We start from the raw sequence: 60,948 nt of genomic DNA on the forward strand, positions 1-60,948 counted from the left end.
TTGTTTTTGTTTTTCTGTGGAAAAAAGGTATACACTGTTTTGCTCATATATAGGCTTCTTTTTCCTCTTCTGAGAGCCGAGACCCGTTCACAAGAGAGATGAGATAAAGACATTAAAATGCTCATATATCATGCTTTCATTCCCCTGAAGTCCATCTCTAATGTTAGTAAAGATTATTAGACTCATTATCCCACTGAAATAATATCATCATCTTCTTCTTCTGCTGTTTCAGAATAAACGTCTTTATTTCCTCCGTCTAAATACTTGATTGTGATTGGCTGGAATGTGTTCATTAAAACATTGTTACATTTTTAAGAATTAGTCTTATTTAGAAAATTCTTATTGTGTTTCGTGTCATACTCCTGCTGTTCTTTGTTTATAGAACATGAACACATTTGCATGTAAACACATCCTCATCACTCATTTGTTTAGGTCCACATTTAGACTTTCAGGGTGGACAATCTTTACATCTCTGACGTGAAACAGAAGCAGAAACAGTGTGTTATTGTTCTAGACATATTACATTGTTTCATTCAGTCTTATTCATCTGTTAGTTTTATTAAGTTACACTTAACTCTAACATTAGTTTTTCTCTGGCTGTTATAAAGCACATTTGTTATAGAAAAAAAAAGCAGTGACAAATGATTATGTAGTAGATTATTATTATTTATTGATAACATGTAGTTGTCACGGTTCATAGATCCAATGTCTCTCTCTAGTCTCGTGCTTTGTTGTTTACATGTGTGTGAGTGTGTGAGTGGGTGTGTCCGGATCGTTACAGTTGATCAGTATCCAGCTGCAATCACTCATCATCACCAGCTGCCACTCATCTCATCTCCTATAAATGCTCACCACTTTCTCATCTCCTTTGTCAGATTGTTGCATGAAGTCTCTGGGCCCTATCTTGCACCCAGCGCAATTGACTTTGTACACCGACGCATGTATCATTCCTATTTTGCACCCGCGCAAAGCGCGCTTTTCCCTCCACAGAAGCACGTCGCTAAACTAGGGAATGAACTTGCGCTCCCTGGGCGGTTCAGCGCAAAAAAGGAGGCGTGTTCCGGCGCAAACGTTCCTTCATGCTATTTGCAGATTTAGAAAACAATTGCGCCACTAACCAGGAAAAAATAGTTTAAAGTCAGTGGCGCGTTGCGCATGTTATTCATATGCTATTTTAAGGGCGCATGCTTGGCCATAATCAGTGTAGCGTGTGCACAACGCGCATACACTTTGATTCTCTAATCTACACAGAAGCAGCAGTTTTCATTTTTGCAAATCATACATTATTACGATAGATAGATAGATAGATAGATAGATAGACAATTTATTATAAAAGCATACATCTAGCTTACACATTTACCCAAATTATCATACGCCTTTTTAACCGAAGTTAATTTGGGTGGGTTTCTCCATCCCCAACATCCCTGACTAGAGCGTTGCTCTCCTCGGCTGTGAACCGCTCCTGGCGCGCGCCTGGCAAATCCGCCGTTATAATAGGAATCCGCTATAGAACAAAGCGCGCCTGCTCTTAAAGGGAATGTGAGATGACACTCTGATTGGTTTATTTCACGTTACGCCCAAACCACACCTATGAATAATGAAGCTACTTCAGACCAACCCATTTTAGATTTGCGCCGAGCGCAAGAGTCATTTATCCCGCCGGGAAAATAGCAACAGCGCCAAGACCCGCCCACAAAGTTACTTGCGCTTTGCGCTTTGACACTTGCGTTTCAGATCGTTAAAATAGGGCCCACTGTGTTGTCTGATCCTGTTCCCGTGCCTCGTGTCCCGTCTTGAGTTCCTGTGTTCCGGTTTCGCGTCTTGTTGGATTACGTTTCATGTCTGGATCACGTCATCACTCATCAGAGCACGCTGCACTTCATCCAGCACTCCGTGTCTGACCATCAAAGTCCCTGCGCCACCGCCTGCATTACCCGGATTATACATCATCATCATCATCATCATCATCTATAAATAAAGAGCTTTTTACTTGCATATTGTGTCCTCGTTTCTGACGTAACAGTAGTGGCCTGTGGCCTAAACCATGAAGCCGGTTTAAGTTAACAAGGTGTTTCAGTTTAGTTTGCACCAACCCTGGATTTTAGGCACCATGAAAGTGACTCGGCTTTTAGCGGTGTTCATCGCGATAGTCACGGTACCAACAAACCTGATTGGATTGGTTTGGTTTTGTCAACTCCAAACTAATCCTGTAACCCTGAGTTTGTTCAACTACCATCATGGTACGGCCCATGATTAACTGATCTAATCCGGTGTTTAATCAGTTATCAAACATGTGTTATATTGTTAACACACTTGAATTCTACATTACCACCACTGTGAAACTACAACAATCAGCTATTTATGAAGGATTTTTAAACTCATTGTTCATATAAAAAAATAGTTGTACTTCACAGAGATCAAAAATCAGCACATGAATCACAACACACTCCTGTGTTCTTCAGTGAATATCCACTACCTCCAGTTGCAGTTCCTGTGATTTTCTGGTGGGCAATTGGTCCATTTCAGGGGCGTCGGACTGTGGGGGTAAAACCAGTACTGATTACCAGGGGAGAGAGGGCCCTTGAAAAGTCTGGAATATATTTGATTTTACTTGGATATTTTCATTTCATAATTAAATTTCAGAATGAATGTCAGATGAAATGTAAACTAAGTGTATTGGCTGAATAACTCCGTTGATTGACTGACTACATTTTGAATAGAAAAAAGTAAAGACTATCTAAGGTCTCACAGTCCCACCCCTTGCTAATGCGCCAAATGGTTTAGTCCATCTGCACGCATTTCGTTTAAGTTAGTTAGTTGAGCATCTGGTGGAGTGCAAACTTCTGCTGTAGAAATGTCTTTCTGAAAGAAAGCCAAATCAGGCCACCAAAAAAGAAAGGAAAGACCGAAGAAAGAAAGAAAACAAAATGAGGGGAAACAATTGGTAACTGATTTCTTTTCAAAGAAAGGTGAGCACAAACTAGAACGCGAAATCTATAGTGCTAAACTGCTTGAATATCTCTGCGATCGTTAATGCTAAAAATGAACTGAGACAACCCATTGAAAGAGCAGAACATACACTTTCAGAGCATTTCACTTTCAATCATTTAAGTAAAGTGACTGTAGACCAGATTATGTTAAGAAAGTCTGAAATGATGACTTAAGCACATTAATATTAGGCTACCTTCAATGGCATTTACTGGGGGGGAAACTCCAATGTCATGTATAAGCTATAAGGGTTGAGGAACATGGGGGCCCATCAGGACTGCGTATGCATAGGGCACGGGATCTTGTGCTACGCCCCTGGTCCATTTACACATATATCGCCCAAAGTGTTAATAATTTCAATTATGTTTGTTATCAGAGTCTGCTATTTAATACAGACACTTAATTTTGAATCATTTGATTTATGTCACTCGCTACATGTGGGTAATGTTCATTCACTCCCACCACCTACATTTCCTGCTGGTACTGAGACCCGAACCCGCGAGTCTCTTTCCTTCAGTGATTCTGCTTATTAATATCAGGTGTCACTTAATATGAGACAGCGCCGACGCCACGTGACTGTGACGTATGCCATCAAAGTACATCGAGAGTGATTCAGAGCAGGAGGACTCCAGAGCGACTCGCTTGTGTTTCGTGTTTATTCTCACACCTTCAGTTCCACTAATGCTCACAAATCTGTTTTTATAACAGTAAAATCTCTTTTCATCTAGTCGATGTTATATTGTGTCATGTTTATCAAAATAATACTGATTAAAAAAACGTAGACCCCACTACATTGGTATTTAAATATAAGCTTATGTTGAACTTTATTCTTGTATAAACAGCTGTATTAAGCAGTACTACAGTGTAGGCTGCATAACGTATTAAATAGAAAAGTATCTGAAGCGTCTGTGTATTTGACAAATATAGCATTTATTTCACTTCAGCTGTGGTAAAGTATGCAAACACAACGCTAGCGTCACTACGAGAAGCAGAAAGTGTCCGACTTCACGTCTCAGTTTTCAGCTCCTGAACGCGAACTCTCGCCGCAGCCGATGTCCAACACACCTTACATCACAACTATAGACCTTGTGTAGCCCTGCACCTTTTCAGCGCTGTGCTTGTTGTCTTTTGTCTTCCGGTTTGTATTTCCACAGCGATCTTCAGAATTTATGAATGAACTGTTCTTTTTAAAATCTTCCTGGTCTACTGAGTTTTGTTAAGACATCTGCTTTAAACATTACAATGCTCATGATAACTTTCGTTAACTCTACAAAAAGTAAATCCACTTCACCAGCTAATTACTCTTCCACAGCGATGCCATAGAAATATACAGAGCTACCGCTAAAACGGAAGCTCAAAGACAATATTCTAAAGATGCTGCGCACTTGTTTCTCTGGCGCATAAGGTCTATAATGGCGCTTTTCCACTACACAGTACCAGCTCGCCTCGACTCGACTCGACTCGGCTCTGTTTGGTTTTCCACTGTGTAAAAGTTGTACCTGTACCTGCTTCCAGGTACTTTTTTTCGTACCACCTCCAGCGAGGTTCTAAGCGGGCTGAGACGAGCTGAGGCGATACTAAAATGTGACGTGAAAACACGACAGATTGCTGATTGGTCAGAGAGAATCGTCACTATTCACTGCGTCATCATTGCACGCGCCAGACGAAGTATCCTGAATAAAAAAACAGCAAAAACAAAAATAAAAACATCCAAAAACAGCATACACTCGATTTCCTCCATTGTCCTGTGTGTGTGGGTAGTGGGTGTGTCTCGCGCGTCTCGCGTAAAAGATTAAGTCACGGCAGTTTCCTGCGGCGTCGCTATGACGACCAGGTACTATTGTGGAGGTACTATCTGCAATGGAAAACGGAGCGAAAAGCGAGCCGAGGCGAGGCGAGTCGAGTCGAGTCGAGTCGAGCTGGTACTGGTAATGGAAAAGCGCCATAACAGCACAGAAGAACAATCGTTGGAATCACTTTTAGAACGATTCTGTTTCAAGCTGATGAATGATAAAAACATTGACAACCTACACAAAACTTTTCCGTTTTCTTCTGTCATGTCAAACTAGCAAATACAAATTAAGCTTGCTTAGGCTTTGTTGGAAACTCAGAATCGAAGACCAGGAGACTTGGTTCAGGAGCAGGATTCTTTATTGAGAACACGAGCTGTCGGAAGCTGCAGTCACCAAAGTCTAAATCTAATACAGTATGCATTGTATCTTATAGGCATTTTAGGAGGAGGGACTTTTGAAGGTGGAGACAATCAGCATAACACTATCATTCAAATTGCATAGACGAATCATTTGTGTGCTAATCCCATCAGTCTGAGTGAAACTGGGACTCCAAGGGCCATTAAAGACAATGAGGAGGAAACAGGAATTGCAACTTTGCTGAGCAGAATCATTATCTTAACCTTAAAAGCTAAATACAATATTCTTTACCGTGATGTTATGTGTGGAAGCATATTTGAAATAGATTCTTACAATTTGTTATTCTTCAGCTTCTTATACTACTGGTGGGACAAAACTGTATGAAATTGTATATCAGATTTAAGACGAAACATTATGAATGAAACTTACTTGACACTTGAACAGTTGCTATCAACATCATAACAAAGAGAATACGCTTAAATAATATGCTTGTCAGTACATGTCCATCATGTGTACAGATACTTTTCATACACTAGAAGCGAGTTCGCAAGTGAGCAGCGAAGCAAGTGCATTCTGGGAGTTGTTGTCTTTGATCCACATGAGCCAAAAATACATTTTCTGGCTTTTCTCAGTCTAGAAAGCTCCAAATTCAAAAATAATTTTACATTTCTTCTACATAAATGACCCAATTTAAATACACATTCATCTTTCCAGAGGTGGAATGTCCCTTTAAGTGAATGCTCAAGTTTAATATACAATGATCATAATGCAAGGCAAGCACCGCATATATCTGACCTATTTTTAGCGGCATTCAGTATAGGATTTGACTGTTCATAGTAATGATATAAGTGTTATACATCATTTGACTGTGTTAAGTGTCTACTTTGTGTGTACACCGTTGTGCTTTTCGCAAAAAAAAAAAAGCGAGTTCTGCCGTCTTTCTGTCAGTGAAGTCCATTCTGAAACGCATCCGAAAATGAACTGTAACTCAGTGAATGCTTGCCACACTTTCACGAGAGACATGTCTTTATAAAGCTTGTCTTATTTTAAATGAATTTAAATTCCTAAAAAAAATAAATATTCTCAGTTTATGTAATCCGTTTGAAACCATGGAGATGTACAGTCTTTTCGTTGTCCCTTCATTATCTCTAATGAGCTGAGGCCGCCACACCCCGGCGCTATTCACATGGTACACAAGATACTTTATACTCAACTCTTAGTTGTGTACTAATTGTGTACTTACATTACATTAAATTTACTTGCCTTTATTTAGGATAAAGGTACAATATGTAAGAATTTTGTATCAAAATATCCAAAAACCACTTGCACAGTGTTATTTATTTATTTCAATTGTGTACTTACATTATCCTAAATGTTTCCAAGAATTAGTAAATTCAGAGAAATTCACAATTTTAAACAGTGCCCGTTTCTTGTCACTTGTCGCCTAGTCTCAGCCTCAGACGTCACGCCCACGGAACGTTGGCTAAACGTCTGATGCATATGGTACACTTAACTGGAAACACTTCAGGAATGTCGAAGTCGTCATCTGATTGGTTGAATTTTATCGGATTTCCGGGGGCACGAGTGTCGCGTTTATTTTCGGTCCGCCGGGAAACAAAGCGCAGACGTGTGGTTGCGGAAGAAAAACTGTTGTGTTTACATGAGTGACAATGAGCATTTATCAAGATCAGCTAAACGTAGGATTCTCAAAAGTATGCGGTTATACGTGCGCGAACAGATCAATGACTTACTGCTTGTTTTCTTCTCCTTCTTTGATTTTCTATGCTGACTGACTTGTTGCACGCCGGTCTGTTGTTGTGGGGACATTTCCACGCCCCGAAACGTGACGCTGAACGAAACAAACTGTAATTGGTTGTTTGACATGTCGGTCAAACGGCCTTATGGGCGGGCCTTGGCCAAAGAAAGCTGCTATGAATTCCAGACCTTCAGCCGTCAGTCTGAAGGTCTGGCTACGCGAGACTACTTGTCGCCTGTCAATGACGTAATATCCGCGTTATTCCTGGTTTCTGCTAGTACTGCCATAGTAACCATGGCAACAGACGTGGACAACTGCGTAATGTTTATCGCCACGCTCACGCTGTTGTTGTTTTGTTCAAACATTATTGACCATGGGGCAAACTTTGGGACAAAAGGAGAACTAAAACGAGGATCAATATCGGCATGTCGTTTCGTCTCATATAATAAACAAACTAACACATAGAATAACATTATAACTTTCAATACACTCAAATGCAAAATGCAGTTTAGTGTGATAGTGTAACATTAGACCAAGTGAAACAGCGCTGCGTTACCTCACAAGTTTAATTTGTCAAATAAACTGTCCTGTGTGAGTAGTGATTCAGCACTTGTGGGTAGTTCGGTAGAATGAAATATCCTCGTTCTTTAATATCCGCGGGACTCGTGTGCCGGTCTCTCATTAGCAATCGCGCCCTACGTCATACCACAGTCATGTTAAAAAACATGAATGTATTCACACATCCACAAACATTATTAGATCCATCAGCATGACGACAAGTTCCATGATTCCTCTTATCACTGCGTCATCAACCTACGCCTTTGTTATTGTTAGAGGTTAGCGACCCCTAGTGGCGAAAAAAAATACTTATTGTAGCTTTAAGAATAAACCATATTTCATTTTATTGAGACACATATAGATGCTCACAATCATATTTTAAACAAGTAATTAGTAAATATATGACTAGTGCAAAACACAGGAGTGAGGAGAAGAAAGAAGCCACACCACCAGAATAACAAGATCCCATGAAATCAACTGACGTGGCTTGTGCTTTGCTTTTATTTTAAACAGCCAATATACTTTGAGCCACATCCTCGAATCATGATCTTCTACTTTCTATTTAACAGCAAGTATATTTGACTGAACAGTCTGTGTTGAAAATAATGAGCCGTTTTTTCTGAAGAGAATAAATGCGAATTTAAAATGTAAATGTTTCTAAAAGCCACAGATGAAAACTCATGTTGATGTCATGGGGTCTTTAAAACATATAGTGCACATTAGTATTTTAAATACCCAAAGAACATTACATTGATATTAAAAAGACTCATATGATACTTTTAAATTACATAAATATATTTTTTTTGTACTGATATAAGCACATTATCTGATGATAATGACATATCCTTCAGTCCTAAGATCTGCTGCAGATGAAGTTGAGTTTGTCGTGTTCAGGACGGCTGATCCAGCGCTGATCTCCTCCAGACTGAACTGCTCCAGATCTCACTCCAGACACACAGTTCTCCTCTCCTGGAGCCCAGTTATGAAAGCACACGGTCTCTCCGCTCACCCAGTACCAGATGCCCAAAATACAGGAGTGACGTAAACCCAACCACACCGCCTCAGTAGACGCACGTTTAACCACATTCATCACACGACGCTGCATCTCGACTGAATGAACCGAGACCAGATCCGTATAATTCTGTCTGCAGTATCTCAGAGCTTCAGGCCACGTCAGAGTCTCTTTGATCAGAATCAGTTTATCTGGACACAAAACAAACCACAAGCAAAAACTAGAGAGAGACTGATCAAAAACAACATGCAGAACAAACACTGTGGAGGAATCTGTCATGTCAGACATGTAGCGTGAACTTTAAGAGATCTGGAGGTGATGGATGGATTGTGTGTGTTTGTGAGGATCTGCTCACCTTCATGACACACAAAAGGAAATTGTTTGTTGCAAGAGTCGGCATGCCATTTACCCAGAGCGTTCGGTCCGATCACTGTACAGTTTTTACGTTTTCCTATAATATCAGGTTCATTAGTATTCCAGTCTCTGAATGAGGAGTTACTCTGATCTGACCACTGCCATGGGTCTCTGACTCTGAACAGACCGATCCAGACATCATTAGATATGTGATTATCATTGATGAACTTCTTAACCTGTTGACTCTCATTCTGGTTCCTCACACTGACCAGATCAATGTGATTCTGTCTGCAGAAACTCTGAGCATCTCTCCAGTTCTTCTTCTGATTGACAAAGACGAGTCCTGTGTTCGCTTTAAGAAAAAAATAAAATAAAAAAAATCTGTTTGTTCTTTTCTTTATTTTTATGTTTTTCAGTAACATTTCTGAACATTACTATGATTTTAAAGCACTTCCTCTCGGAACACTTGATTAAGAGCCTGAAGAGAGAAACAGAGGAAACAGAGGAAGATGTTACACTGCACATCTTATTATTTAACATAATTCATATTTGATATGAAATATATATATATATATATAAACATTTAACATACATGTACTGTAGACTAGTAATTTATAAATTAATATAGTTACAGTGTATCTTGATGCTTGATTTTGTTTTGATGGACTATCATTACATGAGCTGGACTTTTTTTCAGAAAAATATTTTCTACACAGAAATTGACTCAACATTGAAAGTGTGACATTTATCCACAATCTGTTCTATATTCACTAACAATACATGAATTACATACAATAATTACATTATTATATTTTACAGTTACATTTACTCAAATTGTCATGCTGATAATATAATTTGTAAGGAAAAAATTGCAATTAATATGGAAGTATTTCCGAGGAAACTTAAAACACACACGCAAGCACACGCACGCACACACACACACACACATCAGGAGCAAGGACAGAAATGGAATGGACTTTATATATCAGGATAGGCAAAGCATAGAGTATGAAAACTGCACACCAAATTGCAGAGAAAAAAATATATAATTACATGAGTGAATCCGTTACATTGTTCCTCAGTCACTCCTGAAATTGCTGTGATTGACAGTGATAACCGTAGCGACGGACGGGACAAAACATTTGTCAAAATAAACCTGTGCATTTAGTGCTGTAGTGTAAATGCAGACTAATAGACCCACAGCAACATAGACCAGAAGAAGAAAACAAGTCTGTGTTGTCTGGGTAATTTTAGAAGCTTTTAAGATAATTTTTTTATCCATTTTTTTTTTCCCACATGTGTCCTTTAGCAATGTTTGAAAATCGGATTACATTTTTTTTTTAGTTATTAAGTATTTCATGCATTATTTACTAGCATTAATAATTTGTTATTAAAGCTATTTTATAATGAATCCAAAAGCAAAACATGAAAAGAAATGAAGCCTAGTGCAAGTTCTGCCAGGAAGACTCAATCGTACCTACCCCACCTTTAGTTTATAAGTTAATACTGTGTGTGTGTAACGACTGAGACAAATCAGACACAAGTATTTGTTACAGTTTAACAAATAATATTTAAAACTCACTCTGGGAACTGTGGTCCCATCCCCCCAACAAGGGCAAGAAGGTCTTAGTTACCAAGTTGGTTTTATCACGTGGTCGAGCCAGAGACAATGGGGAAGACAGAAACAGACTTTAAGGCTATGTTTACACGGAAACGATCTGAAGAGAAAACGCAAAAGTGGCGTTGCGTTATCACTTTTTATTCTAGACGAGCGTTATGGGCGGGAAATCTGCGTGCAATGTGAAGTACTGCCACACAACAACACCAAGTCCGCGCGCCTGCATACAACCTTCACTGTCTAGCAGACTTTTGCGTTTTTACCACAGACAGTAAAATAAATGGACACAGCGACCCCATTGGATTCAATGGAGAAAAGTGAAGTCAATTAGAAGCTCTTCTTCCTGATGGCTGAGCGACTGCGCAGACTCAAACTGAGCTTGACCACGTAGATGTGACGTGAGCAACCCGTCTGTCTTCTAGTAGCTGTGCCAAGAGAAATCTGAATCATTCCCTTCCGAAACTCGCAGAGACGGAGAGCGTGAGTAGGAGCTGTCCATGAGCTTGGAGCAGGAGCAACTTTTGCTAAGTTTTCTGATTAATTATTTTGTCATTTTGCCTCCACGTCCCCCCGATTGCCCGCAAGCTTCTCCTCCTGTTCATACGGTAATCTCTCTACTGTGCGACAGAGAGTCGCGTGGTTATGGCGCAATCGTTAGCCTATTTTTACAAAAACTGCTTCTACAGGGCCATAACGTAAGATACAAGGTAATGGAGCCTTTTATGCATTTTCGTGTTTCTTTAGAAATAAATAATGGACAAATGGAGTCTTTAAACGCCTCAGATGTAAAGTTATTCGCTGTCAAAGTGACACCAAAATGAATGGGAGTCAATGAAATGCTAACAGCAGGTGATGGTCCGCTAATCAATGGCGGCTCCCGGGGAAGCTTCAATTTTTTTCCGAATGATTGCCCCCCTGGTTTTTACCCTTTAGACGGGAACGCGACGGTGGAGCGTTTTTAAGATTTCCACTCTGGAGGGTGGTTTCACTTGTTTGCGTTTTTAAGCCCCAAAAACGCCGTCGCCGTCTAAACGAAAAGCACATCTGATAAAATATTTGTACCTTTTCACCCACGATTATTATTATTTTTTTGATACTGTGTATTTTATGATAGAACCAACGGTCAATGTAACCTCACCTATACCATGTTTGGTCTCTATAAATTGGTACTTTGAAGATTGAAATGATTGTGTACATGCCGATAGCTGCGCAACATATTAGTATTACAAGAATCTTTCTTAGTTTCTTCATCAGTAACCAATCCAGCTGCCATTGCAAATGGTTGCTGATGAATAAACTTTGTTTAAGTACGTTTAAAACAAAGATTCATAAATCAACCACAGAGGAATCTTCCCGTTTGGAAAATCCACCCTTCTCATTGGTCAAGCAAACCCGGAGAGGTGGGGCCTTTCTCAGGCTTTATTAGAGACAAATCCACAGTGACCCTCTCTCTCTCTTCTTTTCTGGCCTCTACTGCTGCTTCTTCGGGTTGATGTCTGTGGGGACCCCCCACCCCAGGCTGTGACCACCGCCTGCTATCCTTTCACTCTCCCAAAGGAGTCAGACTGTATTTTCTTCAATCCAACTCAGAAGAAAACTGCAACCTTACCATCACTGAATGGGCAACGATCAACTCTTGGCTTCTCGGTACGTTCAGGGTGGCGTGCTGTCCAGCGTGGCCTCAGCAGGCCCCCGGGCTGCAGGCCTCGACTCACCACAGCCATGTGCTCATCCAGGAGAGAGAGGACTCTCTCAACCACAACAGCATCAAGGACAACCTCAGGAGTTCAATGTCTTCATTCAATGCAGCTTGTCCTCTCCGGCCCAGAGCCGGCAGGCCACGATCTGCACTCCAGCCATGAGAACAGAGTTGAACTAACCATGCAACTTCAACAACTTCAATGTTCAACCACTTCAAGAATTGTGTCCACTGCACAGACTATGCAAGTATCAATTTAATGAGGTGCTCTGAAAATGATGCTGATGGTTCTTTTCATAGTTAAATAGATCTTTTCCATAGTTCCATTTCCTGCTTCCGGTTCCATAACACTCACCATTTTACCTATGCATGTATGTATGTATGAATGTATGTAAGTTTGTTTAGTTTAGGTATGTTTGTGATTTAGTTCAGGGGTTTTCAAAGTGGGGGCCGCCAGGGGGGCCGCAGCAAGTTGAAAAAAAAAAGTTAAAAAACGTTAAAAAATAAATATTTGCTAATATGAGTATTGTTATGAAAAAACATTATAATAATTTGTTGCATAGCCTATCTGATATCTGATTGATCGGCTAATGACAAGAATTGGCCGATTTTCACATGATTTTCAGTCTGACATATGCCGATTCAAATGCACTCGGGCGCCGCATGAATAACATCGCGCAACATCAACATCACACATGCACACAGAACGCACATGTAGGAAACCTTGTGAATTACGGCCGTTTCAGATCGCGAGCGGCGCGTGAGCAGCGCGAATGTTTTTAGGCGTGCATGTTCAGTGAGTGCATTCACACCGCGAGCTGGAGCAGCGCGTGAGCGTTAAGCAGGAGCGTCGCATGAGCAGCAGTGAAGCGGAGGGTTTCGATGCCGAGTCTATTTTTGTAGCGCTGCTCACGCTCAGTTAAAGTGAAAGCACACTTTTGATGGACAAAATAAATATGATTTCACTCAAAAAAATGCACATAATTTGCATGTATAGTGTGTTTTAACAAGGAGTAGGCTATGTCAGAAAAGAAAATGAAGACAAAAATATTTATAGAGAATGTCCATTTAAACTTGTTTTTATTAACCAGTTTGGGTAAAAGTGGTGTTTTATTATATATATATATATATATATATATATATAAAATAAATATTTGTGTGTGCTGTAAAGTGGTTAGAAAAAATGAAATCAGAATCGGCTTAAATCTGTATCGGCAGGTCCAACTCAATGAAAAATCGGAATCTGCCTTGAAAATTGTAATCGGTGCATCTCATCTTTCTGATTGGCTGGTATCAAACACCATCACATAATCTGATGTTCACCTAGATGTTTTATTTATTTATTTCTACATGTGCTGTGCCGTAGTATTGTCGATGGGTTCAATACGGGGGGCCTTGGCTAGAACCTAGTGGTATTTGGGGGGCCTTGGCATGGAAAAGTTTGGGAACCCCTGATTTAGTTAATAAAACTTGTGCACAATATGTATTTGGTTCTGATTCTCTGCTTGCAGCAAAGTCTAGTTTAGATCTTGATCTTGTTACATGCTTTAATATGGCGTTATTTTCCAGTCAAATGTCGAGAGCGCATTATTGTAGCGCGAAAGTACATTAATATAATGCGCGAGCGCGAATCTCTCTGCTCGCGCGCGGAATATAAATGCGCGAGCGCGAATCTCTCTGCTCGCGCACGGAATATAATGTGCCGAGTGCGAATCTCTCTTGAAATTTTGCAAGGAACAATAATAGATCTGGGATTGTCCTCACACACAGTTATTTTGGGTTGAATTTTCTGCTTCCAGATTTCTCTTTGCTTTTTAAGGATGTACTGTTTGGTTTCTTTAATATACAAAAATTTAATTTAATTTAATGAGTATTTTATTATTAATCTATTATTGTTCCTTGCAAAATTTCACATTCACCGTAGTAAATTCACTCAGCAGAATCCCTTATTCATTGTTTTTAGAAGAGACGTCCAACAATACATCCAAAGCATTTCGTTATCTAAGAATCTTAAAGCTCTTAAGACAATAAACTTGTTTCAAACTTTTTTATTTATTTCATTACAGCTTTCTGTTCTGTTTCTTTATTTTTTATGAGCATATACAGGCTATATGTATGTATGTATGTATATATATATATGCTGCTTTGCTTTCTTTATTCCGTTGTATGTAATTTGTACATTTTTGCTATGTAAGTTATATTTTTGATACCTTGGCATTTATAAAAAAAAAAAAAAAAAAAGAAATTGAAGAGAAGAGTACTTAGGCATGCGCGAACGCACGGGACAAAGTCTAAGCACATACACGCTTACTTTAAGCAAAGACACGTTTTAAGTGCAGGCATATTCTCTGAGCGAGCCCAGGGAAAATTCTTACAAGAGCAACGTGTATCTGAGAGCACGTGCCCAGTTCTCGCGCGCGAGCAGAGAGATTCGCACTCAGCACATTATATTCCGTGCGCGAGCAGAGAGATTTGCGCTCACGCATTATATTCTGCGCGCGAGCAGAGAGATTCGCGCTCGCGCATTTATATTCCGCGCGCGAGCAGAGAGATTCGCGCTCGCGCATTATATTAATGTACTTTCGCGCTACAATAATGCGCTCTCGACATTTGACAGGAAAATAACGCCATACTTTAAGCGCTGTACATGCTAAGAAATAATGATTTTTCGGTGACCATGAAAGATACGCTTTTCTTAGAATAACTGAATAATCAAGAGTTCAGAGTTAAGAATTAAGAGTTTGTTGGACGAACTGATTAAATGATTGTAATATTAACTTAGCTACATCAAGTTAATCCAATTAATTGACCCAAATATTAATAATTAATCATAACAAGTTATGAGTTATTATTAATATTTCCCCTTTGAGCTAACTCGTTACATGTGTTAGTAGAAGATATTCTGGAGCCGTTATATATATATGGTGCATCTATAAATGAATGGTTGTAATTGTAAATAGCTGCACTCACTGTTGCAGATGAAATGACGAGTATCACTACATGACAAATCATGAAATTGTCCATTTCTCATCATAGCACACTCATCTCTGCCTTCAGGTTGTCCAGTAGCTCAGTAAATTATCAAGTACTCTCAGTTTTTTTTTTTTAGTTACTGGAACTCGTGTAACTGAACTATTCTAACTAAGCTTTTGCCAGTACAGCATACTATTCCTATATTTCACTTTACTTTTTTTTTTTTTTTTTTTTTAAGGCAATTGGTTTGCATGCTTTTAACTCTCTGATTATCTTCATTTGGGCCGACACTAGTTATCTTCAGACAATAACATTTAATTTTGTAACAGAATAATAGTTTTTTTCTTTTTTTTTTATAAATGTAATTTTACTTACTTGTTTATTAATATTTTTACTCAACATTTGTGCAGTTTTTGGAGGATTTATGATAAATTTAAAATTTCTATAAATAAATAAATATTTATTTAAATAGGCTTTTTACAAAAAACAGCATTTTATGTAAAATTCACTTTATAAAAGACCCATATTTCTAACTTTCATGGGGATAACATGGATAATTTTACATGGATTAGTGTAAATTTTTTGCCAATATTTTGTAAAATGTGGTTTTAAAAGTAAAAAATTATCATTTTAGCCACTAGATGGCTATAGAGCTCCACTATATGCTATTTGACTAACTGAAAGATATCTTTGCACAAGTTTTTCCAGTTGGATTCATATCTAAATATTGTGAAATCACAATTCTAACAATAAAAATGACTTTTTTGTCAAAGTTTAGCATTTTTTGTACTGAATATTATTTTTATTTTTTTCAATAATGTTACATTATGATTAGAATCAAACCTGAAAAAGATAAGTTGAATTTTTAGAGTTTATCATTTATTTCAATCTTCTTTTTTTTCATATAATTGTACAAATGTAATCTACACTTCAGTTACTAACTGTAACAGAACAGATATGTACAGTTAGATTATATATTGAGTACAAATACATGACATGAACATCAAAATGCAATGAACTTATGAACATAACAAATGAGGAAATAAAGGAGTAACTTTTGTCTCTTTCTCTCTACATCTCTCTCTCTCTCTGTGTGTGTGTGTGTGTGTGTGTGTGTGTGTGTGTGTGTGTGTGTGTGTGTGTGTGTGTGTGTGTGTGTGTGTGTGTGTGTGTGTGTGTGAGAGTGTTCACATTGTCGATGTGTCAGAGTCACCAAATTTATTTTTGTGGTGGTTCCGCATTTTGGACTATTTTATGTGACAAATTATTAGAGAGAAGTTTTTAAAGTCTCACAAATGTATTCCTCTGTGTGTGTGTGTGTGTGTGTGTGTGTGTGTGTGTGTGTGTGTGTGTGTGTGTGTGTGTGTGTGTGTGTGTGTGTGTGTGTGTGTGCGAGCATGATAATTTCACATTGTGGATGTTTTTTGCATTGTTGGAAGTGTGCCACTTTATTTCTGTCTATGTGTTCTGCGTTGTTTCTGATTTTGATGATGAATTTTGTATATTTACATTGCAGGGTCTCCAGGGACCCCGAAGACAACTAGTGTCACTATTTTTTTCACGCTAACATAATAACAGATATCATTTCAATTATTTTTTTTATTTTTTTTTTTTTTTTTTGTAGATCTAGAAAGTGTTGAGAGCTGTAGAAAGTTTCATACCATTTGGACAAAAATGTACAAGAATATTTTTTTTTTAATTTGAGCAAAAGTCATTTGCGGGTTAAAAAGACCCCGAAGAAAGTCTAACTAATTAGATTTTACAGTACAGTTTATGGTGTACCTTTTATAAATAAATGTTTATTGTGATTGTATGGAGCTGCACTTACTGTTGTTAGATGAATTGCAGATGAAAGTCAGGCTTTTACTACATGGCCAATCATGCCATTCTCCATTTCTCATCATAGCACACTCATCTCTGCCATCAGGTTGTCCAGGTCCCCAGTTCAGATAGAGCGCAGGTTCACCTGAAGACCACTGCCATTTATCAACATCCTTCCTCTTCAGCCCAATCCAGACACGTCCACCATTCACACTCTTGTTCAGCTCGTTCATGTCGTTCATGTTGTCAACGGTGGCCAGATCTGTGTAATTCTCTCTGCAGAATCTCTGAGCTTCAGTCCAGGTCTTCCTCACGTTTATAAAGTGATACTGACGCTGAACACATTCAGATACGGAGCAGAGAGCTGTGAAAGAGAGCGTTTGATTTAATGCTTTTCATAACAGGATCAAACCTGATGAAACTATAAACCATAAATAATACAACAAACACACTCACCAATGAGAAGAAGAATCAAATATAGAGTTTGGTCCATTTCTGAGGAAGAAACACATTGAAAAACTTGAAAACTGGATTCATTTTGAAGTAAAATATTTCATTTAGTATCTGAACAGCAGCATGAATTCACTGTACATAATCATCCAGACAATATTAACATCTGAAAGTGTAATTGTGTTTGAAGAATGAACATGTTCTTACTTTAGAGGTAGTGTGTTTCTGTCCTGAGTCTGATGTTTCTGTCTGCAGATTTACACTACGCTATTATTATATCTGCTCTCATCCCTCATTCAGCTCATCACGTCATTTGTGTATTTCTCTAAAACAAATTTTCATATTTTACTTCCTCTATATGTGTATTTGTCCTCCTTATTTGTGTTTGTCTTCCTCTGTTTCTCTATATTTGCATATTGTCTTTGTCAGTGTTAGTCTATATTAATATGAACCTTAATCAAAAAATGAAATGAACATTTACAATTTACATTTGAACATTCACAACTAAACAGCAGCTTTAATGATATTGCTGGACTGCATAACTCGTGTTTCATCCCTGTTCATCTTGACATAAATGGTCGTTCCATTCTTGCCATCTTTGCACTTCACCATTTGTCTAAGTGTGTAGCGGTGTGTTATCTATGACCCACCGCTGTGAATGCGCATGCAGACTGAGAAGAAGCAAAGTGTGTCACTGGCGGACGGAAAGAATGAGGAAAGCCCAAAAATGGTCATGGCAAGTGGATTCACAAAAATAAATGTTCACACCTGCTACACTTGCATGACATTTTTTTCTTGTATTTGGCCCGAGTGTTCAAGTGGGCATGAAGACCGCAAGTGTGTGTAGAACTTCTGATAATCCGATGGGACACACTTACAGTGTTGTAAAAATGCAAGTGTTTACAGAGCTTTATTTTGATTCTCAAAGCTTTGCATTTTTAAATAAACCTCTATAGTGTCTGTACAGCAGTGCTTATGTAACACAATTTACAAGTAATGATGGTGATTTTAATTAAAGCTGCAGTCCGCAGTTTTTCCTCTTTGTCGCCATCTCTGTTCAAAATCTGCAATTGCAGTTATTCACGGAATTATCAACTTTACGCGTGTTGTGCCTCGGCACGGCACAGAGCGGATGAATCCAGTGTTTTGAGGAGAACGTGCGGCTGTCAGTCACTGCGCTGGTGGTGTGGAGACTGTCATTCAGAATCACAGATTCTACTTTTTGGAAAATGTTTTCACTGGAAAATGTCGTCTAAACAAGTAACATCCACTTTTGTTCTGACCAACTAAGGGGAAAAAAGCATTGCAGTAAATCACGCTGATTAAATCTAACGATCGCTTATCATATCACGTCAAACCGTGCAAATTATACTTTGTTCTCAAATTGTTAATGTTAACAACATCAGCATTACGTGACTACATTTAATGCCCTTCCGATATGTATCCTTGTTTTCGCATGGGCCAGTTGCAGTCCCTTTTTTTCTCCCAAGTCCAAAGTCTTTCGCGTTTTACAACGGGTGAATCTCCAGTTGTCACTGGTGATTGTCGTTTGAATCTTTCTGGATCAGCCATCAAATTGACCCTTCGCTAAGCCCCGCCCTCCTTAGTTACTGTTGCTACGCCTGTCAAGCTTTTGCGCCTGGCACGTCTATTACAGTATGTATGCACTGGTTTCAGACATTCCTAAGGAGATAATTAGTCATTTTTGGCAAACAGGTGAAAATATGAGAGTGCAATACTGCAGTATGCATTCGAGGGCTATATCCACGACATAATATGCAAACGATTAGAGAATAATTTCATCAAAATTGAAGTTAAAGCATAACGTTAGGTCCCAGCGCAAGCAGCAACCGCCTCATATGCTGACCATTCAAATGGGAAACACACAAATTTGAGGAACAGCTATATGCATGCCCAGCAGGGTAAGTGAAATTTGAAAATATTCTAATATTTATAAAACAAACAGCTTATCCATATGTATTGTGGAATAAACACAAGACATTAGCCTGACCACTTTGCAATGATAACATTCTCCCGCTTATATTTTTAGCGCGCCAGGCTAACGTTACTGCTCACACGTCGGACTAACTTACTGTTATGAACTGATTAAGTTTGCATACCAACCTTTTCCTTGGAGATCTCCGGCAAGCCCCGTGATGTTCCCTCCTTTTACTAACTACAGTACCTTTTACTTTTACTAGAACTAACGGGAGAGTCGCGATCGGATTGGGGTAACGGTTTGGCCGTCGATTAACAAAATGTTGAAATATATTTTTAAGTAACGTTAAGTTATGTCAGTGAGCCTCCGTCTTGCCTTTAATCACACTGCTTGATCCACGAGCTGGACAATAACTTTATTCTAGAGCTGCTATAAAGCCAAAACAGTTTACTTTTAATTTCCTATTATCAATGTAAAGCTGCTTTGGAACAATCTACATTGTTAAAAGCGCTATATAAATGAAGATGACGCCTGGCATTTCTCCCCTTGGGTTTTAGGTTTCGGGAAGGGAACAAAATCCACCACCCCGTCCAAACTTTTAGGATACCGGGTATCAGATTTGCACAATCCATACGCACAACGCTTCGGCATGTTTCCCTCGCTCGAAAGCTTGCCAGACCTCCCGCGCCTAGTTACGGTTGCTAAGCCACGATTGGCCTGTGGCGGTTTTCGGGCGTGGCTTAGCGAAGGGTCAATTGATAAGTTTAATTATATCAAGTGCTGTGAGAAAAGGCTATAAATCTCCACCTCCAGCATCCTCACATTCATAGCCTACTAGCCGAGACTCTTCTTTACTGCAGCTTTAAGTGATAAAAAGCATTTGCAAATGTTGTACAAATTACAAAATACACATACTCATGTTTGCACCAGTAAAATGTGCTCACTTATAGCCTGTTGCGTGCACATACTCTCTAGTGGCCAAGTGTGGGTATTTGGACAGACCCCATGTTTGAGTTTCTCTGTTTTGGGCCACTTTTATCTGTTGCTGTTTGAACTGAACAGAGAAGGGTTGAGTTCAGTAGTGAAGACTGGTGATACTGGTTACTGAGAGCCTTTAAAAACCCATGTTTGAGGCTCCAGTCAAAGAGAAAGAAACGTGTGAGATGAAGGAGTGAGTTTGTGGCTTGATGGTTTGAAGCATTAAAAAATACATAATGAAGAGTAAAGGAAGACAATTGTTTTGTTTTTTTCCTGTGGAAAAAAGGTATAAACTGTTTTGCTCATATTTATAGGCTTCTTCTTTTTCCTCTTCTGAGAGCCGAGATCGCTGGTGTTGAGGAGGAGATCACGGCAGACATTCACAACAGAGACGAGATAAAGACATGAAAGTGCTCATATCATGCTTTCATTCCCCTGAAGTCCATCTCTAATGTTAGTAAAGATTATTAGACTCATTATCCCACTGAAATTATATCATCATCTTCTGCTGTTTCAGAATAAACGTCTTTATTTCCTCCGTCTAAATACTTGATTGTGATTGGCTGGAATGTGTTCATTAAAACGTTACATTTTTAAGAATTAGTCTTATTTAGAAAATTCTTATTGTGTTTTGTGTCATACTCCTGCTGTTCTTAGTCTATAGAACATGAACACATTTGCATGTAAACACATCCTCATCACTCATTTGTTTAGGTCCACATTTAGACGTTCAATATTTGCATCTCTGACGTGAAACAGAAGCAGAAACAGTGTGTTATTGTTCTAGATATATTCCATTGTCTCGTTCTTTCTAGAGATGTTCCGATACCCTTTTTTCCTCCCCGATACCGATTCCGATACCTGGACTCAGGGTATCGGCCGATACCGAGTACTAATCCGATACCTGGGTGTGTATCTATACAGCTGCAATTCATACTAGCCCTGTATGAATTGATAGAATTATTTTATAAAAGGTATTTTAGTTTTACAATATAACTGTATAAAAAAGTGCAACAAATAAATCTAGGAATCTAAAAAATGATATATGAATAATAGGGGTGTAACGGTCCACAAAATTCACGGTTCGGTTCGATACCATACACTGGTGTCACGGTTCGGTACGTTTTCAATACAGCAAAAAGAAAGAAATGCCAGAGAAATTTCCTTGATTTACATTTTTTATTTTTTTATTAACATCATAAAGTATGATCATTTTTTACTTTGAGCAATGATGGAGCTATAATTGACATATAAAACAAAAACAGCTCCTTATAAAAAAAATGAAATGTAATATTGTAGTAGTTAAGTTATAAACAAAGGTTTATTTTATTTCAGATTAACATTTGAGGGCAGCAATTGTATTCATAATGTCAAAATAAAACCAACGTAACGTTACTTGAAAGCACAATGTTCCTGATTTCCACGTCAGCGCTGTTTGATCCGTTAATAACGGAGAATGTGAATGCTTCTCACTAACGTAGATCTCGCAGCGATGTTATTACTTCAGTGGCGAATTCAAATGCTTTCTTCACTGGATCTCTTAGCGCTGTGTAGCAACAGTGTAACAGTTAGCTTGATCAAGATCGGCTCGCGCTGCATTGTTCCAAACTGTTTAATGGTCCGTGAAGCACAAAATAGCGAGTAGCGCAGTTTTGTTCCGTTTTCATTACGTTTGCCATTTGATGTTGGGCACCAGCGTCTCTTACATTATGCGTTTGCCGCGCGCCTGCATTTGAACATTTGTATTTTCATTTCTTCTTCGCTGCTCTAAACAGTGGTGGCAACAGCACAACTTCCTGCGTTGCCACAAGCAACCACTGTTTAGAGCAGCGAAGAAGAATTGATCTCCGATTTGCAGCGTAAAGCAAAGCTAGCGTGCATAACTAGGTATTGTTTAATAAAATGGTATCGGATCGGTACATGGGTAGATGTACTCGCCGATACCGATGCCAGAATTTTTATTGGTATCGGCGGCATTTCCGATACTAGTATCGGAATCGGAACAACCCTATTCGCCAGGGAACTCCCCTGACGACACGTCTCCTTCCCTGAACTCAGGGAACGAGGGTTACATACGTAACCGAGACGTTTTCTGCACAGAATTGAGGGTGGGTTTATCTATATTGTTTAAAAATTCAAAAATTTCAGAGTTAGATTCAGGGCTTTCAGAAGTATACAAATTTGAGAAGTAGTTTTTAAAAGTGTTATTAATTTCAATTGGATTAACTATTAAATCATTATTACTGTTCGAAATTTGAGGTATAAGTTGAGAGGCAGCTTTAGATTTTAACTGGTGGGCTAGAAGTCGACCTGCCTTTTCTCCATGTTCATAAATATAACCTTTAGAACGTGATAAATACCATTCAGTTTTATTTGTTGATAACAGATTGTATTGAACTTGATGGTTCAACCTCTCTTTATAAAGTTCAGGTGACGGAGATGTAGAGTTGAGGTAATCTACCCTTCTTATAGAATCAATTAGATCGTCCAGTTTTTGTTTACGTTTTTTATTGAGAGTTGAGATATATGAAATTATTTCTCCCCTAATAACTACTTTAAGTGTCTCCCACAATGTAGATGCTGTAATAGATTCGGACCTGTTATGTAATAGGAAATTGTCTATAGCTGTTGATACAAATGTACAAAACGCAGGATCTGATAACAAGGCCGTGTTTAGTCTCCACAAAGGCCGTTCGTTATACCTCAAATTGCAAATAAGGTCTAATTGCAAAGGAGCATGGTCTGATTCCACAATAGGTAGATATTCAATTTGTCCAACAGAAGGAAGGAGAGATTTATCAATAAAGAAGTAATCAATTCTTGAATAGGAGTGATGAACATGTGAAAAATAGGAATATTCTTTGCTGTGTGGAAACTGAAATCGCCAAGGATCAACCGCCCCTACTTGCTCTATAAATGTAGATAAGGCTTGGGCCATCTTAGAATGGGATAAAGATTTGGGATTAGAGCGGTCAAGGGACAGATCCATTACGCAGTTTATGTCACCACCAAAAATCATAAGATGGGAGTTTAGGTCTGGCAATAAAGAGACTAGCTTATTAATAAAACTCACATCATCCCAGTTAGGTGCATATACATTAACTAATACGACAGGAACATTATATAATATCCCAGAGACTATAACATATCTTCCCTGAGGATCTACAATAGAAGCAGAGGCAGTAAATTGGATGCTTTTGTGTATCAAAATGGCAGTTCCCCTTGCCTTAGAGTTAAAGTTAGAGTGGAAAACTTGCCCCACCCATGGTTTCCTAATTCTGAGATGATCGACAATGCGTAAGTGGGTTTCCTGTAAATATATTATTTCAGATTTTAATTTTTTTAAGTATGCAAAAATTCTGCCTCTTTTGATTGGGCTATTTAGGCCTTTGACATTCCAGCTAACAAATCTAACTTTCGACCCCCCATGGGATTTAGTTAAATCGGCCATATCAGACATGAACAAATATATATTTCCATTTATTCCGATTAGAAGTTAAGGTGAGGTCATCTTTAATCTCAATAATCAAATTTCTTATTTGACTACAATAATCTTTATCCTTTGAACGTTCCTCATTAAACTTCCAGTAATCTTTTCTAAAGGTATGTTTTATTGTTGGTGTCAAAATTAAAGAAATAAGGCAATAAGAAATGATCTGTCAATGGTGTGGCAGAAATGGAAACATTAGTGGCAAACTCAGAATGTTCCTCCTCAGTAATAAGCCAAAAGTCTATCCGTGACTTAGAGGATCTATTAGGTTTGACCCAGGAAAACAGAGTCTCATTAAGATGCTTTAACCTCCAGATGTCATTAAAGGGTTAGTTCACCCAAAAATGTAAATTCTGTCAGTAATTACTCACCCTCATGTTGTTCCAACCCTGTAAGACCTTCGTTCATCTTCAAATTAAGATACACAAATTAAGATATTTTTGATTAAATCTGAGAGCTGGATCACTCCTCCATAGGCTTCTAAGACATTATAACTTGCTGGCCCAGAAAATGCATTAAAGACATTGTTAATATAGTCCAAGTGACTACAGTGGCTCAATCTTAAGTTTATAAAGTGACGAGAATACTTTTTGTGCGCAAAAAAACAACAAAAATAACGACTTTATTCCACTATTCATTTCCTTCTCTCTGGGCCTTGAGTTGGTTCACGTAGTGTTTTAGCGTAGCGCGTCTGTGTAGACTTCTTTTTTTTTTACCACAAAAAAAAAAAAAAAGAGGTGCTGCTGACACTTAGAGAAAATGTTTTCACTGTTTAGTTGGAAGGTAAGTTTGTGATCAAGTATTGTCCCAAGGTATCTATATGATTCAACCCTTTCTATTGGCTGGTTGTTGACTAACAAAGTGGGAATGAAGGAAACATCCTTACGGAAGTCAACAACCAGGCCAAGACAGCTCTGCTTGCACCACTCTGCAAAAATGTCCATCTCAGTCTGTAACTCTTGTAGTGAATTAGTGGTGTCCATGATCACAGTGTTGTCAGAATATTTAATGTATATTATACCTGGGTTATTGCTCCTACAGTCATTAGTGTATAGTGTATACAGAACCGGTGAGATTACAGAGCCTTGCGGAGCTCCGGTGGATACTATCCTAGACGAACTGAGGTGACCGTTGACTCAGACCCTCTGGTGTCTATCTGTCAGAAAAGACAAGATCCATAGAATAAGGTGCGGGTTCACGCCCATTTGGAGCAATTTTTGTCCCATCAGGTGAGGTTGCACTGTATTAAAAGCACTCGAGAAATCCACAAATACCAGTCTAATGAATGACCTGGGCTTTTCAAGATAGGAATAAGTGCCATGTAGCAGTGTTAATATGGCATCATCCACACCTCTGTGCTGTTTGTATGCAAACTGAAGGGGGTCAGCGTACAAACTGACCTCCTGAAGCTGGGAAGGAATAAGCCTTTCAAAGCCTTTCATTACCAGAGATGTTAATGCCACAGCCCGGTAATCATTGTTGCAAGTGGGATTGCTCTTTTTGGCTATTGGGCAGATGACTGAGGATTTCCAGGTTGATGGAATTGAATGTTCTGAGAGAGAGCGACTGAACAGATAACAGAAGACACCTGCCAGCTGGCTGCAACAGGCCTTTAGTAACCAACCACAGATCTGATCAGGTCCTGGTGCTTTGTTAGGTTTCCTCCTGCCGCAACTCCAGATTTGCTTGGGCAGACATCATAGGAGTGCTCAGCTATTAGCTCCTTCCTCTCTTGTGAATAATCAAACGGGTCAAACCTGGAGTAGAATTGGTTAAGGTCCTCTGCCATGTTGCCATGAGTCTCTTGTCCCGGATAATGCTGAGTTGTTAATGGGGAGGCCAGCCAGTGTTTTAACGCCTCGCCAGGCATCCCTAGCTTTGCCTTCCCGAAAGAGTTTCTCAACTCTCTCCTTATATCTTTTCTTTGCTGATTTTTTTCTTTTTTTCAGTCTATTTTAGATGAGTTTGGACTCAATTCTGTTTCCTAAGTTGAATGCTATTTTCTTTTTTCATTAAGAGTGGTTTTCAGTGCTTTTGTAATCCAGGGTTTATTGTTAGAGAATACCTTTTGCGGGACAATCATATCCTCACAGAAGGTGATGTAACAATATTAGCTCAAAGGGGAAATATTAATAATAATCCAAGGTCAGTTAATTAGATTAACTTTGAGGTAAGCCAAATTAATATTACAATCAATTAATCAGTTCCAATGAACTCTTCGATTATTCATTTATTCCAGGAAAAATGTATCTTTCAGGGTCACTGAAAAATTATTAATTATTATGGATCCAGGGCCATGGGCCCCAGTGGTGGGGGAGGGGCCCCCAATGCGAGGAGTACAGTGGAGGCCAGCAGCACAAACACAAAAAGAGGGCTGATCTAGTGGAAAGGCCTTTTTAAAGCTTGACACAGGACAGCCCTATGCAGGCTGGTTCACCCAATGAGAAGGGTAGAATTTCTGGCGGGAGTTTCCTCTGTCACCAGGATTTACAAGCCTTTGTCTTAAGCGTGCTCACTCGGACTGGCATGCTGAATTGGTGTTTGATGACACAACTATGAAAGATTCTTGTAATACTAATAAGTTGCACAGCTATTGGCATATCATGTACACAATCATTTCGATCTTCAGAGTACCAATTTATCGAGACCAAACATGGTATAAGTGGGTTACATTGACCGTTGGTCCTGTAATAACTACATAGTGTCAAAGAGATCATAGTATCAACAGAATTATTAAAAGACAAAACACATAACAGTAAATCATTCTCAAAATGTTCTGGAATGCATGTTAATTTCATGTTAGTCAATTCATCAATAAATGAATGCAGGAGAGTCTGTTTAGCAGATTGTTTGTCTTTCCATGGTCTTTCTCTTGCATTTGGCCACATTCTTTAACACCCTTAAAACCTTATCTGATCGTAAAAACTCTCTGTGTTCCCTGTAACAAGACACCGTCCTGCCAGTGTGTTAGCCTCATTTGGGATGTTAGTTTTTGGTGAAGGTTTCACAGTGAGTTTGCTGGATTATTCATTAAATAAATGAATAATTTGTGTGTGTCCGATTGGTCCAGACGCTACAGTGATATAGTGGGTAACCACTTCAGTGGCTTCCTCAAGCCATGTAGAGACTCAACCGCATTATCATCCCACCTTTTCACCAGCTTCTTGGTCACTGTTGCGGCGATCTGCCGGGAGGTGTGTCTGCGTGCGGGTGCATGTGACAGCGGCCTTGCTTCTACATGCGCGTAACAGCGAGCGTGCAGCGCCGCAGCGCGCCTCAGCAGGTGAGCGAAATTAGACTAATTAGCAGTACACGCCAGAAACCTTCAGACAATAGAAGCGGCACGAGTTTGTTCAGGTTTGCAACGCAGCTAAGAACAGCAGAAGAAAGAAGAAATCGCTAAAGAATCACAGAATTAAAACTCATGGGGAAAGGAAAAGATCAAAAGGGCTACCGGTAAGCTCACATTTCTTTACTGGACTCTGAAGACTGTTTAAATGTGATGGCTGGCTACGTAGTAGTCTGTATGGGCAAGCGAAATGTATGGTCTGTTGATAGAGATGCATTGTGAATTGCACTATGCATGCGGCAACTCTCACCGATCGGTTACATCCATCCGCAGTCACTGTCCAACACACCTTACATCACAACTATAACGATAGTAGCACAGAGGAACAATATCGTTGGAATCACTTTCAGAACGATTTTTTTTTTCAAGCTGATGAAAGATAAAAACATTGACAGCCTACACAAAACCTTTCCGTTTTCTTCTGTCATGTCAAACTAGCAAATAGCCTAACAATTAAGCTTGTGTAGTGTAGGAAATATAAGCTGACTACGCCATCTCCTTATTTAAGGCAGGAGGAGCCCTCCAGAGATCACAATACTTGATTCTAGGCAACAAATGTAGTTTTGTAAAAAAAATAATAAAAAAAAAATCTAAATTTTATTGCTACAACACAGACCATCAAATGTTAAACTGTGTCCATAATAAATTCCACATAAGTAGGAAATAGCTCTCCTCAAGACTGCAAGAGGGTCAGGAAAACAGAAGAAAACCCACAGCATACACCACAAATAAGACGTAACCTTTAAATAGGGTGACCAGACATCCTGAAAAATTCAGGACAGTCCCGAAATCTAAGCTGTTGTCCCAAATCCTGAATCCGGCCCTAATTGTCTCGAAAATTATACTAAAGCAAAATCTTGAGTAGTTATTGTCTGATAAAACATTAAAAACTGTCCGTGGAGGTCGAGTCGTCCTGCACCCCCCGCCGGCTGCTCATTGGCTGCAGCATCTTTTTTGTCTCTTTTTTGAAGTTCTACAAAGATACCGTAGGTACGAATTTAGATATGCATTAAGCGAGCGCGAGTTGGAGCAGCCGCGAGGACAGTGAATGTGCAGCCAGTTGTAAAGAGTGATTGATTGGTCGCGGCACTGTGTGCAAAAAAATACTTGGACTAATGTCTGATGTCGGGTTACACAAAGCAAATCATCTACACAATTATTTAGTTAATGATCGACAATTTAGTTGTAATAATCATTTTGGCATAAGGCTTATTAGCGTTAGGCTATAGCCTGAAAGGTCTGATTTACGCACTGTTACAACAGTCATTGTTTTTGTTTTTTTCACAATGACATTTGAGGTCATGATTTTAATGTTGTTGTTTTGTTTTTGTTTTGTTTTTTTTTGACAGACTAAAGACTAATGAAATACTGTTGATTTTCGAATAAAAATATGTTTGGTTCAGGTTTGAAAATCATTCAAACCTACAGACTACAGAGAGTTCAGGTGTGGAGACAAGGAGGATTCTGGGAAGTGTAGTGAACAGGACGAAGTTGATTTGAATAAATATGCAGCCCAAATAAAGAGTGCAGCCCAAAGTGCTGTACAATACAATTAAAAAAATCATAAAACCAAACAAAACACAGTAAACAATAACTACATAAAAGACCAAAATGTAGTTCTCTCCTGGGTCAGACTCAAAAGCCAAGATAAAAAAGTACTTCTTCAAAGCTGTTTTAAAAGCACTCAGAGTCAGGGCAGAGCGGAAGGAAAGCGGTATTATTCTATAACCTTGGTCCGACTATCGAACCGATCGCCTTTCAATTCAGTTGGGACTGTGGAACCTGTAGCAGAAGTTTATCGGCATACAGACATTCAGTTTCCATTTAACACTGAGGATTTTACAGTGTAGAATGTTGAGTTGTTAATAAAAATTAAGTTGAAAGAATGTTTACATTTTTCAACATTTTTTCAATTGAAATTGTATATTTGTGTTTTATAAATGTCACAACACAAAAATGCTGTTTGTAAATATTTGTATTTGAGCTGGTGTTGTTGAACACACATTACAGGTTGCAAGATACTTTATACTCAACTTTATTTTTCTCTTTAAGAATAAAACATATTTCATTTCATTGAGACACATATAGATGCTCACAATCACAATCATAAACAAGTAATTAGTAAATATATGACTAGTGTAAAACACAGGAGTGAGGAGAAGAAAGAAGCCACACCACCAGAATAACAAGATCCCATGAAATCAACTGACGTGGCTTGTGCTTTGCTTTTATTTTCTTTATAACAGCCAATATACTTTGAGCCACATCCTCGAATCATGATCTTCTACTTTCTATTTAACAGCAAGAATGTTTGACTGAACAGTCACAGATGAAAACTCATGTTGATGTCATGGGGTCTTTAAAACATATAGTGCACATTAGTATTTTAAATACCCAAAGAACATTACATTGATAGAGAAAAGACTCATATGATACTTTTAAATGACATACATTAATTTCATGTACTGATATAAGCACATTATCTGACGATTAAAACAATATTAAAAGTGTTTGCCAGTAAAAAAAAAAAAAAAAAAACATTCGCCAGTTATGTAAGAACACAAACATATCCTTCACTCCTAAGATCTGCTGCAGATGAAGTTGAGTTTGTCGTGTTCAGGACGGCTGATCCAGCGCTGATCTCCTCCAGACTGAACTGCTCCAGATCTCACTCCAGACACACAGTTCTCCTCTCCTGGAGCCCAGTTATGAAAGCACACGGTCTCTCCGCTCACCCAGTACCAGATGCCCAAAATATGGGAGTGACGTAAACCCAACCACACCGCCTCAGTAGACGCACGTTTAACCACATTCATCACACGACGCTGCATCTCCTCTGAATGAACCGAGACCAGATCCGTATAATTCTGTCTGCAGTATCTCAGAGCTTCAGGCCACGTCAGATTCTCTTTGATCAGAATCAGTTTATCTGGACACAAAACAAACCACAAGCAAAAACTAGAGAGAGACTGATCAAAAACAACATGCAGAACAAACACTGTGGAGGAATCTGTCATGTCAGACATGTAGCGTGAACTTTAAGAGATCTGGAGGTGATGGATGGATTGTGTGTGTTTGTGAGGATCTGCTCACCTTCATGACACACAAAAGGAAATCGGTTGTTGCAAGAGAAGTCTGCCCATTGACCCTGAGCGTTTGGTCTGATCACTGTACACTTTTCATTTCCTCCAACATTATTAGGTTCACCAGTCTTCCAGTATCTGAATGAGGAGTTACTCTGATCTGACCACTGCCATGAGTCTCTGAACAGACCGATCCAGATCTGTGATCCTAATAATGAAAGACCACTAATGAAATCCTTAACCTGTTGATTCTCATTCTGGTTCCTCACACTGACCAGATCAATGTGATTCTGTCTGCAGTAACTCTGAGCATCTCTCCAGTCCTTATTCTGATTGTCCGAGACGAATCCTGTGTCTTTGAAAAAACAACAACAAAAAAATCAGTTTGTTCCTTTTTTTTTTTTGAACTGGACTTTTTTGTTTTTTTTCTACACAGAAATTGACTCAACATTGAAAGTGTGACATTTATCCACAGTCTGTTCTATATTCACTAGCAAATTACATGAATTACATACAATAATGATGTTATTATATTTTACACAGTTACATTTACTCAAATTGTTATGCTGATAATATAATTTGTAAGGAAAAAAATAATATGGAAGTATTTCCGAGGAAACTTAAACACACACACACACACACACACACACACACACACACAGGGACGAGGCCAGAAATGGAAGGGACTTTATATAACAGGATAGGCAAAGCATAGAGTATGAAAACTGCACTCCAAATTGCCAAGAAAAAAATATATAATTACAGGTATGAATCCGTTACATTGTTCCTCAGTCACTCCTGAAATTGCTGTGATTGACAGTGATAACCGTAGCGACGGACGGGACAAAACATTTGTCAAAATAAACCTGTGCATTTAGTGCTGTAGTGTAAATGCAGACTAATAGACCCACAGCAACACAGACCAGAAGAAGAAAACAAGTTCTGGGTAATTTTAGCAGCTTTAAAGATTTTTGTAATACATTTTGACAAAACGTGCAAATATCATAAACTTTTGTTAATTAAAGAGCTTGTTTTTTAAAGAGCAAACGAGTCCTCTGCTGCCATCTACTGGTTATAGTGGTAATTTCACTGTCATTTTCCTTTTAAAGGTCTTTGTTTTCCACTAGGGGACAGAAATCATCCACTAAACTAAAGCATGGCATATTTTCCATATCTCCATTAATGAAAAAGAGAAATGTAGGCTAGATCTTCTTTAAACTAAATTCAGTCTACAACTATAGAGGTAAAAGATAATAAAGTGTTTAAGACCTTCTTTAAAAAAAAAAATAATAATAATATTGGAGTCCAAACATCCCCAGTGTGCACCATAGACAAAACGGCCCGATTGCGCAGACCTCCGTGATTGAAGATAAAACAGTTCAGCATTTTAGCATGAAAGGCTGCTTAATGTAGTGGCATTTTTCAGATATCTGAAAAGGAGGAATAGTGATGATGTGAGTAATAATACTGCTCTGTTTTACTCATTTGAATACAGTGAGTCAATTAATTTACCTTGATTATCATTTTTGTAACAATAGGTTTGTGGTAGTTTTGTAATCTGGCTTAAAATCAAATTGACCAAGGATACTTGACAAAGAGAATATCTGCAAACAGTTTATCAGTATACATAAAGTTTGTGTATTTTTCTTTTTAAGCATTTTTTTTATATATAAACATTTGCAAATGTGTCTACAAAACCTCTGGATTTATATATTTTTCTGCACTTAAAGGTACAATATGCAAGATTTTCTACATTTTGCTACATTCCAAACAACAACACCGGTGTAGCTTGATGACGATGTGGAAGAGCGTGGAATGATGGGAGCTGTCGTTTTCAACTCCACCGTGGATGTAAATCAGTCAGATCCCAGACAGCAACACAGTGTCGGCCCAGATCCGGCCCACATCTGGACCGTGTGAAATCCACATGAACCAGATTTGGGCCGGATCTGGGCTGATACTATGTTGCTGTCTGGGATGGGAATCGAAAAATCATGTCCATGATGAGGTAAAGTTCTATTTTTACAAATGTTGCGTTTAATGACATGCTTTTATTTCATTAAAATGAATTAACCGCAAGAAAAGTAAGTTTTAATGGCAAGGGGGGGGCGTGATATTTATATCTATATTATTCATACTACAAAAATACTGTAAATATGTTAATAATCTGTAACATGCACTAGACTCCCACTGTGTAGTGTAATATTCTCTAATTCAGGTGATATTTATATTTATATTATTCATACTACTCAAATACTGTAAATATGTTCATAATATGTAAATGTTTATTCGGACTAAACCCAACTGTGACCCTACTTTTTTTTTAAATTTTTTTTTTTTTTTTTTTTTTTTTTTTTACTATTCATACTAGTTTTTTTTTTATCCTTTTAAATATATTTTATTCTTAGAATTGTATTACTATGTTTCTTGTTGTATTTGTATTTGTATATGTGCACTGGAAGCTTCAGTACCAAGAAAAATTCCTTGTGGGTGCAAGCACACTTGGCAATAAAGCTCTTTCTGATTCTGATTCTGATAGCGAAGTCTGTGACGGGAGAGAGGATCGGGAGACAGGTGCGGCGTAAGTGGGTCAAGTGCAAATGACAAACACCTGTGTCTTGTTTCAGTGATTGGCGTGGAGAGATCGCACATAAGGGACGTGGAAACCTCATTCATGGAGAGAGACACGCTGAGAGCGCGAGTGCGGGAAGCGCGAGGACACAATCGCTGTTACTTTGGACTTTGCTGCTACAGCGCTGTGTGCGCGACTTTTTGTTGATGTTTTTCTTTAATTTATAAATAAATACGCCCACAGCTCCGCAAGCTGACCCTGTCCTCTTCCTTCCTTGAATTAGAACTTTGTTTCAGTTTAATTAAATTGGTTATCATAGATGTTACTGTATTTGTCGAATTCATTGTTGTGATAACGCTGCGCAGTTTTACATGTTCTAAACAATTGTTGTAAAAGTACATTTGAACATACCCACATCATTTGCCAAAATACTGATTAATCTTTATGTATAACACATGCTATATGTAACGAAGTTCAGATGTTATGGGAAGAAGGAGGCGGGGACCGGCGAACATTCATGACACATTTTAATGATAAAAATAAAACAAATACAAAACGAAAGTAAAAGATAAAACAATAAAACAAAACACAACACAAGTTCAGGCCTGTCCTCTCTCGCTCTTCACTGTCGTCGCTCTTCCTTTAGGCTTCCACTCCTCCGTGAGAGATACGAGACTGGTGCGTTGCTCATCAGTAATCTCGCCACCGGCCTCGTGCCGCTCTCTCCCGGCCCTCGGCCTCGTCCTGCTCGCCACACTATATTTATTTAAATGGCCATAAACACCAGATGTGATAAACAGTGTCAATAAACTAAACACAAACCTAAAGCAATAATACCCGTACGTTGACGTTTACGGGACTTGTCTTTGTCGACAGAAACAGCTGCAATCGGTAAAGAATAATTGTGTTCCATAACGACTGCACGAAACAACGTTTGTTGCTTGATAGACGCTACAACTACAACTTCCGCATTTGTCCAGGACTCCACGCAGTACGAGAGGAAACCGAGGGTAACGCGGATATGACGGCATTGACTGGCGACTCCCAGCTCACCCCTGCTCACACACCCCGTTTCCTTGGTTAAAATCACAATTTTCTCACGATTTAAAAATAGTTGGAAACATTTGAGATATTGTAAGTAATCAACTTAACAAAATATATAACACTGGCCTTGAGATTTTGGGATATTTTAATGCAAACATCTTACATATTGTACCTTTAAGATATGCAAATGAAAAACTAGCCTACCTGAAAAATATATTTTCTTTGTTTATTTTTTGATAAATCATTGCATATGCACCTGCTGCACAGACATCACACATCATCAGCGCGTTCTGTAAGGCTTTGCAGAAACACACAGTCACTGAGCGCCACAAACACACAGCAGTCGTCTTTTACAGTTCCTCCTGAACCAGAACAACGAGCTCATGCTGCGTTCACACCATGAGTAACCGTAATTATGAGGTGACAAACTGTGACATTCTACCTGGAGCTGTTCACGTCCTCAGACTCGGATTGATGTGTTTCTATGTCAACACTATCAACGGCGAAATGAATCTACAGCAGTCAGGACTAAAGCTCCATATGCTGTTTACGTTCATTATTATTGTAATGTTATGTGCTTTGAAATCATGAAATTGTCCATTTCTCATCATAGCACACTCATCTCTGCCTTCAGGTTGTCCAGTAGCGCAGTAAATTATCAAGTACTCTCAGTTCTTTTTTAGTTACTGGAACTCTTGTATAACTGAACTATTCTAACTAAGCTTTTGTCAGTACAACATACTATTCCTATTTCATTTTACTTTTTTTTTTTACTTTTTTTGAGGCAATTTGTTTGCATGCTTTTAAGTAAGTCTAACTAATTAGATTTTACAGTACAGTTTATGGTGTATCTTTTATAAATAAATGTTTATTGTGATTGTATGGAGCTGCACTTACTGCTGTTAGATGAACTGCAGATGAAAGTCAGGCTGTTACTACATGTAAAATCATACCATTCTCCATTTGAAATGAAAGCACACTCATCTGTGCCATTAGGTTGTCCAGGTCTCCAGTTCAGATAGAGCGCAGGTTCACCTGAAGACCACTGCCATTTATCAACACTCGTCTTCTGCAGCCCAATCCAGACATCCTGACCAACTCCATTCACACTCTTGTTCAGCTCGTTCATGTCGTTCATGTTGTCAACGGTGGCCAGATCTGTGTAATTCTCTCTGCAGAATCTCTGAGCTTCAGTCCAGGTCTTCAACACGTTTATAAAGTGATACTGACGCTGAACACATTCAGATACGGAGCAGAGAGCTGTGAAAGAGAGCGTTTGATTTAATGCTTTTCATAACAGGGTCAAACCTGATGAAACTATAAACCATAAATAATACAACAAACACACTCACCAATGAGAAGAAGAATCAAATATAGAGTTTGGTCCATTTCTGAGGAAGAAACACATAGAAAAACTCAGAAATCAAACATTCCCTGATTCATTTTGGAGTAAAATATGACAATTTCATTTAGTATCTGAACAGCAGCATGAATTCACTGTACATAATCATTCAGACAATATTAACATCTGAAAGTGTAATTGTGTTTGAAGAATGAACATGTTCTTACTTTAGAGGTCGTGTGTTTCTGTCCTGAGTCTGATGTTTCTGTCTGCAGATTTACACTACGCTATTATTATATCTGCTCTCATCCCTCATTCAGCTCATCACATCATTTGTGTATTGTTCTAAAACTAATTTTCATATTTTACTTCCTCCTTATTTGTGTTTGTCTACCTCTGTTTCTCTGTATTTGCATATTGACGTCTGTGTCAGTGTTAGTCTATATTAATATGAACCTTTATCAAAAAATGATATGAACATTTACAATTTTACAGTTTATTTCTCTGAAAACCAATATTTCATATTTTACTTCCTTGTGTATTTGTCGTCTTTCCCTTTATTTGCATATTGACTTCTGTGTCAGTCAGTATTAGTCTATAATATGGACCTTATGGAATCAAACAATTATTTGAACATTCTAAATTAATATTTGAACATTCACAACTAAACAGCAGCTTTAATGATATTGCTGGACTGCGTAACTCGTGTTTCATCCCTGATCATCTTGAAATCGTCGTCCATCCACACTTGCCATCTTTGCACTTCACCATTTGTCTACTATAGATTGTTCCTATTTGGCCCAAGTGTCCAAGTGTGTGTAGAACTTTTGATTACCTAATTTGACACACTTATGGTGTTGTAAAAATGCAAGTGTTTATTTTGATTTTCAAAGCTTTGCATTTTTAAATAAACCTCTAAGTGTCTGTACAGCAGTGCCTATAGGCATATACATATATGTAACACGATTTACTAGTAATGATGGTGCTTTTAACTAAATGATAAAAGCATTTGCAAATGTTGTAGAAATGACAAAATACACATACTCGTCTCTGCACCAGTAAAATGTGCTCACTTATAGCCTGTTGCGTGCACATACTCTCTAGTGGCCAAGTGTGGGTATTTGGACAGACCCCATGTTTGAGTTTCTCTGTTTTGGGCCACTTTTATCTGTTGCTGTTTGAACTGAACAGAGAAGGGTTGAGTTCAGTAGTGAAGACTGGTGATACTGGTTACTGAGAGCCTTTAAAGCTTGAATATTGAGAGAGTTTGACTAGTGAGAGAGTTTGGGGCATTAAAAAAGACAAAATGAAGAGGAAGGGAAGACAAATATTTTTTTCTTTGGGAAAAAAAAAATAGAAAAGTTTTTGCTCATATATACACTGTAAAAATAAAAGGTGCCTGGAGGAACCTTTCGGGGTTCTTCACTTTGCCACACCGGCGGAACCGTCTGTAGATCCTCTAGGACCCTTTAAAAAGGGGCGGTTCTCTGAAGAACCACACAGGTTTCCTGAGGAACTCTTATATTAGGCACTGTGTGGAACCACTTTGGGTGACTCCAGGAACCAAATTTCATTTTTTTACATATTTAATTGCATGTTGTTACTATGGTTACCTTTGACTTCTATTATAATAAACAAATTGAACCAAATACAAAATAAGAATTGTTTATTACATATTTTATATTCATTTTTATACATACACTTCCATGCACATGGGAAAAAAGCTAACTATAGATTAATATCAATGAATACACAAAAAATAGTATAATACATAAACAACATGAATAATCAACCATGTATATACAATAGATAAACAAGAAAAGACATTTCAGCAAAATGCATGGAAACACATATGTTCCACGAAATAAATCAATGTAAAAATTGTTTAATTTTGACTAATTAAAAATGTCCATCTTCACTTAACTTTAAAACATTTGTGTTTCAGTCCGATGGTAAGTCTGACATCACTGTTTCCAAGTCCAAAAGCTCAATCAGATGCCACAAACAAACAAACAGTGCTAATATGCACTCATTGTGCTGTAATATTCCTGAAAATTATGATCCTAACCTTTATCTCTATACCGAAATCTCTGATGGTTAGTTATTCAGCTATTTTGAATCATAAAATGTTGAAGTCTGGGATGCCGTGAGACTGGAGACTGTAATGTACACTATGGCTTTTGAAAAGCTTAAATGTGTGACTTGAATCATAAGTGTTCATAAATGGTTGTTGAGTATTCTCATGAAACAAGATAGAGGAAGTAGAAGTAGAGGCTTCGACCCGGAAACAGTATTAAGGTGCAGTAAAATTATCTGTTGTTCTGTGAATGTTCACTGGTGAATTCCAGTCATTTCAATAAGAATCCACACGATCAGCAATTTCGTTTGTGGTCAATAATGTCACTATGGGACCAAGTTGGTCACTGGAATTCGCTAGATTTGACCAACAGAAAGCTGTGTGAAAGTGACTCCTGTGTGAGCTGTGCTTCATACATTACATCGCTACACTGCTGACAATGGTCAATGGACTTTATTGCCTGTGTAATTTCACAAAATTCACAAATGTGACGCACCTTTACTCGCTGCAACATAACATGCAATCAATAATAAAATCTTCACAAGGGACATGTGAGGTGCTTAACGAGTTAGAAAAGTGAAAAGGTACAGCAGATTCGTTTTCCGTGTGTTTTTCCTCTGTTCTGGTGGATGGTCCAGGCACTTCAGTGATTTTCAGGTCTACAGGAGGATTTTTATTCTTGTTCAAACTTGTATTTCAGCTTACCGAGATCCCTGCAAAGTACAACATTTACTGTTAGTAATGTTATTAATGTGGTAGTTGTGAAATTGAAATAATTTCCTCAGCCTTGTGACGTTCCAAACCTGTTTGACTTTCTGTCTGTGGAACCCAAAAGCAGATCTCAGGCATAATGCAACCCCAGCCACCGATCGCTTACCGATCACTGCATGAAACAAGCAGAAAAACATTGTGTAAATGATTCATGAAACCATTCTTATGTACACTTGTCTAGTTCAATTCAATGCAACAATTTATGTAAAAATGGTTAAGCTCCAAAAAATGTCCCAGAAAAGATCCTAAAAATAATCAATGAGTTCACAACTCATGTGTTATGGGTTGTGTTGTAAGTCATCTGAAGCCATATAATAACTTTTTCCTTTTTTTTGTCGAAAAAGACTAAACATGAAGTTATAATTCGGAGTTAAAATGTCTTATATGTGTGCACAACGCGCATACACTTTGATTCTCTCATCTACACAGAAGCAGCAGTTTTCATTTTTGCAAATCATACATTATTACGATAGATAGAACAGATAGATAGATAGATAGATAGATAGATAGATAGATAGATAGATAGATAGATAGATAGATAGATAGATAGATAGATAGATAGATAGATAGATAGATAGATAGATAGATAGATAGATAGATAGATAGATAGATAGTTTATTATAAAAGCATATGTGGCGATGTTATAAGCAAGGAGTTTAGGATCACACTTAAATTCGTACCAGACTACGCCACCCTGGTGGAGGGCCAGGGAAATACTCCAAAAAGAGGACACACAGGTAAGTAGTACCCACTGAGGGCAAAGATATAACCCAGTGAGACAGGGGTCACGATACAAAATATACTTTATTTTAATAAAACATCACAACCATCCTTAAAAGCTCACACCACAGAGAAATACTCCTCCAGGGCCAGGCTTCACCGGAACAAGGCAGGCCGGGCACACGTAAGAGGTCATCCAACCCTACTTAAATTCACCCCAAAATCAGACTGCAAAGCACTGCAAGACAATTGTGCCAATACACATCATACACTGTGAAGTACACGCCTCTAGGTCAAGGCAACCGGCCTCCCCCGTTCCACCCGAATCCTACTGGCTCCTGGAGACACACAAAAGACTGTTATTTAGCTACTAATTAAATGAGACAATTATACTACAAACACGCAAAACATACAAACACAAAAATGGCACATCAAGGACGCTCCTGCCTCCTGACCGGGCAGGGCTACACAGAGAGTAGTGCCTGATTGGTCACCTACCCAATCCAGCTCAAACCGGTCACAACAAATTACACAAAGAAAACCATAGCTGAATATAAAATAATCTTGAGGAAAATAACCCAAAGAAAAACAGCAAAATGAAATTACTAATAATAATAGCCAGCACACGGATGTTGCAAATAAATCCCACACAACAAAACAAAAGAGTAAGCTGGAAGTCCACAACCAAAGAAAACAAAATAAATCAAAATAATAAACCTAATAAGCAAAACAACAGCGGCATCTCTTTATAACGTCCTCCCACTAGATAGGGTTCCAGATGGGGAAGTTCCCGTTCAATTTTAGATGAACACCACCCAAGCGCCCAGTGTATGGTTACTCACAATGCGGCGCGGCCAGCACTCACACACCCGCAATTTTGACTGTTAGCACGAGCCGTACATCTCTTTTCGATTTTTAGATGAACAAATTAACACCGTCCAAACGCCCAGTGTATAGTTATTCAATGCGCCGCAGCTCGATCCTCCAGCCAGCCAGCACTCACGCACCCTGAGATCGCATACGGCCACCATTCCTCACAATGCCTATGCCACCAGTAATGCTATCAATCAAACTGAGGATAACAGGAACGGGAAAGGAAATGCCAGGGGGGAGAAGCCTGGAATCAGCAAGCCACGTCAACAGACGCCAAAATAAAGGTCTTTAAATACTACAGGTGCTCCCACCTCATTGGTCCCCTACCCACCCTCTAATAAACCAATAAACGAGCTCTTTTCCCCTGCCACACATAAATCTAGCTTACACATTTACCCAAATTATCATACGCCTGTTTAACCGAAGTTAATTTGGGTGTGTTTCTCCATCCCCAACGGCCCTGACGAGAACGTCGGTCTCCTCGGCTGTGAACCGCTCCTGGCGCGCGCCTGGCAAATCCGCCGTTATAATAGGAATCCGCTATAGAATAAGCGCGCCTGCTCTTAAAGGGAATGTGAGATGTCGCTCTGATTGGTTTATTTCACGTTTATTTCACGTTACGCCCAAACCACACCTATGAGTAATGAAGCTACTTCAGACCAACACATTTTAGATTTGCGTCGGGTGCAAGAGTATTTTATCCCGCCAGTATAATAGCAACAGCGCCGAGACCCGCCCACAAAGTTACCTGCGTTTTGCGCTTGATACTTGCGTTTCAGACCGTTAAAATAGGGCCCATTGTCTTTTTCACCTGGGTATGTATACTGAATCAAACTTAAGTAGCCTATAATAATAAAAATAGGATAATAATAATAATCTTATTCTGACCTCTCTGAACCATTGGGATCCTCCTGATGCTGGCTTTAACATAAGAGATCTTCCAGGAACCACTTAAATGTTAGAAGATCTTCCAATAACCCTTTTATTGCATTGAAGTTCCTCTATTTTCCCCCAAAGCACTTCGAGGTCTCATGGTAATGAAAAGGTGACTCCAGAACCTCTGAACTAAATACAATTCCCATAAGTTCCAGCAAGAACCTCAAAGATTGTCAATGCTCCTCCAGTAACCCTACTATAGGAGAAAGAGCTTTGAGGCACTTAAATTACATTTTGAAGTTCCTTGAGTATCCGACAGGATATTTGAGGCTCCTTTAGTTTTTACAGTATAGGCTTCTTTTTTTTCCTCTTCTGAAAGCTGAGACCCCTCACATTCACAACAGAGACGAGATAAAGACATGAAAGCTTTCATTCCCCTGAAGTCCATCTCTAATGTTTGTAAAGATTATTAGACTCATTATCCCTCTGAAATAATATCATCTTCTTCTTCTGCTGTTTCAGAATAAATTAGTCTTTATTTCCTCCGTCTAAATACTTGATTGTGATTGGCTGGAATGTGTTCATTAAAACATTGTTACATTTTTAAGAATTAGTCTTATTTAGAAAATTCTTATTTTGTTTTGTGTCATACTCCTGCTGTTCTTTGTTTATAGAACATGAACACATTTGCATGTAAACACATCCTCATCACTCATTTGTTTAGGTCCACATTTAGACTTTCAGGGTGGACAATATTTGCATCTCTGACGTGAAACAGAAGCAGAAACAGTGTGTTATTGTACATGTTATTGACACATTCCATGGTCTCATTCTCATGGATGACTGCTGTCACATCAAATGAAACATAAACATCAAATAAAATCCAGGCCTGGCCTCTCTCGTCCTTCACCGTCGCCTATGGAAGTAAAATAATGTCAAATGTTTTTGAAACAAAAAGCCTGTTGAATTGCACTACTTGAAAAAAAATAGCCATTGCATTAACCATGCTTGCATTTTAATGCATTGTATTTTTAGGGCTTGCATTTTTATGGGCTGAAATTCAACCTGGTTGTATATTTAAGCTGTGAATATTTCAATTAAAAACATTTCAAACACATTTTCATTATTAAAAATTCAATAATCCATATTCACCTTTCATATTTCACTTCCAAAATATTCAAACTGTTTAAAAATACAACCTATAATATTCAACAGGCAATTTTCGGTCCATTTTATTTCGCTTTGCAAATTCGCTTCCACAAATTCGCTTCCACAAATTCAGTGGTTCAAATTCGACAGTAAATTCAACATTGACGTCCAGGAACTGCAGGAAAAGCAATAGATTGCCGAGCATACTCTCCATCTGCTGTTAGTCAACCTCACCAGTAGGTGGTGCAAAAGCGCGTGTTGTTGACGAAGACCAGCAACAGTTAGAGCAAGCCATTCATTCATAAAATGAAAATGATTATGTGTCAGTATATATGCGGAAAAGATTATAAAGACACAAAAGCTGTGTTTATGTTTCATTCAATAACTTCATTGTTACTTTCCCTGTGTAGCCTACATGTTATCAGCTTTCTCTACCATGAACAGGATTATTTATCGGTTTCCCTCAATACCTCATACTCAAGGATTCCCCTTCCGTCGGGACAAAACGCTTAACGTAGCTTATGGACTAATACAGTGATATAAAAGTCCAAACTCGCACCTTATTGGGGATGTAGGATGTAGGCTACTATATAGGCTAGATGGATTAAGAATATGAACTATATATATATATATATATATATATATATATATATATATGTACATGTATAGTAGACTATGCCTACGTGTATTAGTTTAAACTGGGAAGAGTCATAGCACTTGCATATTGTTGTCCTCCTATTATTAGTTTAACTGTAAATCGCTTTGGATAAAAGCGTCTGCTAAATAAATGACTAAATGTAGCCTAATGTAAAATTGGCTTGACATTGGACATTCGCACATTTAGGGACCGTCTCAAAAGTTGCATACAACATTGACATACACGTTTCTAACTTCAATAGCAAACTTTAATTTATTTGAATAAATATCAAAAATCCAAAGGGTGCGCATTATGCCTGACACCTACATGAACACTTTACAGTTGTTTTTATGACTGTAAGTCGTTCTATTCAAATGCTATTGAAGTTAGAAACGTGTATACCAAAGTCGTATACACTTTAGAGACGGTCCCTAAATGTGCGAATGTCCAACGTCAAACCATCTTTATGCCAGTCTATCACTGGGGAAACGTTTAGCATTAAACTTAGTCCGTTATTCTGAGTCCATCTGCTTGCCTGCGAGTTTGGTCTTTTACATCACTGTAGTCCATTAAGCCACGTTAAGCATTGTATATGTCCAGCAGGGGAATCCTGAAGTATTGAGGGAAACCCTAATAGCCTGCATGCAGCACATCGCCACAATATAAAGTTAAGGCAACTAAACAACCAAGAGAAATATATGTCAACCTCAAAAATGTAACATTGGATCTGTATATCCGCATCGGGGAATAACATTATAATCTTGTTCACGGTAGAGAAAGATGCATGTATGCTACACAGGAAAAGTAACCATGAAGACACTGAATTTAACATAAAACCGCCGTAATAATAATCACAAATACACTTGCATTGGTGTTAAATGAGTTTTATGAATGAATGGCTTGCTCTAACTGTTGCTGGTCTTCATCAACAACACGCGCTTTTGCACCTCCTACTGGTGAGGTTGACTAACAGCAGATGGAGAGTATGCTCGGTAATCTATTGCTTTTCCTGCAGTTCCGTTGAATTTACTGTCGAATTTGAACCACTGAATTTGTGGAAGCGAATTTGCAAAGCGAAATATAACGGACCGAAAATTGCCTGTTGAATATTATAGGTTGTATTTTTAAACAGTTTGAATATTTTGGAAGTGAAATATGAAAGGTGAATATGGATTATTGAATTTTTAATAATGGAAATGTGTTTGAAATGTTTTTAACTGAAATATTCACAGCTTAAATATACAACCATGTTGAATTTCAGCCCATAAAAATGCAAGCCCTAAAAAAAAAATTTATTAAAATGCAAGCATGGTTAATGCAATGCCTATTTTTTTTCAAGTAGTGCAATTCAACAGGCTTTTTGTTTCAAAAACATTTGACATTATTTTACTTCCATAGTCGCCGCTCCTCCTTTTATGCTTCCGCTCCTCCGTGAGAGATACGAGACCACCGGCCTCGCGCCGCTCTCTCACGGCCCTCCGCCTCGTCCTGCTCGCCACATATGTGTCATATTGTTAACACTGAAACGGCACTCCTTCTACAATATGTACCATTCGTTCAAAGCAACCAGTCTGATGCGACACTCATCCAAGTCGTTATATTCCTTTTTCATTCTTGTTTATTTTGTACTTCAAAGCAAGAACAACCTTTTAACTTTATATAACAACAAAATATGGAACGGCGGTCAAAAAACTGTATCGCTCCGTCACTTGCTACTACCCACCACACGGGTATGACGTCTTAATCCCCTCATCAGTTAGCAAGGACATAACAAAAGCATAAATAATTACAGTATAAACATTCTTAATCTTTGTAAAAAATACAAGTACAATGAGTAATAATCTAACAACACAATGTATATTATGGCTCTAACAAACACACTTAAATTCTACATTACCACCACTGTGAAACTACAACAAACAAAGAATTACTTCACAGACATCAAAAATCAGCAGATGAATCTCAACAATGGTGAAAATCATATGGAGGGCATTTTCTGCCAAATTTAAATAAATAAATTAAATGATTAAAATGAAAATTAAAACCAGATTAACGATTTCATTACAGAAAACAGTACGCAAAATATGTGACAAAATTGAGAATGAAATTAAATGATTTCATTTTCACAGCATTATCCCTGTCAAATTGAAAAATAAAATGCAATTGGTGATTTCACATTTCATTTTCACTACAGTCTCGAGGCAAGACTGCCAATATTAAAATGAAAATCCAAACGTGAAAAAGAAACTACAAATGCAGTTTTTACAATGCTCTTTAGTAACGCTCACGCAATAATAGTGACACAATTCAAATACAAATGTTAATTTTTCGTTTTCATTTTAATTCCTCTTTTATTTCACAGTTTTCATTTTCGTTTTCATTTTCAAAGACAACCTGCATGCAAATTATATGTTAATGAGTGGGTGTGGCTTATTCTAGTAACGGCGCTGAGACACGCCTTCTGTAAAGCGAAGTCATCGATAGATATATGAAATTATTTCTCCCCTAATAACTACTTTAAGTGTCTCCCACAATGTAGATGCTGTAATAGATTCGGACCTGTTATGTAATAGGAAATTGTCTATAGCTGTTGATACAAAATGTACAAAACGCAGGATCTGATAACAAGGCCGTGTTTAGTCTCCACAAAGGCCGTTCGTTATACCTCAAATTGCAAATAAGGTCTAATTGCAAAGGAGCATGGTCTGATTCCACAATAGGTAGATATTCAATTTGTCCAACAGAAGGAAGGAGAGATTTATCAATAAAGAAGTAATCAATTCTTGAATAGGAGTGATGAACATGTGAAAAATAGGAATATTCTTTGCTGTGTGGAAACTGAAATCGCCAAGGATCAACCGTCCCTACATGCTCTATAAATGTAGATAAGGCTTGGGCCATCTTAGAACGGGATAAAGATTTGGGATTAGAGCGGTCAAGGGACAGATCCATTTACGCAGTTTATGTCACCACCAAAAATCATAAGATGGGAGTTTAGGTCTGGCAATAAAGAGACTTTATTAATAATTTATTAATAAAACTCACATCATCCCAGTTAGGCGCATACACATTAACTAATACGACAAGAACATTATATAATATCCCAGAGACTATAACATATCTTCCCTGAGGATCTACAATAGAAGCAGAGGCAGTAAATTGGATGCTTTTGTGTATCAAAATGGCAGTTCCCCTTGCCTTAGAGTTAAAGTTAGAGTGGAAAACTTGCCCCACCCATGGTTTCCTAATTCTGAGATGATCGACAATGCGTAAGTGGGTTTCCTGTAAATATATTATTTCAGATTTTAATTTTTTTAAGTATGCAAAAATGCTGCCTCTTTTGATTGGGCTATTTAGGCCTTTGACATTCCAGCTAACAAATCTAACTTTCGACCCCCCATGGGATTTAGTTAAATCGGCCATATCAGACATGAACAAATATATATTTCCATTTATTCCGATTAGAAGTTAAGGTGAGGTCATCTTTAATCTCAATAATCAAATTTCTTATTTGACTACAATAATCTTTATCCTTTGAACGTTCCTCATTAAACTTCCAGTAATCTTTTCTAAAGGTATGTTTTATTGTTGGTGTCAAAATTAAAGAAATAAGGCAATAAGAAATGATCTGTCAATGGTGTGGCAGAAATGGAAACATTAGTGGCAAACTCAGAATGTTCCTCCTCAGTAATAAGCCAAAAGTCTATCCGTGACTTAGAGGATCTATTAGGTTTGACCCAGGAAAACAGAGTCTCATTAAGATGCTTTAACCTCCAGATGTCATTAAAGGGTTAGTTCACCCAAAAATGAAAATTCTCTCAGTAATTACTCACCCTCATGTTGTTCCAACCGTGTAAGACCTTCGTTCATCTTCGGAACACAAATTAAGATATTTTTGATTAAATCTGAGAGCTGGATCACTCCTCCATAGGCTTCTAAGACATTATAACTTGCTGGCCCAGAAAATGCATTAAATACATTGTTAATATAGTCCAAGTGACTACAGTGGCTCAATCTTAAGTTTATAAAGCGACGAGAATACTTTTTGTGCGCAAAAAAACAACAAAAATAACGACTTTATTCCACTATTCATTTCCTTCTCTCTGGGCCTTGAGTTGGTTCACGTAGTGTTTTAGCGTAGCGCGTCTAGGAGATCTGTCTAGCTACTCATCTGGTGCTAGATTTAAATCACCTCCAATTAGTACAAAATTTGTTTGAAATTTTGATTTAAGCTGTGTGACAACATCTGTAATATTAGAAAATAAAATCTTGTTTTACCCACTACTATTATAACCATAAACATTAACTAAAATAAGAAAAGTACCTTCACTGTTGACCACAGCATTAAGCCAATGACCATGAGCATCAGACTGAAAAGTCACAATCTTCCCAGGGCAATTGTATATGGCGACACCTGCTGATCGATTGGAGCCATGACTAAACAAAATTGTCTCTCCCCACTGTATCTTCCAAAAAGCAGCATCTTCTTCAGTAGAGTGATTCTCTTGTAGAAAAACAAAATGTGACTCCTGCCACTTGCAAAACAAAAATATACCTTTGTGTTTTACCCCTTGCATTTAACAGAACAAAAAGATAGACGAGATTTCAACGAGAACATACGCCCACTGGAACTCACAGTGAACGGATCGAGAGTGTCAATAAGCTATCGACAATGAGATCAGAAAAATAAAATTGCAATACTTACAAAAAAAGCCTCTAAAAAAAAAAAAAAACACATTTCCCATTTTCCAAGACTTCATCATCAGGCAAAAATTTGCTACCCTTCAATGAAAGCAAAGGGACCATGAAAGTATGCCACTTTTCCTTCAGCTTGTGCTCGTTTAATGCGTGGCCAAAGTACTCCCCTAGCCTCTCTGTCTTCTTTGTTTAAACACTGGATGAGATCAGTGTAAGTCTCATACTTGTTACCAGTGTACAAAATGCTACAATTTTGTATTATTAATTATAGCAAGCATGTAATTTTACAATATGACGTAACCTGATTATGAACCCTATTATCACTTTCAACCAAAATCCAACATCCGACCGACATCTTCTTGTCTTCCAATCCTGCTTGGTGGGGGTTGCTCTATCTAATCTGATTTTGTCAGTGTGGAATGTCATGTTAAGAGGATAATGAATGAGCAGATATTTAATAGTTTTCAGTATATTTTTGTGCGTGTCAATACACTCAATGTTTGTCCTGTTTCTTTGTCAGATCTTCTTCTTGTAATTTGTTGTATTGTATTGATTTTTGTCTAATTTAGAATCTGTCTAATTGTCCAATTTCGTTATTGTAATTTTTTTTTTTTTTTTTTGCCTTTTGTGCTGATATTTAAGAGCTATACTTGCAGCATTACATGAGAAGTGAACTGCCTCCCCTTTGAACAAACTTTAAATAAATAGATTCATATTTGATCTGAGATTCGCTTCCTTTCATATGGATCTTTCATCAGCCAATCAGTCAAACATTATTCACATTCACTTTTGGCCATGATACTTGATAACAAATGAAACTCATATAAAACAGTAATTTTGTTACATTTTATTTTATTTGATTGAGTATTAAGATGACATGACAGTCAAGCAGTTGCATTCCAATCTACAGTATTAATTGTATGTGCTCCATGTCACCTTTATATTGATTCCACCTTCCCTGTCCAGGAGATCAACACCTCTGCTGTAATCAGTCATCGTCGTAGCTTGCATTGTCATCATCAGATTAGTTGTTGTTGTCATTGTCGTCCACGTACTCGTTGTCATTGTTGCCCACGTCATTGTTGTCATAATCGCCCACGTCCTCGTTGTCATCCTCATCCTCGTTTTCAGCCTCGTCATATTGAGTCCTTTTCTGATCTTTTTGTGCATATTTTTTCCAGGAAAGCCTTCTTTCTTGTATTGATACAAAGGCGGAGCTGGGTAGGGATGCTGATACTCAGTTGGGTGGGGATGATATTCAATTCTAATTCAAAGAACTTTATTTATCTAATAAGTAATAACTAAAGCTTGCAAAATACAATAAATACATGATAAATAAGCAGTAAACATTAAAAAGGTTGCGTTAAAAAATAGATAAATAAAAAGAAATAGTCACCAAATACGCACACACGGGCATACCCCTTGGTGAGTAAATTTATCAGCCATTCATGTTTCTAATAGATGTGGGCACAAAACTCGTCATAGCTCTCTTGGTCCTGAACATGAGTGGTCTGTATCTCTGGCCTGAAGAGAGGAGACTATAGTGGCTGTGCAGTGTGTGAGTGGTGTCTGAGGCTATTTGTGTTCCTGTTATGTTTGTCCTCCTGTTATAAATACTGATAAGTGATTCCTATACCTGTCCGATTATTTTACTAATTATTGTTATGATTTTGTTTAGTGTGTTGCGATGGATATTGGATAGTGTTCCAAACCAGGCTGATATATTGAAAGTTATTACAGACTCAATGAAGCATATGTGGAAAGCTATCAGGACTGACTGATGAACCTGAAGTCTACAGAGCTTCCTCAAAAAAAAAAAAAAAAGAGGTGCTGCTGACACTTAGAGAAAATGTTTTCACTGTTTAGTTGGAAGGTAAGTTTGTGATCAAGTATTGTCCCAAGGTATCTATATGATTCAACCCTTTCTATTGGCTGGTTGTTGACTAACAAAGTGGGAATTAAGGAAACATCCTTACGGAAGTCAACAACCAGGCCAAGACAGCTCTGCTTGCACCACTCTGCAAAAATGTCCATCTCAATCTGTAACTCTTGTAGTGAATTAGTGGTGTCCATGATCACAGTGTTGTCGGAATATTTAATGTATATTATACCTGGGTTATTGCTCCTACAGTCATTAGTGTATAGTGTATACAGAACCGGTGAGATTACAGAGCCTTGTGGGGCTCCGGTGGATACTGTCTTAGACGAACTGAGGTGACCGTTGACTCGGACCCTCTGGTGTCTATCTGTCAGAAAAGACAGGATCCATAGAATAAGGTGCGGGTTCACGCCCATTTGGAGCAATTTTTGTCCCATCAGGTGAGGTTGCACTGTATTAAAAGCACTCGAGAAATCCACAAATACCAGTCTAATGAATGACCTGGGCTTTTCAAGATAGGAATAAGTGCCATGTAGCAGTGTTAATATGGCATCATCCACACCTCTGTGCCGTTTGTATGCAAACTGAAGGGGGTCAACGTACAAACTGACCTCCTGAAGCTGGGAAGGAATAAGCCTTTCAAAGCCTTTCATTACCAGAGATGTTAATGCCACAGGCCGGTAATCATTGTTGCAAGTGGGATTGCTCTTTTTGGCTATTGGGCAGATGACTGAGGATTTCCAGGTTGATGGAATTGAATGTTCTGAGAGAGAGCGACTGAACAGATAACAGAAGACACCTGCCAGCTGGCTGCAACAGGCCTTTAGTAACCAACCACAGATCTGATCAGGTCCTGGTCCTTTGTTAGGTTTCATCCTCTTCAGCATGATTTCCACTTCCTCCTGCCGCAACTCCAGATTTGCTTGGGCAGACATCATAGGAGTGCTCAGCTATTAGCTCCTTCCTCTCTTGTGAATAATCAAACGGGTCAAACCTGGAGTAGAATTGGTTAAGGTCCTCTGCCATGTTGCCATGAGTCTCTTGTCCCGGATAATGCTGAGTTGTTAATGGGGAGGCCAGCCAGTGTTTTAGCGCCTCGCCAGGCATCCCTAGCTTTGCCTTCCCGAAAGAGTTTCTCAACTCTCTCCTTATATCTTTTCTTTGCTGATTTTTTTTCTTTTTTTCAGTCTATTTTGGATGAGTTTGGACTCAATTCTGTTTCCTAAGTTGAATGCTATTTTCTTTTTTCATTAAGAGTGGTTTTCAGTGCTTTTGTAATCCAGGGTTTATTGTTAGAGAATACCTTTTGCGGGACAATCATATCCTCACAGAAGGTGATGTAACAATATTAGCTCAAAGGGGAAATATTAATAATAATCCATAATTACCAATTATGATTATTTATTAATATTTGGGTCAGTTAATTAGATTAACTTTGAGGTAAGCCAAATTAATATTACAATCAATTAATCAGTTCCAATGAACTCTTCGATTATTCATTTATTCCAGGAAAAATGTATCTTTCAGGGTCACTGAAAAATTATTATTTCTTATTGTGTACGGCAATTAGAGCATGTAACAGGATCAAAAAAGGGACTTTGTATGCAAACAGAGGATCAGAAATCAAATTCATAATTGTGCACAAGTTTTATTAACTAAATCACAAACATAACTAACACTAAACAAACATAAATACATTCATACATCCATACATACATGCATAGGTAAAGGGGTGAGTGATGTGGAACCGGAAACAGGAAATAGAACTATGGAATAAGATCTATTTCAGTATGAAAAGAACCATCAGCTTATTTCATAGCACCTCATTAAATACTTGCATGGTCAGTTGCAAATCGTGGACAATTCTTGAAGTGGTTGAAAACTGAGTCCGTTGGTGGGTCCGTGAGGGTCAAAAGTCATGGTGCAAGTTGCCATCTTGTGGTTCTGACGCTGTTGTGGGTCGGAGCTTGCATGGTGGCTTCGAGCACATGGCTGTGGTGAGTCAAAGCCTGCAGTCCTGGCCTGCTGAGTGCACACTGGCTGGTGCGGCCTCCTGAAGTGCCAGGAAGGCCAGGAGTTGATCGTTGCCAATTCAATGATGGTAAAGTTGCAGTTTTTCTGGATTGAAGAAAAGGCAGTCTATCGCCCTCTGGGGAGCGTGAAAGCATGGCTGGCAGTGCTCTGGCCTGCTGGATCCAGGGCCATGGGCCCCAGTGGTGGGGGAGGGGCCCCCAACGCGAGGAGTACAGTGGAGGCCAGCAGCACAAACACAAGAAGTGGGCTGATCTAGTGGAAAGGCCTTTTTAAAGCTTGACACAGGACAGCCCTATGCAGGCTGGTTCACCCAATGAGAAGGGTAGAATTTCTGGCGGGAGTTTCCTCTGTCACCAGGATTTACAAGCCTTTGTCTTAAGCGTGCTCACTCGGGCTGGCATGCTGAATTGGTGTTTGATGACACAACTATGAAAGATTCGTGTAATACTAATAAGTTGCACAGCTATTGGCATATCATGTACACAATCATTTCGATCTTCAGAGTACCAATTTATCGAGACCAAACATGGTATAAGTGGGTTACATTGACCGTTGGTCCTGTAATAACTACATAGTGTCAAAGAGATCATAGTATCAACAGAATTATTAAAAGACAAAACACATAACAGTAAATCATTCTCAAAATGTTCTGGAATGCATGTTAATTTCATGTTAGTCAATTCATCAATAAATGAATGCAGAAGAGTCTGTTTAGCAGATTGTTTGTCTTTCCATGGTCTTTCTCTTGCATTTGGCCACATTCTTTAACACCCTTAAAACCTTATCTGATCGTAAAAACTCTCTGTGTTCCCTGTAACAAGACACCGTCCTGCCAGTGTGTTAGCCTCATTTGGGATGTTAGTTTTTGGTGAAGGTTTCACAGCGAGTTTGCTGGATTATTCATTAAATAAATGAATAATTTGTGTGTGTCCGATTGGTCCAGACGCTACAGTGATATAGTGGGTAACCACTTCAGTGGCTTCCTCAAGCCATGTAGAGACTCAACCGCATTATCATCCCACCTTTTCACCAGCTTCTTGGTCACTGTTGTGGCGATCTGCCGGGAGGTGTGTCTGCGTGCGGGTGCATGTGACAGAGGCCTTGCTTCTACATGCGCGTAACAGCGAGCGTGCAGCTCCGCAGCGCGCCTCAGCAGGTGAGCGAAATTAGACTAATTAGCAGTACACGCCAGAAACCTTCAGACAATAGAAGCGGCACGAGTTTGTTCAGGTTTGCAACGCAGCTAAGAACAGCAGAAGAAAGAAGAAATCGCTAAAGAATCACAGAATTAAAACTCATGGGGAAAGGAAAAGATCAAAAGGGCTACCGGTAAGCTCACATTTCTTTACTGGACTCTGAAGACTGTTTAAATGTGATGGCTGGCTACGTAGTAGTCTGTATGGGCAAGCGAAATGTATGGTCTGTTGATAGAGATGCATTGTGAATTGCACTATGCACGCGGCAACTCTCACCGATCGGTTACATCCATCCGCAGTCGCTGTCCAACACACCTTACATCACAACTATAACGATAGTAGCACAGAGGAATAATATCGTTGGAATCACTTTCAGAACGATTTTTTTTTTTCAAGCTGATGAAAGATAAAAACATTGACAGCCTACACAAAACCTTTCCGTTTTCTTCTGTCATGTCAAACTAGCAAATAGCCTAACAATTAAGCTTGTGTAGTGTAGGAAATATAAGCTGACTATGCCATCTCCTTATTTAAGGCAGGAGGAGCCCTCCAGAGATCACAATACTTGATTCTAGGCAACAAATGTAGTTTTGTAAAAAAAAAAAAAAAAAAAAAATCTAAATTTTATTGCTACAACACAGACCATCAAATGTTAAACTGTGTCCATAATAAAATCCACATAAGTAGGAAATAGCTCTCCTCAAGACTGCAGGAGGGTCAGGAAAACAGAAGAAAACCCACAGCATACACCACAAATAAGACGTAACCTTTAAATAGGGTGACCAGACATCCTGAAAAATTCAGGACAGTCCCGAAATCTAAGCTGTTGTCCCAAATCCTGAATCCGGCCCTAATTGTCTCGAAAATTATACTAAAGCAAAATCTTGAGTAGTTATTGTCTGATAAAACATTAAAAACTGTCCGTGGAGGTCGAATCGTCCGGCAGCCCCCGCCGGCTGCTCATTGGCTGCAGCATCTTTTTTGTCTCTTTTTTGAAGTTCTACAAAGATACCGTAGGTACGAATTTAGATATGCATTGATAAGCGAGCGCGAGTTGGAGCAGCCGCGAGGACAGTGAATGTGCAGCCAGTTGTAAAGAGTGATTGATTGGTCACGGCACTGTGTGCAAAAAAATACTTGGACTAATGTCTGATGTCGGGTTACACAAAGCAAATCATCTACACAATTATTTAGTTAATGACCGACAATTTAGTTGTAATAATCATTTTGGCATAAGGCTTATTAGCGTTAGGCTATAGCCTGAAAGGTCTGATTTACACACTGTTACAACAGTCATTGTTTTTGTTTTTTGCACAATGACATTTGAGTTCATGATTTTAATGTTGTTGTTTTTTTTGACATACTAAAGACTAATGAAATACTGTTGATTTTCAAATAAAAATATGTTTGGTTCAGGTTTGAAAATCATTCAAACCTACAGACTACAGAGAGTTCAGGTGTGGAGACAAGGAGGATTCTGGGAAGTGTAGTGAACAGGACTCAGTTGATTTGAATAAATATGCAGCCCAAATAAAGAGTGCAGCCCAAAGTGCTGTACAATACAATAAAAAAAATCATAAAACCAAACAAAACACAGTAAACAATAACTACATAAAAGACCAAAATGTAGTTCTCTCCTGGGTCAGACTCAAAAGCCAAGATAAAAGAGTACTTCTTCAAAGCTGTTTTAAAAGCACTCAGAGTCGGGGCAGAGCGGAAGGAAAGCGGTATTATTCTATAACCTTGATCCGACTATCGAACCGATCGCCTTTTCACTTCAGTTGGGACTGTGGAACCTGTAGCAGAAGTTTATCGCCATACAGACATTCAGTTTCCATTTAACACTGAGGATTTTACAGTGTAGAATGTTGAGTTGTTAATAAAAATTAAGTTGAAAGAATGTTTACATTTTTCAACATTTTTTAAATTGAAATTGTATATTTGTGTTTTATAAATGTCACAACACAAAAATGCTGTTTGTAAATATTTGTATTTGAGCTGGTGTTGTTGAACACACATTACAGGTTGCAAGATACTTTATACTCAACTTTATTTTTCTCTTTAAGAATAAAACATATTTCATTTCATTGAGACACATATAGATGCTCACAATCATATTTTAAACAAGTAATTAGTAAATATATGACTCGTGTAAAACACAGGAGTGAGGAGAAGAAAGAAGCCACACCACCAGAATAACAAGATCCCATGAAATCATCTGACGTGGCTTGTGCTTTGCTTTTATTTTAAACAGCCAATATACTTTGAGCCACATCCTCGAATCATGACCTTCTACTTTCTATTTAACAGCAAGTATGTTTGACTGAACAGTCACAGATGAAAACTCATGTTGATGTCATGGGGTCTTTAAAACATATAGTGCACATTAGTATTTTAAATACCCAAAGAACATTACATTGATAGAGAAAAGACTTATATGATACTTTTAAATGGCATACATTAATTTCATGTACTGATATAAGCACATTATCTGATGATTAAAACAATATTAAAAGTGTTTGCCAGTTAAAAAAAAAAACATTCGCCAGTTATGTAAGAACACAAACATATCCTTCACTCCTAAGATCTGCTGCAGATGAAGTTGAGTTTGTCGTGTTCAGGACGGCTGATCCAGCGCTGATCTCCTCCAGACTGAACTGCTCCAGATCTCACTCCAGACACACAGTTCTCCTCTCCTGGAGCCCAGTTATGAAAGCACACGGTCTCTCCGCTCACCCAGTACCAGATGCCCAAAATATGGGAGTGACGTAAACCCAACCACACCGCCTCAGTAGACGCACGTTTAACCACATTCATCACACGACGCTGCATCTCGACTGAATGAACTGAGACCAGATCCGTATAATTCTGTCTGCAGTATCTCAGAGCTTCAGGCCACGTCAGAGTCTCTTTGATCAGAATCAGTTTATCTGGACACAAAACAAACCACAAGCAAAAACTAGAGAGAGACTGATCAAAAACAACATGCAGAACAAACACTGTGGAGGAATCTGTCATGTCAGACATGTAGCGTGAACTTTAAGAGATCTGGAGGTGATGGATGGATTGTGTGTGTTTGTGAGGATCTGCTCACCTTCATGACACACAAAAGGAAATTGGTTGTCGCAAGAGAAGTCTAACCATTGACCCAGAGCGTTTGGTCTGATCACTGTACAGTTTTCATCACCTCCATGATTATTAGGTTCACCAGACCTCCAGTATCTGAATGAGGAGTTACTCTGATCTGACCACTGCCATGAGTCTCTGAACAGACCGATCCAGATCTGTGATCCTAATAATGAAAGACCACTAATGAAATCCTTAACCTGTTGACTCTCATTCTGGTTCCTCACACTGACCAGATCAATGTGATTCTGTCTGCAGTAACTCTGAGCGTCTTTCCAGTTCTTATTCTGATTGAGAAAGATGAGTCCTGTGTGCGCTTTAAGAAAAAAACAACACCAAAAAAATCAGTCTGTTCCTTTTTTCAGAACTTTTTTCAGAAAATGTTTTTTCTACACAGAAATTGACTCAACATTGAAAGTGTGACATTTATCCACAGTCTGTTCTATATTCACTAACAAATTACATGAATTACATACAATAATGATGTTATTATATTTTACAGTTACATTTACTCAAATTGTTATGCTGATAATATAATTTGTAATGAAAAAATTAATATGGAAGTATTTCCGAGGAAACTTAAACAAACACACACACACACACACACACACACACAGGGCGAGGCCAGAAATGGAAGGGACTTTATATAACAGGATAGGTAAAGCGTAGAGTATGAAAACTGCACGCCAAATTGCCAAAAAAATATATATAATTACGGGTATGAATCCGTTACATTGTTCCTCAGTCACTCCTGAAATTTCTATGATTGACAGTGATAACCGTAGCGACGGACGGGACAAAACATTTGTCAAAATAAACCTGTGCATTTAGTGCTGTAGTGTAAATGCAGACTAATAGACCCACAGCAACACAGACCAGAAGAAGAAAACAAGTTCTGGGTAATTTTAGCAGCTTTAAAGATTTTTGTAATACATTTTTTTCCACATGTGTCCTTTAGCAATGTTTAAAAATCAGTTTAATTGTAGAGTTTAGCATTTTAGCACTTCTGGTTCCATCGTCCCGAAGTCAATGGGTTTTTTGAATGGGATTTTGGTTAAATGGCTGAAATAAGGTCTGTGGTGAACACAAGCTCAAGACACTTTCACGTTTTATTCTACGACATAAAATACAACAATATTACGCCACTCCTGATTTGTACATGTCTTGAAAAAGGCTGTTGCTAACAAGTGGCTAAATGGGACTACAGAGGCTGTTGGAGATTAAACGTCATCACGCCGAACAGATTAACTCAATCCGCTTTTACACTCATTATGCTTATAATTCTGCTCTAATAAACTATATTCCAACTCAATGTTCTGGGAAAATGATTTTAGATAAAAACTGTAAGAGTTGTCAGAAGCTTTAGTGATGATAGTCTTGAATTTGTGGGACCATTGTTTAGTTCATTTATAGCCAAACTTTAGCATTTTACTTCTGGCGACTACATTTATGCTTCAAAATTCATAAAAGTTGTGTTCATCTGTGATCTTGATGGACAAAACGTGCAAGTATCATAAACTTTTGTTAATTAAAGAGCTTGTTTTTTAAAGAGCAAACGAGTCCTCTGCTGCCATCTACTGGTTATAGTGGTAATTTCATTATGTCATTTTCCTTTTAAAGGTCTTTGTTTTCCACTAGGGGACAGAAATCATCCACTAAACTAAAGCATGGCATATTTTCCATATCTCCATTAATGAAAAAGAGAAATGTAGGCTAGATCTTCTTTAAACTAAATTCAGTCTACAACTATAGAGGTAAAAGATAATAAAGTGTTTAAGACCTTCTTTAAAAAATAATAATAATAATGGGGTCTAAACATCCCCAGTGTGCACCATAGACAAAACGGCCCGATTGCGCAGACCTCCATGATTGAAGATAAAACAGTTCAGCATTTTAGCATGAAAGGCTGCTTAATGTAGTGGCATTTTTCAGATATCTGAAAAGGAGGCATAGTGATGTTGTGAGTAATAATACTTCTCTGTTTTACTCATTTGAATACAGTGAGTCAATTAATTTACCTTGATTATCATTTTTGTAACAATAGGGGTTTGTGGTAGTTTTGTAATCTGGCTTAAAAACAAATTGACCTAGAATACTTGACAAAGAGAATATCTGCAAACAGTTTATCAGTATACATAAAGTTTGTGTATTCTTCTTTTTAAGCATTTTATATATATATATATATATATATATATATATATATATATATATATATATAAACATTTGCAAATGTGTCTACAAAACCTCTGGATTTATATATTTTTTTGCACTTAAAGGTACAATATGCAAGATTTTCTACATTTTGCTACATTCCAAACAACAACACCGGTGTAGCTTGATGACGATGTGAAGGAGCGTGGAATGATGGGAGCTGTCGTTTTCAACTCCACCGTGGATGTAAATCAGTCAGATCCCAGACAGCAACATAGTGTTGAAATCCACATGAACCAGATTTGGGCCGGATCTGGGCTGATACTATGTTGCTGTCTGGGATGGGAATCGAAAAATCATGTTCACGATGAGGTAAAGTTCTATTTTTATAAATGTTGCGTTTAATGACATGCTTTTATTTCATTAAAATGAATTAACCGCAAGAAAAGTAAGTTTTATATGGCAAGGGGGGCGTGATCTAGCGAAGTCTGTGACGGGAGAGAGGATCGGGAGACAGGTGCGGCGTAAGTGGGTCAAGTGCAAATGACAAACACCTGTGTCTTGTTTCAGTGATTGGCGTGGAGAGATCGCACATAAGGGACGGGGAAACCTTATCCATGGAGAGAGACACGCGGAGATCTGTGGGCTGAGAGCGCGAGTGCGGGATGCGCGAGGACACGATCGCTGTTACTTTGGACTTTGCTGCTACAGCGCTGTGTGCGCGACTTTTTGTTGATGTTTTTCTTTAATTTATAAATAAATACGCCCACAGCTCCGCAAGCCGATCCTGTCCTCTTCCTTCCTTGAATTAGAATTTTGTTACAGTTTAATTAAATTGGTTATAGATGTTACTGTATTTGTCGAATTCATTGTTGTGATAACGCTGCGCAGTTTTACATGTTCTAAACAATTGTTGTAAAAGTAAATTCGAACATACCCACATCATTTGCCAAAATACTGATTAATCTTTATGTATAACACATGCTATATGTAACGAAGTTCAGATGTTATGGGAAGGAGGCGGGAACCGGCGAACATTCATGACACATTTTAATGATAAAAATAAAACAAATACAAAACGAAAGTAAAAGATAAAACAATAAAACAAAACACAACACAAGTTCAGGCCTGTCCTCTCTCGCTCTTCACTGTCGTCACTCTTCCTTTAGGCTTCCGCTCCTCCGTGAGAGATACGAGACCGGTGCGTTGCTCATCAGTAATCTCGCCACCGGCCTCGTGCCGCTCTCTCCCGGCCCTCGGCCTCGTCCTGCTCGCCACACTATATTTATTTACATGGCCATAAACACCAGATGTGATAAACAGTGTCAATAAACTAAACACAAACCTAAAGCAATAATACCCGTACGTTGACGTTTACGGGACTTGTCTTTGTCGACAGAAACAGCTGCAATCGGTAAAGAATAATTGTGTTCCATAACGACTGCACGAAACAGGCTAACGTTTGTTGCTTGATAGACGCTACAACTACAACTTCCGCATTTGTCCAGGACTCCACGCAGTACGAGCGGAAACCGAGGGTAACGTGGATATGACGGCATTGACTGGCGACTCCCAGCTCACCCCTGCTCTAACGCCCCGTTTCCTTGGTTAAAATCACAATTTTCTCATGATTTAAAAATAGTTGGAAACATTTGGGATATTGTAAGTAATCAATTTGACAAAATATATAACACTGGCCTTGAGATTTTGGGATATTTTAATGCAAAAATCTTACATATTGTACCTTTAAGATATGCAAATGAAAAACTAGCCTACCTGAAAAAAATGATATTCTTTGTGTTTTAATGTTGATAAATCATTGCATATGCACCTGCTGCGCAGACGTCACACATCATCAGTGCGTTCTGTAAGGCTTTGCAGAAACACACAGTCACTGAGCGCCACAAACACACAGCAGTCGTCTTTTACAGTTCCTCCTGAACCAGAACAACGAGCTCATGCTGCGTTCACACCATGAGTAACCGTAATTATGAGATGGCAACCCGGAGCTGTTCACGGACTCGGATTGATGTGTTTCTATGTCAACACTATCAACGCCGAAATGAATCTACAGCAATCAGGACAACTAGAACTCAGTGGTACAACTAGAGCTCCGTATGCTGTTTTCGTTCATTATTATTGTAATGTTCTGTGCTTTGAAATCATGAAATTGTCCATTTCTCATCATGGCACACTCATCTCTGCCTTCAGGTTGTCCAGTAGCCCAGTAAATTATCAAGTATTCTCAGTTCTTTTTTAGTTACTGGAACTCTTGTATAACTGAACTATTCTAACTAAGCTTTTGTCAGTACAACATACTATTCCTATTTCATTTTATTTTATTTATTTATTTTTTGAGGCAATTTGTTTGCATGCTTTTAAGTAAGACTAACTAACTAGATTTTACAGTACAGTATATGGTGTATCTTTTATAAATGAATGTTTATTGTGATTGTATGGAGCTGCACTTACTGTTGTTAGATGAACTGCAGATGAAAGTCAGGCTGTTACTACATTTAAAATCATACCATTCTCCATTTGAAATAAAAGCACACTCATCTGTGCCATTAGGTTGTCCAGGTCTCCAGTTCAGATAGAGTGCAGGTTCACCTGAAGACCACTGCCATTTATCAACACTCGTCTTCTGCAGCCCAATCCAGATATTCTGATCACCTCCATCATTCACACTCTTGTTCAGCTCGTTCATGTCATTCATGTTGTCAACGGTGGCCAGATCTGTGTAATTCTCTCTGCAGAATCTCTGAGCTTCAGTCCAGGTCTTGTTCACGTTTATAAAGTGATACTGACGCTGAACACATTCAGATACGGAGCAGAGAGCTGTGAAAGAGAGCGTTTGATTTAATGCTTTTCATAACAGGGTCAAACCTGATGAAACTATAAACCATAAATAATACAACAAACACACTCACCAATGAGAAGAAGAATCAAATATAGAGTTTGGTCCATTTCTGAAGAAGAAACACATAATCAAACATTCCCTGATTAATTTTGGAGTAAAATATGACAATTTCATTTAGTATCTCAACAGCAGTATGAATTCACTGTACATAATCATTGAGACAATATTAACATCTGAAAGTGTAATTGTGTTTGAAGAATGAACATGTTCTTACTTTAGAGGTCGTGTGTTTCTGTCCTGAGTCTGATGTTTCTGTCTGCAGATTTACACTACGCTATTATTATATCTGCTCTCATCCCTCATTCAGCTCATCACATCATTTGTGTATTAATCTAAAACTAATTTTCATATTTTACTTCCTCCTTATTTGTGTATTTGTCCACCCTTGTCTTTCCCTTTATTTGCATATTGGCTTCTGTGTCAGTCAGTATTAGTCTATAATATGGACCTTATGGAATCAAACAATTATTTGAACATTCTAAATTAATATTTGAACATTCACAACTAAACAGCAGCTTTAATGATATTGCTGGACTGCATAACTCGTGTTTCATCCCTGTTCATCTTGAAAGCGTCTTTCATCCACACTTGCCATCTTCTGTAACGACAAACTGAGAGGAAACAAGTGCGAGTGCTCAATATGTTTATTGCGTAATAAACACTCA

The 60,948-nt window shown here is 38.3% G+C and overlaps 3 protein-coding genes across 3 annotated transcripts; all 3 read right to left on the reverse strand.

Moving 5' to 3' along the window:
• Positions 1-7,768: 7,768 nt before the first annotated feature.
• LOC311079207 (C-type mannose receptor 2-like) lies at positions 7,769-17,422 on the reverse strand (the record flags this gene model as incomplete). The annotated part of the gene is made up of 4 exons (XM_084108422.1): positions 7,769-8,655; positions 8,820-9,161; positions 16,937-17,293; positions 17,386-17,422. 4 exons carry the CDS (start codon positions 17,420-17,422, stop codon positions 8,306-8,308), a joined length of 1,086 nt encoding a protein of 361 aa, XP_083964548.1. The 3' UTR covers positions 7,769-8,305.
• A 12,127-nt stretch (positions 17,423-29,549) lies between these two features.
• Positions 29,550-35,592, reverse strand: LOC311078894 (snaclec agkicetin-C subunit beta-like; the record flags this gene model as incomplete). Its single annotated transcript, XM_084107946.1, has 4 exons — positions 29,550-30,064; positions 34,870-35,094; positions 35,187-35,225; positions 35,571-35,592. The coding sequence occupies 4 exons, from the start codon at positions 35,590-35,592 to the stop codon at positions 29,715-29,717; spliced, it is 636 nt and encodes a 211-aa protein (XP_083964072.1). The 3' UTR covers positions 29,550-29,714.
• An 18,473-nt stretch (positions 35,593-54,065) lies between these two features.
• LOC311079173 (C-type mannose receptor 2-like) lies at positions 54,066-60,541 on the reverse strand. The gene is made up of 5 exons (XM_084108385.1): positions 60,498-60,541; positions 60,294-60,332; positions 59,836-60,201; positions 55,181-55,528; positions 54,066-55,016 (listed from the first exon to the last, which is right to left on the reverse strand). The coding sequence occupies exons 2-5, from the start codon at positions 60,328-60,330 to the stop codon at positions 54,667-54,669; spliced, it is 1,101 nt and encodes a 366-aa protein (XP_083964511.1). The 5' UTR covers positions 60,331-60,332; positions 60,498-60,541; the 3' UTR covers positions 54,066-54,666.
• Positions 60,542-60,948: the final 407 nt, after the last annotated feature.

This window comes from Abramis brama (assembly GCF_963993115.1).
Source record: "Abramis brama genome assembly, chromosome: 3".
Lineage (NCBI taxonomy): Eukaryota > Metazoa > Chordata > Actinopteri > Cypriniformes > Leuciscidae > Abramis > Abramis brama.

Coding starts and splice junctions, on each gene's coding strand:
- LOC311079173 (XM_084108385.1), bottom strand. CDS start 60,330: ATGGACCAAACTCTATATTTGATTCTTCTTCTCATTG. Junction 60,202..60,293: donor TTTGATTCTTCTTCTCATTG/GTGAGTGTGTTT, acceptor TCTCTTTCACAG/CTCTCTGCTCCGTATCTGAA. Junction 55,529..59,835: donor CTGCAGTTCATCTAACAACA/GTAAGTGCAGCT, acceptor TTTTTCTTAAAG/CGCACACAGGACTCATCTTT.